Here is a 65487-nt window from a genome sequence, read left to right on the forward strand (position 1 = left end):
CGCACTCTGCCGTCTACGCCGCAGCCACTCCCCTGGCCCACTCTGCTGTGTACGCCGCCCCCGCCCATGCTGCTGGCCATTGGGCTCATGCCTGGTAATGGCGAAAACTGACGAACTCCTAAGATAATGTGTATAATAATACTCAAACGATATTTATAAAATATAATAAAAAAAAAAAAACATATATGACATTGGTTTTATTTTATACAAGCTTATGCCCGCGATTTCGCTTGGATTAAATTTGGGGTGACACGGTTTCTATTTCTTCTCATAAAATTACTTTATTATTCGTTTGTATCATATAACCTGTAGGTAACCTTGATAACATGTAGGTATCCATAATAATAATGTACATTATTTAGCACCATTTAGAAATACATGTAAAAAATATTGTAAGTATTCTAGGTGCTCGGGCAACATTGCTGAAAAAATGAAAATTTCGAAGAGTCCCATATGACATTTCCATTCTTTGAAGGCCATTCTATTCTTTTTTAGTTTCATTTAGTCATTTTAAAAATATTTTATTTAATGTTGATTTTTGTATATAAGTAAGGACCTAAGAAAGAGAAGAATCTATGAGCAAAAGAGGTAAAAGTGGTTGGGGTTTGACAGGTAAGACGTCTACTTTCCGGATTTGATGTTTCTAGTTATCTGTGTTTCTACCTAGATTTATGAATTAAAAAAAAACGCTATTAAAAATCAAACTCCCATTCAAACATTTATTTATTCAATTAGACTTCCTATAAAAGTTTTTGAATGAAATATTACACAGTTTTAACATTTACCACTGGTTCGAAAGGCAGTTTCTACAGAGAAGAGCCGGCAAGAAACTGTAGTTCCTCTTTAAAATCAAAATGGCTTTATTTTCTCTTTAATTACTACCCTTTCTGCCCTTTCCTCCTTCAGTAGAGTAAACGCATTTTTATCACAAATAGTCGGCATACCAATTGTTAGCTTTCTGCCTGTTGCCTATGCTGTTTATGCAATTAGGTATGAAGGCATAAAAAAAGGAGTGGTGGCTCAGTGGTGAGAACCTCGGACTTCAAAATCGATAAGCCTGGGTTCGAGATAAGGCGAGCGTGCAGGAAATAAATTGATTTTTCAATTTATCTGCTCATGTGGATAACATCATGACTGCTTAAAACGGTGACGGAGAACATCGTGAGGAAACCGACATGTCCAAAAATCAAAAGTTCGACGACGTGTGACATCTGGCAACCCGCACTTTGGCAGAATGGTGAATTATGGCCTGAACCGTCATAGGAGGCCTGTAGTGGGAACATATATATGGGCTGATGATGATGAAGACGAGAAGGCACCATGATTACCGCTTATTTAGCAATAAATAAGGTAATGATCCTATTTTATTATAATTTAAGGAACATTTAAGAAGGCGGCCTTATCTTAAGAATAACCTATATAATATTTCTAATACCTACCTAATTATAGAAGGCAGCCTTTTCTCTGTCACTTTTCACAGTCCTTTCATTTGTTCTTCTCGTCAATCCTTTCTTAATCCCTTTCCAATTTGAAGTCGACAATCCATTTGTAGAGGCGTAAGGTTAATTGCAGACTCCAAATGTTGTGGTAGCGCTAACCATCAGGCGACCCACAAGCTCCATTGCCGACGACATAAAAAAAAAAACTAATAAGCATGGTTGCAAGAACAACAGTGGTTACGACTTACAAGCTTTCCGCGTTTTCGTTCGACGCTTTGCTCGCGTGGACTAGGTCTACAGAAATTTGTACTTTGTAAATTTTCAAAGAGGAACTATTAACACAGGACGCGAATATAGCGTCCGCTATTCATTTGAGCTCAAAACGTATTTAGAAATTTCTATTTCATTTTTAAAGAACTATCCAATGATGCCTTATTTACTGTTTGTTGGAGCATGGTTACTAATAATATTTAATAAATATATGATATTCGTATCAATCCGTAGATGGTGAAGGAAAACATCGTGAGGAAACCGGCATGTCCAAGAATTAAAAGTTCGACGACATGTGACATCTGCCAACCCGCACTTGGCCAGCGTGGTGGATTATGGCCTGAACCCTCATAGGAGGCCTGTGTCCCAGCAGTGGGAACATATATGGGCTGATGATGATGATCAATCCGTAGATACATTATATATTAAGGATTACGTAATATGTACATAGTAACGTTGTTATGTTTTGCTAGTATTTTCTCGATTTCATTCTAGAGCTCAAATGCTATTTTCGTGTTATGATAAAATCATAATGTTCGTGAAATTCACCATAAAGAATTTGATGGAATGTAATGTAGGTAGGTATTCAAAACCGAATGATTAAAAAATGATTATTTTTTTTGTTTTTGGACTGTTTATTAATCTATTTATGTAAAGGCCACTTGTACACTTTTTATTTTATAACTTTATGTAATACCTACTGGGCCCCGCGGTTTCACCCGCGTAAGTTCGAATCCCGTAGGAATATTGGGATAAAAAGCTGCCTATATGTTATTCCAGTTGACCAGCTGTCTACGTACCAATTTTATTGCAATCGGTTCAGTAGTTTTTGCGTGAAAGAGCAACAAACACATACACATCCTTACAAACTTTCGCATTTATAATTTTAGTAGGATGGTAGGATAGTAGGATGTGTACTTTATATATTCATATGTTAAGTGTATTTCTATATTCTTACAGTTAGGGTATAAGCCTAATATCTATATTCTTTCACTCTTTATATAAGCCCAATATAAAGAGTGAATGAATTTTTTTACTTACTGTTTATTTTAACTTAACGTAGTTCTAATCAAATAAGACTATCATATTACAGCTTTTATTACTACCTACTACTAAAATGAACGTACATAGTATGCGTACGTTGCACCTCCAACAAGAAATAAAATATTATTTTATTAAAACAAAATATTTATTACTGTCAAAAAGACGGATAATCAGTATAATGTTCATTTTTAATAACGTATTTTACGATCATTTCAATTCATAATATTCAATTACCTATTACATTGCCTATACCTAATGTGCTTTGTTCACATTTTGTAAACGGTTCATTTATTTTATCTGTTTTTTATCATAATATTGGACCGTAAAAAAAAAAACAAATAAAGGCATTTTCAAAAAAAAAAAAAAATTAAAGTGACTTGAAAAAAATGAGGTTCATCGCTTTCTATGCAGAAATGTTCATGTGAAAATAATGTAAATTACCCAGTTATTATAAATTACATAGTTGTGTAAATGTGTAAATGTAAATAATTACTGTTGTATAGTAATTGTGAGCCTTTCTTTTACGTCGCAACTTATCGTTTTTATGATGATAAATTTGAGTGTCTGGAGATAGTTAGAATTCTAAAGAGTGACACAGTCTACTTTTTACAACGGTGAAACACCTAATTTCCGTGAGAAACCACGAGAAGAGACTACTATATAATAAAACCACAGTAATACATGTTTTAATTTTTTATTTTTATTAGATTTTATAAATATCGTTTGAGTATTATTATACACATTATCTTAGGAGTTCGTCAGTTTTCGCTATTACCAGGCATGAGCCCAATGGCCGGCAGCATGGGCGGGGGCGGCGTACACAGCAGAGTGGGCCAGGGGAGCGGCTGCGGCGTAGACGGCAGAGTGCGCCAGGGGAGCGGCTGCGGCGTACACGGCGGAGTGTGCGATGGGGGCGGCGGCGTACACAGCGGGGCTGGTGCGCACGTCAACGCGGGACTGGTGGGAGACGGCGGCGGGAGCGACGGCGACCGGGGCGGCGACGGCGTGGGCGACCACGGGAGCGGCCACGGCGTGGGATACGATGGCGGGGCTGGACACTACGTCCACACGGGACTGGTGGGACACGGCGGCGGGAGCGTGAACGGCGATGGGGGCGCTGTAGGCGATGTGTCCGAGGGAGCGCTTGTGCAGATAGTGTCCGTGACCGGCGAGACCGAGGGCGGAGTGTCCCAAGAGAGGAGCGGCGAGGGCACCGTGAGCGTGAGCTACAAGGGGAGCAGCGTGCACGGAGACGACGGCGGGGCTGGAGCGCACGTCAACACGGGACTGGTGAGAGACGGCAGCGGCAGGAGCCACGTAGGAGTGGGCAACGGGGGCCACGACGGCGTGGGCGACGGGGGCCACGACGGAGTGAGCGACGGGGGCCACGACGGAGTGAGCGACGGGGGCAACAGCGATGGCCGCATGAGGCTCCAGGGCTTTAGCTTGCAGGTGGAGTGCACGAGCGTTGATCACTTCGGCGGTATCCAGAGGCCTTCCATGAGGGTCCAACACCACTGCGGGGTGGTGCGGGGGCTGCGCCAACGGGATGTAGGAGGCACACGCCACTGTGGCAAGAGCGAAGAACACCACCAGCGATTGCATTGCGAACGTGGTCTGTGTTTGTCTGACGAACTAAGTAGATCACTTCAAACCGTGCACGGCCGACTGATACATTGAACTCGCTAACAGTCGTTTTTATACAATCACTACGTAATTAAAAGGTTTTCAGCGAGTAATTGGGCGGTAGTGTTAGAACAATGTCAAATGTGAATAAAATGTATGACCTCGTTACGTATGGCGGCCACAACGAAAGAATTTCGTAGTCGACGTGTGTACTTATATTATTAACAATATTTTTAATATATAGATATGAATATAAAATAAGTAATAAAATTACATACATGCTTGCAAATAGCTACATTTTAACAAAATCGGTTCCGTAATTTTATTTTTATTAGGTAAAATTGTTGACTATTCTTTTTGTGTGAAAAAGCCTTATAATCTGTTTAATACTGGAGGGAATAGCTATCAACTTACCCGAAAGTCCAGACCAGGTAATTAATACCTAAGTATAAAATAGTCATGTGCCAAAAACCGCATATATCATGGCCGTAAATATATTTAATTCTAAAGAATTGGTAAACCAAAACGTATAAAAGAGTGGACATTAAATAGTTTTTAATATAAACTAAAAAACTGACTTACCGACAAATGTTACTTTATTGTAAATGATTTTTTTATGCAATAATGTAAAAAGTTATTTGTGTTTTTTTAATGTTTTTCTATTTAATGTAACCATTCTCATGCCAGCTGTGACTGGTGAATTGTGCAGACCATGTTTGACAAATAACACCATGATATATACTTTTCGTATAATTTTATGCTAATCACTGTCAAAACAATTGGATTGTGAAGTATAAAATAATATTAGGAACTGTGTATATACCATGACTAAGACAAAAAATACTTTATAATGTGTTTATCTAATATATTTTGTGTCATAAAAATTATGTAATCATTTTTTATATCTTGTTTTCATTTGATCGTTTTGTCTGAGATGATGAGATCATATTAAATGAGTTTAGAGATATCACTGAACGTACAATTAGAAAATATTAGAGCATAATCATTTTTATTAAAAAATAAACCGCCTTCAAACGTCAGAATTTGACTAAATTTTAATGTGACCACACGGAAGCTTTCAAATAAAAAAATGTCATCAAAATCGATTCACCCAGTCGCAAGTTCTGAGTTAACTAAGCCAAACCTCCTACTTTTTTTTAAGTTCATTGAAATATATAAAATAAAATCAATGTAAGCAAAATGAAACTAAAAATCTAGCCTTTGTGTATTTTATAATAATAAGCTCAAAAAGTTGAACTCAAACTAAAAAAACTTTAAAGCATCATTAAAGTTAGTGAAAGGACAAAGTCAATTGTCATATGAAAGTAAGCGGCCTTGTTTCTCGTCACTTTTATGCTCTGTTGTAAAATCGTGAACCATATTGAAAAAAAACTCATAAATCTCATAAATTACTTGAAAAAGTATATCATCTACTCGAGATTTTAAACTACGGTGGGACAATATTATTCAGATCAACATTTCATCTTTGGCATTATTCAATATAGATTATATAAAATTTGTTTGTTTCCTTACCATAAGCTGGAAGAATGTATAATTAATAATTTATCTTTTTATTTTATTCGTAGTATATAACTATTTTAATATATTACCAGTATTATGTATTTTTAAGAGCAGAAGAGAAGAACAAATAAATTTAAAATCGAAATGAGAGAAACGTTAAGGTTGTATCGTAGTGAATTAACGGAAGATTTGCTTTGTTTTTCATTTGCTTATTAATTATATTTTTACGTATCTTACGTTAATATAGGTCTATAGATCTTTATTATACGATAAGATATATGTATAAGTAGAGCTATTTTTTTAATACTACAGAGAAAAATTACGTGTATTAAATTAAGAATATGATAATATTATCTTTTATATTCACATTGTTTCTATGTACTAAACCTGAGTCCTTGTCTAAAATTATTACAATACAGATTAATAATTAATTCTTATGATTACTGTTATTCATGCAATGAACAATAAAGAAAAATACAAAATATGCTTTTAAATCTTTATTGGAATCATAAAAAAAATCGGTCGTGTCTACAGTCAAGTCATTAATTACCAAGCGCTGTAAACTGAGGGGTACAATGAGTGGGTGGCGATCACCGGAGTACCCACTTGTTCGGTGAAGACAGCAGGAGATGACTTCACAACCACCTGTTGGGCAACAGGGGTCAGGTAAGCGGCGTGGGCCACACTCGGCACAGACTCTACAACAGCTGGCGCTACTTGTTGGGAAATAACAGCCGGGTAGGATTTTACATCAACGCGTGACTGTTGAGATACAGCGCTTCCACCGACGTAAGTAGACGCTGCTGGAACCACGCTCACTGGTGCGGATACCACAGAAGGGACTGACTTGACTACAGGGGACGTAACGTAAGAGTTCACGACTGCGGGTGACGATTTAACATCTACGCGGGATTGGTGAGACACAGCTGCTGGCACGCTGTATACAGGTGATACAACAGAAACAGCTGGCTGAACTTCGGTGTAAACTAGAGGTGATGACTTAAGAAGGTAACTGTATTGCGGTGCCGCTACGCACGCAGCAAATAAAGCACTTAACACCACCAACGATCTCATTGTGAACGAGGTCTGTGTATAAGTATTGAAACACTGCGAGAACAGTCACTGGACTAATTCCGATTGAGATATCTCCTAATATTTATACTTCCAAAAAATCATGTATTACGACTATTGAGGCACATCGGAAGATAATGCTGACGTCCTTGATGATGTTGTATTTTTAGCATTCTGCAAGCTAAATTAAAAATAATACTTTGGGCTAGATTAAATTTATGCAGCTTCATATTCCATAAAAACAAAGCCACACAATGGTGTGTGTGAAAAAATATACTTGCAAGTTTTGTTGGATAAAATGCTATTTATAAGATTAGTATGTAGAAAATATTATGTGCTTATCAGTAATGTCAAGTAAAGACCAAGTAAATACCGTTTGACTTAATAATAACATTGTACGTAATGTCTAAGAATTTTTTATAATAACCTTACGATTTTAAATTGCAATATGCTTATCAGTTATTAATCTTGCAGTTACTAATAAATGTACGAATTGTTGTGAAACATAAGACAAATATGCAATGTATTTTATGTTCAACAAATTTAATAAAAGTATCGCAAATTATGAAATTTTATGGCAGTTAGTGTTAAAATATATGTACGGGATTATTGCGTAAGCAACAAATTCACACTTGACTATTTTCACGCAGCATGTAATATGAATAAAGACAAAATTATAGCTTGTTGAGTAATTATAAAAACACTTGACATTTATTTATTGCTTAGAATCTAGTTTATAAGGGCAATGGTTCCGAATATCCGCTATAAAATATCCAGTTATTGAGATGAATTATCTGGTGAATTATTTTTATAAACTAAAAGTTGTTATATAGAACAAAGATTAACAGAGGAGTCTACAAAATTCTTTTAATACAGTCTAGTGAGCTTCAACCAAAACTAAATGAAACTCCCCATTGAGGAAGAGTTATCCTTCGAAGCGTAAATTCTTCCTGGTACGAATACCTATTCTATTGACGTATACTTGCCTGTGTATGTATACGTTAAAATGTATAAATGCTCTACTACTATCATCATCATCGTCATGATATCATTCTCATGTAATTCCTTACTTTTATCTTTCACGTAAAGTTTGTCTACAGATTGTATTTTTATTAATGATTTTATTAGCATATTATGAAATCAATGTCATTATAAATTCCCCTGTGTATCTATAAAAATATGTTGTGGGCTAATTATCAAATTTTACCGTACGCGCTTATTTGAGTACAGCGCCCTCTGTTGAACTTTCAACGGACTTCGCGATAACCAAAATCTTAATATTGTTTGTAATGTATAAATTCAGTACGCAAACAGTTTCATTAGATTTACTCTAGATGTCACTATTCTCAACGTTACCATCTAAAATAAACCATAGACCATCCAATGGCCTTTTATTATCATTATTAGTAAATTAATTTCGGATTTATAATTACTAAGACGTTAAACCTATAGGAAAAAGTATAGTATTAAAGAGTCTGTGGCACTTTATTTGCGAATCCCGGTGGTTTTTAATATAAAAAAAACAACATAATATAAAGAACAAATTGAATGTGATTTTCACTTTCTTGCAATTCAGTATATATCTATACAATAACAAATACAATATTTTCATATTATCTTTACATTTTCACTTTATACTCTGAATAGGAACACAACGCTAATAACCATAATATTATAGCTTCAATAAGGTACTCTGCCGTTAAATTTTATCAATGCAAATAGGTACTTCTATTATCTTGACTTAAAACAATATTTTGATTTATCCGTCATTAAAAAAAACGTGCTATTAATTTAAGCTTGCCAAAAAATTTTCTTATCAATAAATTTAATGATAATCTTACTTGATTAATCTTCAGATACTTGAGAAAATAGCAATCCATATACAAAGTTTATTTATTAACTGTTAACCTCAACCATAAACCATTCAGAATTGCAAACACCTACGAAACTTAGACGAAAAACAGCTATAAGGTAACTGGCTATGCTATGTGATATGCTATTACGTATATAGATTACAATAAATGACATAACAAGCCTACAAAGCGAATCATTCGAATATGAAACAATAATGAAATTAGTTATTATTTATTAGTTATATATCATCTTATCTATCTATATCTTTAAACGAAATTATTTATATAATTTTAAACTCAGGCAATGTTAGGACTGTCCACTGGACAGTTACAATAACCTTATTTATCTATACTTCCCATATGCGTGGGTGTCTCTTCCTCAATCGATTTTCTTTCATAAATCAAACATGAATAATAATTTTTATTTTCATTGCATTCCTTCAATAGTCATTGACAGTCATGCTTTAATTAATGCTCTACTGGCTTTGCCCACTGCTTCGCTTGCATTTTTTCGCGACAATAAGTAGCCAGTAACCGATGTTGATTTTCAGTACTACAACTATATTTGTGTTAGAAATATATGACGCTACGCAATAGTTCGAAAGAAATTAGTTTGCTTGTATGAAAACACAACAAAGCGTGTGGTAATAAATAACTTATCCAAATCTATCGAATATTAATAAATAAGTACTAGTAATGTTTGGATTTGGAGAATATGTAGTTTGGATGGTAAAAAAGTTCACAGGTAAAACCTTACCATTTCTAATAGTAGGTCAAGATCCGAAAAAGTCATCCCTATTTTATAAATCTTTACGCCAATAATCAGGCTTTTACAGTAAGGTATTATAATAATTTATGCTCTATGATTAATTGACTACAATTATACATTTTCACAGGCAAAATCATTCATTACTAAATTATGTTCTATAATTGGTACATGCAAAAACATCGTGATTAAATGACCGGTCTGGTTAAACCCGTCGTATTATCCAGGCCGTAACAGAATCCTTGACGGGAACCTTAGGGAAGCCCAGCGTTACGTGCGGCTCGCACAATCGACCAAAAGTAGGACATCGAATTAATCGACACAGAAACGGCCGAGAGTCGCGTTGCTTTCAATTTTTGGTACATCGACTAGTTGTTTTAATTTATTATAAGACTTGGGTCATATCATTAACTTAATATAAATACCTGTGTATATACTAGTGTTGCGCTTAATAAAGTAGTATTTCTTTGACGATGAGATTGATGATAAAGAGAAGTTTAGCAAATGTTTGATGTGTCATAAACAGTACCATTCATTCTTAATTGCAAAATGTTTTTTGATCAAAATAATTGGCTACAAAATATAATTTTTAGGCCTCGTAATTAATAATGACTAAAAGTCTTTTCTTTTCTAAATGAGAATTGATTTATAATTATTAGCAAATATATATACTACTCTATATATTTCCTGTTCCACAAAAAATGCTCGGTTGACCTTCACAGTAACTTGCAATAGGCGCAGTTCGGAAAACCCGCCGCTAAGTGCAATAAGTTTTTTTCTAGTAAATTATTAAATTAACCAATTCATTCATTAGGTAATAGGAAAAATATTTGTATTCCATATGAAATTTTAATAATTCGAAAAAAATCCCATAACTAAGGAGCTACATGATTGTTACATAATACAACTATCCAAACCAACTCAACGGTTTCTTGTTTTTTATTAAGTAACGGTTCACTGAAAAAAAAAGAAAAGTATAGAAGATGTGTTGAACATAGCTTTACAATGAAGCCACAAAAAAACGTAAAGCAACATGACCGCTGTTTGCGGTGGCCGCTTACATAACTTCGGCGTCAACGCTCTCAATTCTCGACGCACCAAAACAAATGAATATATCGCATACTATATTAGCAATCGCCTATTTTAACGTCGTTTATACAGCGAATGTATCAATAAGTAAAAATATTAAATGTGAATTTTATGTTATTATTTGACTCTCACATCTTAAATATACGCTGCTCTATTTTGATAAAAAGGTATTGTTCAATTGTTATTTATCTACAACACATTGTTTGAAACTTTTTTATTGTATACAGAATGTTCGTTATATACACATAATTTGCTTACTGAAATATTATTAACCTTCCATATTATGTACTGTCTCGGGAAGACATACATAATATAGAAGTTTAGGCTTTTGAAATACCTCGGAAGCTATATTACGAGGCGGATATAAAGAAATAATTTACTTTTTCTTGTATTGTCTGTAAGAGCTATATGGCTTTATACGATTACTAGCTGTGGTTGACTGATATTAATAGCCCGTGGTGCGTTGCCTATAGCACTCAGGTAGCACATACTAACCCAACGGTTTGAGAATTTTGAAATCCGTCCAGAGTAGTTCCTCAGATTATCCCCTACAAAATGACGACTTCCGTTTCACAATAAAATACATATTGCACATATGATACGGACAGAAATAACATAATTATTTTCACAAACGTCACAACTATCGACGCATTAACTGAGCAACTGAGCTCATCATTTCGAGCAGAAAGCATGGAATGAAATGATACCTAATAATACATAATTGTGCGTTACGTAATTTCATTTATGGAAGAGTGAATTACGACTGTTTCCTTTATTACTAGTCTATTTATTTTGTCGTAAAGTTAAATGCTGTTTGTTTTATAAAACATACTCAACATTAGAGGGTGTAAGGTAATAATAATAAGATAATGAATTTATTGCAAAGAGGAGTAATAATTTGGGAACTGTTGTTCTTAAATAAATCCATTTTTTATTTACTCGTTTTGTTTTTAATAAGGTACCTTACAGCTAAACATATATAGTTCTGTATGCAAATATGTACGTCAATTACAAGATGCACCATTAACTATCCGATACAGTGTGATACAGTTATGTATGTAGATGTTGATTATTGCAGTTTTTAGATATTATAATCCCGAAGTAAAGAAAATAGTACTGACATATATTTATTAACTGTAACGAAAATAATTAAATAACCAATTTTCTGTTCAAGTAACATTCCTAGGTAATATACTCACTTTGTACAAAAGTAATTTTGACGGCACAAATATAGTTATGCCATTTAAAAATATCAGAATATGTCGTTTTTATTATCCTGTGTGTGAATATCCACATATTTACTGTCCCCAATTTTGCAACGACACCCAAAATTCGCATCACGCGTGACCTTGTAAGTTGTGACGTCACACATTATTCGTGTTTATTATTGAACAAGACCCAACGCCTTATTACCATAAGTATTGAACAAGCCTTTTGTGTTTAAGAGTCATGGAGCGGTTCAGCGAACTCTTGCGCAAGCAGCAGCGTCAGCGTGTATTGCGCCCGCGCAGGTCCGGTTTCTGTTGCACTGGAAAGCCCGTCTTGTGCAAGTCTTCTAGCGTGTAATGCCAAATAAATCCTGGTTATGACCCTATTTTATACAACTTAAGTGGAACGTATGTGACTTAATCTCGTATGCTATTGTGTATAAAAATATGTTAGAATATTTTTATTCGAAGAATTATTTGAGAATCGACGATGAGTACGACACAACAGTTTTGTTGTCTAATTATGGTTTTATTGAATAGCTAGGAAGCACTCGCCTATATTTATATTATAGCAGAGTTGATTCAGTGGCTAGGATCTCGGACTTAAAATCGACAAGTCGGGGTTCGAGATCAGGCGAGCGTGCAGAAAAATTGATTTTTCAATTAATCTGCACATGTGTAACATAACCACTGCTCAAAACGGTGAAGAAAAACATCGTGAGGAAACTAGCATGTACAGGAATCAAAAGTTCGACGACATGTGACATCTGCCAACCCGCACTTAGCCAGCGTGGTGGATTATGGCCTGAACCTTAATAGGATAACTGTGACCCAGCAGTGGGAACATATATGGGCTGATGATAATAATGATGATGATACTCGCCTATATTTGATACATTTTAAGACATTTACAAATTTATTGACTTTTTTCTTTACTTATAACTCTTCAATATAAGCATACAAAAAGGAACCTTATTAAAAAGTACAGTTTGGTTTATTTTAATGAATATTACAGATTAACTTTAGTAAATTATCAGTTATTCTATTATTATACTACATAATGATTACATTATTTGTTTACAAACGTTAACAATGAGTCAATGCGACTTATTTATCATGAATGGGAAACTAGGCGCACGCGTTGATGTCTTTTCTTAGCAAATAAATAGTTATTTAGTCCGTTGCCTCGTTGAGCTTATTTCGATTAAATTAAATATAAAAAGTATTAGATTATCATAGAAATCAATGAAATGGGTAGATTTTAAGTAACAAAATATTATGTATGTCATTAAAAAGAAGGAAGCGTTACGTGTTAAAATTTTATGAACATATAAGCCTAGTTTTCAGATTTATTACATACAAGCCTAGTATTTTGCACGCGATTTCACCCGCGTAGGCAACAAAATACTGTATGGTGGATTTTTGAAGCTGAGGCAGTATTACATTTTCCCAGCTTCGGATGCGTATATCTCGTGCCCGGATCAAGTATCTCCAAAAAAAACCTATTTAGAAAGTACTACTGACACTATTCTATTTATAATGATATAATTTTAAGTGAAGTCCCGTTTCCCCTAATAGGGTATGGGGCAGATGATATACATCTGTTTCACTGATCGATTTTCTTTATAGACAAGTAGGTGATCAGCCTTCTGTGTCCTGCCAGACCAAGACATTTTATTTATTGTCCCCAACGGGAATCGAACCCAGGACCTCTCGGTTCTACGCTCACGCGTTTACCACTGTACCAAGGAGGCGGTCAATGATATAATGATAATGATATAATTTAATTATATGTTTTTTTTAATCCCCTAGTGGTCAAATGTCTATCATATAGATTTCAATATGCATATTTTTTTTAATATTTAGTTCACAGAAACGGTCTGGTTACTGTTTTATTACTTATATATATATATGATGAGATGTCTTTACTTCTTAGATACTGCGGTTTTACTGTTGTTATATACCACTCTTACTACTGAGAACCCATTCATATTAGATAAAGAATTGAGTAATCAATAATGTGTTACGCGTGTTCCAAACAATATGTAAATTCACCTACATATATATTAAATATTCTATCCATAGTATATAAAAGGAATTGTCATATAGAGAGAAAGTAGGCCAAGACAATTATAACCAATTAGGGTGGTTCATAAAGCAAGCCAACTACTCAATGTATTAGATAAGAATATACAAGCATAATAGGTCTATGCTGTTGAATTAATTTTCATCAATGTGCTGTCTATTTTGTACTAAATACTATATTTTGTAGAATTTTGTATATTTCATCATAAAATACATATAACAATTTAAAAATTAACATGGAGAAATAAAAAACATCCAAGCAAAACATCCAGTGAAAACCGTCGAGAGAGCAAACCGAGGCCTAAGATTATATGGGGGCCTATTCATGAGGCCAAAGATGTGTACCACCAACTACTACCAATTGGACATATTGTTTTTGTATGATTTACGTTACATTATTACCATTTAATGTTTAATAACGCAAACATCTTCTAATTTAAAGCTTGTTTTGATATATAAAGATGGCAATGATATATCTTAGCTGGTAACTCTGTGTAGCCAAAGCGAAAGATAGCAAACTGTATATGAAACAGTTATCGCTTGGAAATAAAAGTTCACTTATTATGTAAAATTTCATGACCTATGAAGAACTTCATGTGTAGTTGAACTCAATTTCAATAGACACTTTTATTTTATTGATCTTTTCAAGTATTTTAAGAATGCGCAAAATGTAGAGATTATAAAAGATTCTCATAGAATAGTATTTTATTTTTTATAGTGTTATTGTGTCTACATATATTCGTATGTATCCATATAAAGGCTCGTTGCACCATTGATGCGCTTTTATTAGCGGTAAGATGATTTAAGAACGCATTTTGATGTGGGAAAAGTGTTATTTCAATTTATTACTTACTATCGTTATATACTTATTGTCGTTACTGAATACTATTGAGCCTAAAACATTTCATAATCTTTCAATATTATTTTCCTTATTTCAACTATGTCAAAAATTCTACAATTGCAATGCATAAAAACAATTGTAATAAAAAATATCGCATCGCAATTTAAAGTACCTAAAATGCAAGGCCTTACCTAATTGAATGCAAATTATTTCACTATGAATTCGTATATGTTATTATTGACGTTATGTGATTTCTATTTTCGAAATTCAAAATTATCTTCGAAGAATACCTTTTGTATGTCAACCAAAATATATACAGGAATTCAACTTTAAATCTGCTGACCTGAACTTTGTGGATATCCCTATTGCTTAACATCTAGTCGGAACTCATGAATGAAGCAAAGGGTTGATCAATGACAACTACGTCAAACCCCGTACCACGACGTTCCTATTGGTGTTAACGATACTCGATTGTCGAATTTACAGTCGCTATTTGCTAAGATAAAGTCATATTTGGGCAGAAATTGATGTCTGAGGTACAGGCCTGACTCGATCATCTTACAAAATCGGTGCGCGTGCATCTTTCCGATGGTCGAAGTATAAAGCGTTGTAGTGGTAGATAAAGCAGTCATTCGAACGCAAACTTAGCAACAGTGAAGAAGTGAAGACCAAGTAAAAATTAATTTAAGTGTTATAATAGAAAGTGATATAAAATAATAATATGTAAGTTACAGTGTTTGTGTATAATCAATATTCAAAATAACAATAAAAATATGTGTTCGCTGAATGAATTAATAATAATATTGTTAGTAAATAAAACATAAATATTTTTGTGTAAATAAAAGTAAAAATGGAAATAACAAAACTTTTCAACTTTTTTTTTTTAATTAAGTACAAAGTGCTAAAATTTGTGTAAGGGCATGTGAAACTTTTTTTATTTAAAGCTTTATAAACGTGTGGACAAAACATAAAATTCGGTAGCTAAATTAAAATTAACGGATTTAAATAACACGCTTTCACTTTCTTAGAGACCATAACGTTGTAAGTAACAATAACAGGATGTGTTTGTTCAATGTACTGAGATAGAAAACTTTAGATAAAGTGTGGATCTTTGAAAACGGTTCTCATAATTAACATATACTTCTTACACTATTAACGATTAACGGGTGGTAATGTTTGTTAGTATTAAATAATATTTTAAGCAATATACTGCAAGCGATTACGTAAAGAATACGGAACCGCACTATAAATTACATCACAACGATTACGAGAAATTTTGACGCATTGGCAGAGATTGGGACGTGCTACTTTTACCAATGAGGCGTGTACCGGTTTTCGTTGACATTGACATCATTTAAGCTTTCTTTCATAACACCAACAACTACTAATAAGTAGCTATAGATCTTGTGCAGTTTTAAATAGAATAAAGTCATCAAGAAATATAATATTATAAACATTTAGCTTTTATCTAATAATCGTTGTTCAATAATATGTCAGAAATAAAGCCTATCTAACTTGGTTGTGAGCAATTTGTTTGGAGCACACGAGAGAGTGCTTTCGCAGAGCCACGCTTGTCTATACAATCGTAACGGAGCATTGACGCTATGGAAGCTTATATAATCATTGTCCGCGAAAGTAAAAGTGATTCTCCACCTACCAGTTTCGTCATCGTATTACTTCACATGTATTATATTTCTTAGCAATTTTATTTATCTTAGCTTTACTTTACTTTACTTTTTATTTTCAGACAATGCGGTGGTTTAGTATATGCTGCGTCCTGCTATTTGCTATAGCTAGCACATCAGCTGATTGGTCATGGAATGAAGATAAGTCGGACAAACATACAGAAAATGAGCCTAAATCATCAGATTTATTGGAAGGTGAAGAGATGGCTAACGCAGAAGACAAAAAATCGAATAACGATGGATCTGTTCTTGACGATATTGTGGATGAACTCGTAAACAGTAAACAAGGAAGAAGTTTGGGTGGCTTCGATGACGTCTATAGCGATCCTACTATAAAGGAAGCATTAGATGTAGGAGATGACACCGAAGCAAGAAACTTAATCAAAGGAAGGCTTTGCACTCTAGGACTTATACAAGTACGATAACAATTGTTAAAATTGTATTTATAAAAATCGCCAATAATATTTATATAAAATTCCTAATTCAATGTATTTTGTTTTACAGTGTGAAGATGACGATTCACAGGAAAAGCGTACTTACTTATCTCCAGATCAACTGATTTATGCCCAACCCGTAGATATTAAACCTATTGGAAAACCAGTGGCTTCAATCCCTATCCGTGGACCACCAAGAGCTTACGGACCACCAAAACCAATGCCATACAGACCTCACCCTCAGAAGGTTCCACCTAAGAGACAAGGATACCCAGGAAACCGGCCTGGATTCTCCGAAAAATATGGAACTGCCAGTAATAATTTCCAATTTTCTCAGAACAGTGGCTCATACGGTCAAGATTTTAACTATGTCACTAAACCTCCAAGCTATGGTAATGAAGGGCCCTATTCATTTGAAAATCCTAAGCCAATCTACAATAAAATACCCTCCACACTGCAATCCAATACAAAGACCGAAGCTGTTGTTCAACAACATGTCCATCATCACTACGTTCACGATGACTCGAGTAAGGATCCTAAAGTAATTATTAAGCCAGTAGCTATACCAGTAGGATCAGTTGGTCATCTTGGGTCACAGATCCATAATCAAGAATCTACTGACATAATAACATCTTCAGGAGCTGATTTCAGTGCATTTAATAATGGTGGATTTAAACTAATGACGAGTGGTTTTGTTCAAAGTAAACCAGTATATGAAAGCGATACTGTTTATGGCTCTCAGTTTGGGCATAATAACTTTAATAAAGGAAGCTCAAATATTGTGAGCCAAGGGCTCCCCAACCAGTATGCGAACTCCGCTTTTGATGATCAAAAATATGGCAATTCTTTAGGCTCTTATGCTTCTCAAAACAACGAATTTTATAAGAAAGAACTTCACGTCGGTTCCAGTAATAATGTATTTAACCAAGGTCCAGCAACATTTGGCCAAAATAATCAATATCAAGAAAACTATCATGCCGGTAAAGCTCAAGGCTTTGAATGCGTCTGCGTAAATTATGATCAATGTCCAAGTCAAGAAATTATTGGACGCAGAGATGATTTATACTTACCAATTGATCCTCGTAACAAGGGTAGTGAGATATTAGCTGAAGAATCGGAGAACACTAATTCCACAAGTGGCATAACGACAACAACAACCAGCCAAAATGTTACTGAGGCCAAGAGTGTCAGTAAACGCGAAGCAAAATCTGATAAAAATGAGACACCAGCCAAAGAAATAGAGCCGGTAAGCTTCTTAAAACCATATAATTTATCATTATAAATTATTAATTAATCTTTAAATCCTATAAACATTCTATACCTTTTCCTTTAACCATACTTTACATAAGGTGAAACTGGGGTAACAATCATTTGACTATTATAATTCATTCAACAAAGAAAAAACTAAAATGAACACTGACACATAATAATATTTTCAAAAGAATATTTTTTACTCAAATAATTGTTACTGCAGCGCCTTCTTGGACTCGCTGGCTATGGCGGAAATGGTGGTAATAACAACAAACAAGTGCAGCCCACGTTTGGGGTCTCCTTTGGGTTGCCTCAGCCTTCTCACAGTTATCCTGTCAATCCTTTTAACCCAAATCCTTTACAAAACCCATACGGACCTGCCCTAAATGGAGGTGGCATAAACCTTGGTTTACTCTCCGTTAATCCATTGTTAGCTGTACAAGTGACAAAAAACGATTACGGAGAGAAAATAGTAAAGCCTTTTGTCAACTTGCATGTAACGCCAAATGAACATGTCGTCAATAAACTTGGACATTTGTTCCATGAAAAAAAATTATATCTATTGAACAAACATGAACATTATCACCATTATAATAATCCGCATTATAACCACAATATTCATAGTCCCTATCCTCGACCACAGTATCAGTTCCCGCCTCACTACAACCCACATTATAGTCAGCCTCCTGTATATTCACCTCATTATTCTCATTATCCTAGTCATTTTGGGATAAATTCTCATAATTATCTCAGAACCCCTTCTTCTCATGATGATTATTACGATGATGATAATGTTAATAATTATGACAATGACTACAATGATGGCAATCAATACGGCTATGAACGGTCTGCTAATTTTAGCCAAAACATAGATCAAAATAATTATGCCAATCGTTATGCCTATTCCCGATCCCTTAATATTCCTAATAACTCTCCCGGGGCAAGTCGGGGAGAACAAACAGTCCGGTTTCCTGAAAGTCGGAAAAGAAGAGACGTAAACACGGAAAAAAATAAGCCTGAATTTATACAAGAGGTAAAAGCCTCCATATAAAAATTTGAAGTATTTAAAAGTCCTAATTGCTTAAAGTAGCGATAATATGATACGTTTCGATTATTAATGAAGTATTTTTAAATTTAAATTTATTATACCTACAGCGCCAAGGATACTTCGGCCACAATCAAATTCAACAGTGCGGTCAAAATCAAGTATGCTGCCGCCGGCCTCTTCGTCCTCAAGCTTCAAATCGTGGCCAATGTGGAATTCGTCACTCCCAGGGAATCAATGGCAGAATCAAAACACCCGCATACGTAGACGGCGACAGTGAATTTGGAGAATATCCATGGCAAGCGGCTATTCTCAAAAAAGATCCTAAAGAATCAGTATACGTTTGCGGTGGTACCTTGATTGATGGTCTTCACATTATGACAGCTGCTCATTGCATTAAATCGTAAGTACTTTTTCCTTATAATTATGAAAATGATTAAAAATAATTATAATCGCACATACACTGTTATTAAATGATTCTTTTTCTTTTTATAGATACAAAGGATTCGATCTACGAGTTCGGCTTGGTGAATGGGATGTTAACCACGATGTCGAATTCTACCCTTACATCGAAAGGGATGTGATTTCTGTTCACGTACATCCTCAATATTACGCCGGTACCTTAGATAACGATTTAGCAATCTTAAAATTAGATCATCCAGTGGAATGGACTAAGTTCCCTCATATCAGCCCAGCTTGTCTGCCAGACAAATACACGGACTTCTCAGGACAACGCTGCTGGACCACTGGTTGGGGTAAAGATGCTTTTGGCTCAAATGGAAAGTACCAGAATATTCTTAAAGAGGTCGACGTCCCTGTCCTCCCTCATGGTTTGTGCCAACAACAATTAAGACAAACACGATTAGGATACAATTACGAACTGAATCCTGGATTTATCTGCGCGGGAGGTGAAGAAGGCAAAGACGCGTGCAAAGGTGATGGTGGCGGTCCCCTTGTTTGCGAGCGAGGAGGCACATGGCAATTGGTGGGAGTAGTATCGTGGGGTATTGGTTGTGGTCAACCAGGTGTGCCGGGAGTGTACGTCAAAGTTGCTCACTATTTGGACTGGATCTCACAGGTCACTGGAAAGTTTTCACATTATTAAGTCATAACTGATTTAAGATATTTGACATTTAGCTATACGAATATTTAAAACTTTCTTATTTATTTCAAATGTTAATTTATTATTTTTCTTTGAACGGTAATGTTCAGAGGTTCAAGTAAATGCTTGTGCAATTTATTGTAATAATTAATTAAAAATTTTATGCATAATATATGTATTTTCTTTTATTTTTCCTCAACATTTACTTACTTATATATGTATTGATTATATAATTATCCATGTCTCGATTTGTATTAATCAGCAAAAGAACTACAGTATTATATTAATGTTCCTTCATAGTTAAGATCCTTCCTTCATAGAGAAGATATATAACGCACATTCGGTAACATCAATAAAATAATATACTTATATAGGAGACGGGTTTAAAAATATCTTGCCAAATCTAGTTAAAAAAACGTTAGATTAAACCAATCGCGGAATCCCAAAATCGGTGTTTATAATTTTACGGTTTTTTTAATTTTGAAGCGAGTACATACATCAGTTTTAAATATTACAAAGAGTATGCATATTGCATATTATGACATTAAATTCTTGAAAATTGTCCTGCAGTATCAATGCCGCTTACATGTCATTTCTTACATAATTAAACGACAATTGCGTTGTTATATGGTTATTATATCTATTTTGTTATAACAGGCATACTATCTAATAATATTGTTTGTTATAATGGCTGGCAAAGGAACTGATCGTAAAAAAGCTAAAGATAAAGCCTCAGCTAATGAGAACAGTGATAACTTGGCTGCATTCACACTACCCGATTCGTTACCATGCTCCGAGATTGAATTTGCTGTAATTCTAAAAAGAAACAATAGAGCTAACTGGCAAAAAATTGTGGAAGAAAGAGAAGAAGAACTTAAAGAACTTGAACGATATAAGGAAAGTAAAACAGAACCAACACCAAAGTCACCTTTTCTCAGTTAAGTTTAATTTGTTGGTACGATTAAGTTATTCATAAAAATCGAAGGATTAGCTCACAGAATATGCTGTCACGTTTCTGAACTCTGATTTAGATATGTGCATACAATTATTATATTGTTATAGTACACAGTAGGTAACTAGTGTCGGACCTTAATTGAATGTTCACCTATTAAGAAATCACTGTTTAGACAAATCATAATACAAAATCATATCTCAAAATTTCTCATCATATCTCTCGTTAGAGCGCTAAAAAAGTCTAAAATAATATTTTCAATGTGTAATGTATAGTATCTATAGCATGAAAATGTAAAGCTGAAGAGTTTGTGTGTTTGAACGCGCTAATGTCGGGAACTACTCGACCATTTTCTTATTATGGGCCAAGGGCGAAACACCGGTGGACCGCTTGTCAGCTAATCATTGGAGAACAACAATCAAAGCATCTATCACAGCTATAAATCTTCTAAAACATATCCTTAAATTTTTAGGAACGGAAAGCGACTACATAAAAAATGAAGTATTTGCCTATTTAATTCCTGCATTGGAAGAAACTTTGAACAAGGCAAAAATGTGGGACGCGTTGAGAATTCAGAAGTGCTTTTTCAATGGAATAGACCACATTGTACAAGTATAATAATTTATCTATAGATATCATATCATTCGACCAATGTCAACTTGGTCCAAAACATATCATATCAATTTGTCATATTTAGTGCTTAAGTGCTTGATACCTTTCTTCCCAAGGCTAGTTTTACTTTAATTTATTTCTGGTTGTATCTATTCTATTCTACAATAATGTACTAGAGTTTAACCAGTCATCCCACGTTTTGACAAAAAATAATTTTCTTAATTAAAACATGTCACTATAAAATTATGAACACCGTTAGTTAACATGTTTTTCGCGGGAATCTATATCCTGTGACATTGTAATCTTCTGACAAATTGTGATCGGTAACACACTGCTTCCAATTTAATTCATTATTTTTTGGTAGATTATTGATAATAGGCTGGGTTGTACTTATTTAAAAGCTAGGACTCCATCGACTCGCAACCTACACCTGGCGGACATTTATGAACCGTAAATTCTCGGCATATTATATACTAGACGCTCGTCCCTATGCACCGGATATCAAGATTCCTGTTTAATTCCAAGTCAGCTCACCCCCTGTCAGTACACCAAATTTCATCTAAATCCATTCAGTAGTTTCAGCGTGTTTGACGGACAAACATCCAAACAAACAAACTTTCACATTTATAATATTAGTGTGAAGTGTGATACAGTGTGATAGTGTGATAGTGTGATATAGTTTGATAGTGTGATATAGTTTGATAGTGTGATATAGTGTGTCACTGATATATGATACATAATAATGTAATTGTTTTTACAGTTTTACAGAACTGTTTAAATTACTGAAACAATATATAATTAATCTTTTCCTCAATTCCCTTAATACCCATGCATAAAATATAAACTTTGCTCTTGAGAATTTTTGAAAGAATAGAAAAAATTTGATCACGAGGCAGGATTCGAACCTGCGTATCTTGCCTAACCGTAGCAACGCCTAGCCTCTCGGCCACCCGTGATCCTGCCACAGTAATCGAATTTCTTCTACTCTTTCGGTTTCATGTGCCTAAGGGAATCCTGCCTCGTGATCAAATTTTTTCTATTCTTTCAAAAATTCTCATTTATAAAGCATATCAATGCTATAAAACTAAAAATTAAACTTTGCTCTTACTTTATTATTATAGAATATCCTACATAGATTATATATATAGTTTAAAAGGTACTTATTAATAAACGCATATCCCTTTCCAGTATTTATGGAATAACAATCCGCGCTATCCAAATCGAAAAACAAGAAAACTACATTTATTCAACATGCCATGGATTCGTGAACATCTTCAGAAACAGTACGTAGTACCTTTGTTGAAAATTAAATATTTAAAACAAATCGATAAAATTATCCAAGAAAAAAAAATGCTTTTCCGGTAGGTGTTTATATTTTTGTTTTAAAGAGCCTTTTCAATGCATTATAGAAATAGTATTTATTACTTTTGCCTCAATTTTTTTGTAGTTTCAGACCATTCAATTCAAATTATAAAAATATCATTAGAAATTCTGACTGTTCATTTCAACCTTGGTTTTATATCATGCAGACACTTCTAAAAGCATGTATTTGCTACGTGTAACGTCTTAAATCATTAATAACAATTACACACAAACAGCCTTAAAAATCTCTAAAGCAACAAGCAACTAAACTTTTATAAAGGTATTGATACGAATTCAGTACTTCCATCGTTTTGGAAACGTCGATTAAAAATAGTAAAATATATTGAGATTATTATGTTACAATAAATAATAGTATAACGTCATATTCAGCCCGCGGCCATATTATCCGAAATCGTGGTTGTGGCCTGAAGACTATGCAGCCACACTGATACAAAAGAGTGTCCGTCAGTACTTTGTACAAAGGGAAGAAGAAGTCCAAGAAATGCGAGAATTTTGGAGGGTGAGAAATTTTTCTTAAAGCTCAAACATTTTATATAAAAAACAAAAATTACAACGATAAATAGGATGTTAATATTTTCTATTTTGAAGATATTAATTCCAGAAGCCAATAATGGCTTTTTATTTTATACTAGCTGACAAACGCTGATCTACCTAACTCTTATCATTTAGGGGTATGAAAAATAGATGTCCGATTCTCAGACCTACTACATACACAGGAAATTTCATGAGAATCGGTCCAGTCGTTTTGGAGGAGTTTGGTAACTTTATATATAAAGATAAAACCTTTTTATTTTAATGCAGCCATTGTCCAAACCTTGTTTTTAAGTAACACTATTTTGATATGCTACCTCTGAACACATCTGAGTTAGAAGCTTTCTGTCTTTACATATTAGATTTAGAGGATATTTTGCCTTCGCGCAAGTTTTGTAAGTAATTAACGAAAATAGAATGAATATGTTTTAGTCCTGTGGTTGGGTCTTGGTGTAGCAGTGCATTAAAAAAACAAGCCACTTGCCATACTTTATCTGGCATTGTCATTTGATTTAATGAAAACATATAGTACATAGGTATTTCTAATATATTGTATACAAATAGGTTGAGGGCAAGAAAAATTATTTGAAAATATATAAAATAATCTATTGTGTTTAATTAATATAAACCTATTTTTTTATTTTAGAAATTGGACATGGAACACAATTTACCCGAGATGGATACCAATCCATTCTTAGCCAAGAAATTTGCTTCTTTGCAAACTTTTCACAAGAATTAGTTTAAATATAATAAATTAAATAAAACAGAATGTTCATCATGTTTCTCTTTAATTTAAACAACTATAACCTACTTTACAAAATAATATAACTCCTAGAATGTTTTTGTTATTGTGTGACTCCATTTATTTAAAAACTTTAATAAATGTACATGGGGCAATATGAGGAAATATTTTTGTTTGTCAGCCAGAATATCAAAAGTAAAACAGTTAAAAAGTAGATATGAAGGGCAAAATATTACAAAATATTGCATTATATGTGATAAATTTTCAGTTATTTGAGTGGTTACAAAAATTTTTAAACAAACAAAACCATATAACATTGTTACTTCTCTATATTTCTGCTTTTAACCTCTTTGATCTATTGGTCCAGAGGAACTCCTTCATATAGAGATGGACTAACAGGTGTTCCCAATCCTATAGAGAACTGTTCTGTTGGTTTTTCATCACCTTTAGCTATCCTCTTCACTCTATTAGGACTCAGTTTGTAGCTAAGTGGCATAACAAACTCCTTCAGTGTCTGAAATTTTAAATAATATATTTTTAAACAATTGCAATTTGTAATATGACATCTGCCAATTCACACTTCGCCATGGTGGATTATAGAATGGTGGATTAGGGCATGAACTCTCATAGGAGGTCTATTTCTTCGCAGTGATAAGCTAGTGATGATGTTAATTTTATGATTTAATTTTGGTCATTTAGTGTTATCTGCTCATCATATTGAAACTAAATTAAGAAATGCTGTCTATGTAATTAATAACAACTAGATGCACTATCAGTGACAAAAACATTTTCACAGTGAGATTTACAAAACATAATGCAATTTTAATTGTAATTTTGATGTCCTTTGTGATTCCAATATTAATTTAGTTACAAGTTATCTTAGGCCATTGAAATTGATTATTTTGATTGTTTTAAATCACCTTGAAACAATGCTCATAAGCCTAAATTTGTGTGGTTGATGTGTATTCCTTGAATTTTACAAATATCTATGATAGCAGTATAAACTAGTTTTATATGTAGGACTGTGTATCTAATGGATTTTAGTGATCGACCATGGCTCATAAGAGTTTATGTAACATACTCATTTCATTATTATATAATGACGTAGCACCATGAATTAATAATCTTTTTTCCTCTTACATAAACAAAAGTAGAAGATACAAAAAAACATTAACAAGTTTTTTTTTATGTCACAGTCAGTAATGGAGCTGGTGGGTCTCATAATGGTAAGCGCTACCACCGCCCATGAACATTTGAAGAGGCATAAGGCCAATTGTAGACCTTACGCCTCTACAAATGGCTTGCCCACTTAGGGACACACTTACACTTTAAATTGGGAAGGGAAGGAATAAAGGGATTATCGAGAGGAATAAAGGAAAGGACTTGGGAAGGGTAAGGAATAGGATATGGGCCTTGGCTCCCCCACTCACCATACGAAACACAATAGCAAGCTATTATTTTACAGCAGTTTTCTGTGGGGATGTAGTACTTCCCCGGTGCGAGCTAGCCCATTTTGTGTCGAAACACGCTCAACTACCACATACAAGTGCTAAGAATTAAAGCCCTTCTATCAAATTGCTTAAAAACTGCCACAAAACTAAACAGATACTTCGAAAGTTTTTTTTAGATTATGGTAACATGGCATATTCACTATATTATAACATGGCATATTTACTAGCGAAAACTTGCTTCAGCTCATTACTTCTGTGCTCTATCTATAGAAAAATCTTATAATTCACACAAAGTTTATTAGAAGAAGCATTTTCGACTTTTAAGACTTCATATTTATTATATCTCCCAATCGATTTATTCTTACTTAAGTGAAGTCCCGTGTCCCCTAGTGGGGTATGGGGCAGATGATGTACATCTATTTCACTGATCGATTTTCTTTAGGGACAAGTAGGTGATCAGCCTTCTGTGTCCTGCCAGACCGAGACATTTTTTTTTGTGCGTCCCCACCGGGAATTGAACCCAGGACCCCTCGGTTCTACGCTCACGCGTTAACCACTGTACCAAGGAGGCGGTCTCCGTATTCTTACTTACTTGTGAATAATTACTGATATTCTGTATTTAATGGAACTAAGTAATTTTCTTTTCAGTATTAAACCATTGCTAAGTTACTAGTGAACTGAGTTAAGAAGTTTTATTAAATGTACCATTGTAAATTCAGCAATATATTTAATGAATTATTTGTATACAAGTGCCAATATGGACAACTGTTCACACATTCATCTTCATTTGATTATGTGAGAAACCATGCTTAGCATAAATGAAATCTCTAGACGAATAGAGGGTGCACTGTTTACACATGTGAGTTCATTATTTGCCTTGATAGTGATTGTGTTAATGCACCTAAACCCTAAACTCACAAGAAATTCAATGCAACAAATTCTAAAGTAATAATTGATATCCGTGAATGTTAGCAATAAATAGAGAGTTAAATACCTCTAATCCCTTCTTCTCATGATCTCTGACAATAAATCTTTTCATTAAAGGTGGCATTTCAATACTATTGGGCAGAATAACATCAGGAAAGTTGTGCTCACTACTAGTTAACTCCAAGAATTTGCTCTCATCATCCTTAGTGACAAGTTGATAGTCAGGTTTATATGATGTACGATAGATTTCTGTTATCTGTGGCAACTTCCTACCTCTAAATGTTTTTTCGACCCAAACACGAACTCGACGACGTTCCTGGAACATTCAATTTGTAATTCATAATCTAACCTTAATTTACGTTGAATATATTGTTATTAGAACCACTTACTTCATCAGGACATGTTTCTACTTTAACAATTTTCATAAAAGTCGGCTCAGGATAACGTTGAAACATTTGACGCACTATCAGTCTTCCCACACCAAAATTTTTAAGACTTCCTACTATTTCCCACAATGTCTTGCCTTTAAAATCAGTTGTGCGTCCAACATATTTAATAACCTTCGTCGTCATTGCACTAAAATAATAGATGTTTTCAATACTTGAATTTTTTAATTGAACCTATTATGTTCGTGCTAAGTGAAATTAAGTTTACGAAAAACTTAATAATAACAAATTACAAAATACAAGACCACTTCGATGGTCCTTTCACTATTGGTCGATGACACCGATGGACGATGATTGATGGACGATGACATTTAGAGATCGTGATTCGTGCCACAAAAGAAGTCCGCCGTCCGGCCTGTAGATTAACCACTATGGCGCGTCATATAAAACATGGCTGCGCCTAAAATAATGTTACCAGTATTATGCAAGTATAAGTCCCGCAGCCTCAGCGTGTACAGTAAGAGCTAGCGATAGTTTGTTCGAAATAGTAATATAACTTGGCTTAAAGGTCTCGTAACAAATCCATTAAATCTTTTAAATCAAAAGCATAAATTGCCTCAAACTTTGGTCGGTTCTTATAAAAAAGTAAAATAAGACTTATTCATGTTATTCGATTTAATTTTCACTACACGCTTAAGATTATAATATACTAGCTGCACCCCGCGATTTCACCCGCGTAAATCGGTATCCCGTAGGAATATCGGGATAAAAAGTTGCCTATATGTTATTCCAGTTGTCCAACTGTCTACGTACCAAATATCATTGCAATCGGTTCGACAGTTTTTGCATGAAAGAGCAACAAACGCACACACATCCTTACAAACTTTCGCATTTATAATATTAGTAGGATATATTCCATAAGGTTTCACTAGCTGTGACCCGCGGTTGAAACCGCGTAAGCGTATCCCGTAGGAATATCGGTATAAAAAGTGCCTATGTGTTATTTCAGTTGTCCAGCTATCTACGAAGCAAAATAGTATTATTATTCACCAATAGATGTCAGGAAAAAAAACACGAATAAAACACGAATATGACATTATTTCAGTTGTCCAGCTATCTACGAAGCAAAATAGTATTATTATTCACCAATAGATGTCAGGAAAAAAAAAACACGAATAAAACACGAATATGAAATTTTCTAAAAAAAATTCCTAGCTAGATCGATTTATCGCCCCCGAAACCCTAAATACTAAATTTCATGAAAATCGTTGGAGCCGATTCCGAGATTCCAATTATATATATATATATATATATATATATATATACAAGAATTGCTCGTTTAAAGGTAGATACCCTGCTGTTATCTTGTATCGATGAAAATAACATGTCACGATAGCTTATGTGGCATCATTGCTATACGCCTATGCTAGGCTACAACGAGGAGAGAGTTTATCTGTAACGTTTTTGTTGTTGGCCTCCACGACAAAAACGTTACAGATAAAAAAAAACATGCTATGTTCTGCTCACTCATATATATTGCATTTCGATACACTCGCGTTAAAAAAATAAACATCCTAACGTGTTGCGTTAGAATGTATATTTTTTCACACAATTAAGCAGATTTCTATAACCTTTCTCACTTCTATTTTCCAAAAGTCGGTGGTCATTTAAATACTGACAATATTATATTGACTGATTCTTGACATTTTTTTAGAGTTGTTTCGTAGAGCGAACTCTACCATCAACGTGGACTTCTTCCATGGCGTTTATGTATCAACAGATAACATCACAACTTACAACAATCAATTATCATTATTGTCAATGTCAAGAATGGCGCGAAAAGATGAAAAAATGTAATTCGTTTTTAAATGTACATAGTACGTTTAACTCTATATTCTATAATATAAATACATAAAGACAAACTACGATACGATAAAAGCTTTTGAAAAATTTTCCACGTTTAATTCGTAATTATTATACATTCTGTGTCTTAGTCACTAAATACATTAAGACATCCTATAGGACACGTGTATGATATGACTTTTAAGTTTACAAACCACAAAGATGTGTAATTAAAACAGATACCAATTGTCATTCAATAAATAATTCCAATTCATCTGGATATGTACAATTGTTCATATCAGCCGGTTAGGCTTCTCAGGTAAGATCTATCATTTGCTGTCCTCATACAAAAGAAATTTGATAGTTGATAGTTTAATACTTTGCTTAGCCATGAAGATTTAATATTTTTATTACAACAGCATCAATAATTTTGCAACTAATAAATTCTATTTATAATTTTTTAATAATTTTGACCTTCAATCATCAATAGGTAAAAGTTTCATATTTTTTTTATTTGGCTTAACCTAAAATCCTCCATACAATATCATTTATGCTATAGCCTTAAAGATATTGTATAATAATCCTAATTACCAAGCTTTTTTTGTATTATAGTCAGCAAAAGAGTTTGTGGGTCGGCTGTTAATAAGTGCTATCAATGCCCATGAACATTAGACTTAAGGCTATTGGCAGGCCTTACGCCTCTGCAAGTGGATGGCTGCCATTGTAAGGTACGAAACAAGTATGATCATTGATAATTTTATCATTGATCATGCAAATGCTGTAAAAAATACTATGTATACTATAATCTCCAAACAACATTCAAAGCAGTACTAAAAATACAATTGATTGAAGGTGTATGTATGTAGGTGTATGTTTGAATGTACTAAACTCGCTTGTCTCTATCTCTACTCCTCTTTGAACTTTCTTACACCTTCTATTATAGTAAAAGAATATTTATGGTAAATAATCCCTTGTGAAACATAAATATTCTCTGTCAGTTCTGGATTAGACAAGTGGAGCGGTAGCTCTTGGCGCCAGATTGTTAGGAGTGTCAAAATACAAGATACTTTATGTTCATCTTTATTTTTTTTTAATTAAATCGAACCGTTTTAATTAAATCAAATTCGTTTTTGGGAACCTTACAGAAGAAAGTTGTAGAAACAGGAAAATTATTAATATTAAAAACACAGTAGTTACTTCCATCGTTTAAGGTATCCTGATGAACAAAGAAACGTCATGTATACAAATAGAAAATAGGGAAGTGAAATAAAAAATAATCTGTTTTTTTGTCCGACTGCGACAGGAGGGTTATGTTTTTCGAGTGTATGTATGTATATTTTTTTGTCTTGTTATGTTTTTAACTAAAAAGATTAATTAGCGGGTTTTTTGTGTTCATTATAATAATTCTTGTTGATTGAAATCACTAAATGCTACTACTGATTAATATATATTTGATGAATTGCTGGATCATAGAGATGGGCGCTATTAGAACTTTTTACTCTACTCTTTAAATCAGCTATGGCCAGCTGACTGCATTTCAAATGTACATTAGATGTAAAATATTTTTATATCTATTTACAATATTTTTATAGGTTTGGCTTTGTCCTTGTTTGGCTATTCTAAATTGCTGAAATAAAAAAAAAAAACTGTTTTATTATAGGAAAACTAATTGAAAAGGGAGACAAAAAGACATTATATTTTAAAAATCAACTTTATTTCACTTTCATGTTCTGTTACTTGGAATTTATGCAATAATACAAATTTCACTAGAATAGTTAACAGCAATTAGGTTTTAAATGCAGCTTTATTAGTTACAATATCATGGAAAAATTGAAATTTGTCAACAATCATTGGGTTATTGAAGATTCAATGAGTGTCTAAGATAATATTTCAAGATCTGATTGGATCTCATCCAAATTGTGTAATTTTCTAATTTGGCCCAGGCAAGCTTAGGCATGTTTTAAAAAAGTAATAATCAAAATCACCAAGGCCATGACATTGAATATATCCAATTCTTATTACATTAAAATTAAATCCAAATTACAAAGTAATCCACCATTACATAATTCTATAATTAAATTTATTAATTATTATTGGAAATCATAAAATCATATTACATCCTTCAACATGGTTTTAATGCCGTGATGGCTTTATCAGTATACTATGCAAAACAGGATTATAGTGCAAAATATGCATGAAATGCATGTCAAGACCAGCACTGATGCTCTCAACAATATAATAATTGGAGAGCAGGCAAAACTAGACAAAAGCAGAGACCTGAGTGTTATAATTTCTAATGCTATTCAGTCTCATATCCTTTGCCCAGTTGAATTATTACTAAGAAGCTATCCTTCATTCTTTTGGTCGATTCCTTTTTACAGGTACCGCCAATTACCATCAATAACTTAAAGCTAATCAGAACAGTTGTCGTTGCTAGTATACACAACTATTAATATAGAAATCAACCAATTTCCTACAGTTACTATTTTACTGTACAACAGTCACATTCCGTTGGCAAATAATTAAATAAATAAATAATTATTAATTTAGCTACGAATTGCCTAGTTACCAACTGGAATGGGCTTAGTGAACACGCGGGTGGCGAATAACAAGTCCATTCTTACACGAGGCCTCAATTATGGCCCATACATTATATATTAAATCTAAAAAATTGCGATAATAATTTACGACAAATATTTACAAATCACCACTGATATCATATTTAAATAAGGAACCTAAGATAGATAATTTCGATAAATTTATGATAGTCAGGATTTCTAATAGGAATCAGTCATTCAGCTTCGACACTCAAGGGTGTTTGCAAGTCATCTTCTCTTGTCCTCCTCCTTGTCCAGAAGTTTCCGGCGCGGGCGAATAATCGTACGCTTGTGAACATATGTGGCGCCGCCCGCTGTTGCGGCGCTCGCCTGCCGTGGCCGTTGCATACTTAAAGGATTGCTGCTACTTTCAGGACGCCAATATCGAACTGTTACGAAAGGTTCTCAGGATGATTTCGTGCTCGAAATGAAGGCTGGTTATATCCTAAAAGTGTGCACTCGCCGTGCGGAGAGCGAAAGGGTGCGGGCGCGCGGCCCGGCCCGGGCGCGACTCGAGGCAGCCTACACGCCTCTCTCTTAAGTTGTATCTCGTCCATATGTGCCTATACGCACTTCGTCGATTACACGTGTCCATTCTAAAGCGTAAGATTGTGGGTCTTCCAAATAATAAGTCCGATTTGGCTGTAACAAAAACAAAATAGTTGAATTAAACATGTATTTAATAATTTTTATTCGTTGGTTACAAATTTTACAGTATAAAGCTTACCGTGTGTATTAAAAAGATTCTAAAGTTCTTTGCCTCAACGCGTAACTCCGGAGACCAAGGTATTTCACCTTTCAGAACCATATTGACTGGGTCTACGTAGAAAAGTCGTGGCCCAGTAGTTAATAAAAGCATTCGGCGTCTTGCAAAAAGACCTTTTCTTTTTTCTACTAATCCTTGCTTCAAAATCAACTCCCCGTCCACAAACTGATGCCATTTATTTTCCCGAGCTTGTACTTCAAGACGACGACGTCTTTCTTCAGGGCTTATATTAAGAATACCTGAAAATACATTTAACCTGTTAATAACGAAAAAAAAACGATATCTTATATAAACAGATGGATAAGGCGAGGCATTCATTCATAAATTTGAATCGTATAAGTACAGAGTTCCGATAGCAGACCGGAAAGCTTACGTCATAATGTATGACTGACTTATAGAACGCCCATCTTATTTATAAAAACGGTAGTATGATGTATTAGACACAAATGCCCCATATATACGTACTATTTTTTTATTATTATGAACATTATATAACTCATAAAAATTATATTTACCTCTAGAGGTTGATAGGTCGAATTCCCACAAACGTACTAATTGGTTTTTGCCTAATCCTGGTTCTAAATGATCCGGTACAGTATATTCCTCTTCGAAAGATCCTCCAGGCAAATATGGGCAAATCGTTGGAGGTGTTTGTTCCCAAATATTATCCCAGTCAATACCATCGAAAAACGGATGTTTACGAATGCTTTCGTAGGTGTCTCCTTTATCACTCGCTCCAAGACGTTTAGTATGGTCTAAAACCAAAAGCTTTTCAACTAAATCCTTTGCGTCCGCAGGAAACCCTTCGGGAAATTCATAATCCATTTTTAAAATCTTTTGGAAAGTCAAAAAATCTGTGGAGGCTCGGAATGGAGGCAATCCTGATATCATCTGGTAAATAATACACCCTAACGCCCATAAATCAGAAGCGCGTGTATCTATTCTATTTTGTAGAAGGTCTGGGCTCACATATTGTGCTGTTCCAACAAAACTTATTTTTCTTGAACGTTCATTTGTTTGATCATCAGAATTTTCTGTTGGTTCTTCGACGTTATCTATTGTATTTTGTGACGGATTTCTAATCTTTTCTGGATCGAGAATCTTAACTGTACCAAAGTCGGCTATTTGAAGATGCATATTTTCATCTAGTAATATATTTTCTGGTTTCAAATCACGATGTATAATTCCTTTAGCATGCATTTTTTCCAAGGCTAACAAAAGTTCAGCAGCGTAGTATTTAGCTACGTTTAATTCGAATGATCCTACTTTATTTATGTAATGTAATAGTTCCCCATTTTTAGCATAAGATAAAACGAAATATAATCTTTCATCATCTTGAAACGTGCAATACAGTTTAACAAAACCGTGAGGCACATTGAATAGCATGTTCAAGGCATCTTTTTCGCGTTTTATGTATTGAACTTTTTGATGACGCACTATGTAACTCTTTTCACACACTTTAACTGAAAGAGAAAAAAAAATTAAGTTTATTATTTTATACATTTTTATATTTCAATTATTAGATTTAAATTTTTAAGTACCAATTGTAGGTATAATGTTTCAAATTACTCACTTGCATACTCTTTTCCGGTGTGAATATCTTTTGCTAAGAAAACGGTACCATAGCAACCATCACCGATAAGTTTCCCAAATATGTAATCTTTAGCAGTTCTCTTCGTATGCCTGTGAGACTGGCTGGAGGCATGGGTAGATGGAGGAGTAGGAACAGGCGCGGCGGCAGCCTGGGACGCTTGCATTTTAGCTGGCGAATCGGCAACGAACTCTGTTGTGGCTATAGGTGCCCGCACCTCACTACCGGCTCGGCCGTTAGACTGTAACAAAAAATATACAGTTAAACGAGCTGACCTTGATTACTCTTGAAATAAAATTGAGGCTTCTTTGCAAATTAAAATATGAAACGTTAACGGACTCTCAATCGAGTATGACTACTTGTGAAACAAAATTTTCAAAATAACTCGTCGCTCTCATTATTTAACCATTGTTATTGTGAATCCAATATAAATATTATGAAAAGTTGACGCGTCAATGTTTTTAATTGTCACTCGCACAGTACATATAAATATATGTGACAATTATTATAAACCAGTTTTTTGTATTTTGGATTGATTAAAAACTTTCTTGACACAACAAGCTGTAAACCGTCTACCCGTGAAAAACGTTAAGACGCTGCAACGTGTACGTATAAATTTTTAGAAAACGTGTAATAATTTAATTTCAAATAAGTATTAAGCAACTGCAGTTCGCTAGATACTATTTCGTTTTAAGTGTGTTCATTAAAGAACACTCATTGCATGAGTCATAATATCAAATACGCTTGTTAGTCTAAGTAGAAGGAAGTATGTCCCGCATTCCGCTGTGACGGTGGCAGTGAACACCGCCGCAACGGTACTCTGAACACATTCCCATCGTAACGCATTCCGCCGTCTTTGCGCACCTACACTGTATTTGACCTCAATTCCCATAATTACAATTTTTAAAGATTGTAAGTCTAAAGGTTAACTTATTTTAACCTTTAAGCAAAACTACAGAAAAAACACTTAATTTGATATGTTTACATTATATTGTGAAATCACAATTTGAATAAAATTAATAATTATTTTATATTAATGCTTACGTTGCGACCACGCACGTTATGAATGAATCAATGATAGTGTTTGAAAACAAATTATCTATGTTTATATTTCCAAATCATCTTCGCGCGCATTTTTAAAACAAACTATATTTCTAGCATTGAGGATAATTGTGTCGTTTAAATTCCATATCTTTTAATTGCTCAATCGAAAAGAAAAATAACATATTTAGTAGTTATCTGAGAAATTTATTATTTGAATTGAAGAGAGCAATATCACATATTTATACCTTTTGAAAATAAAATAATTACTAAAAGGTACGATATTTATTGTATTTTAAATAATGAATAACGCTAGTAAACTGATGAATGCGATTCTATATCATCCATAGTTGTAAACAAGGTGGTCACGCCGTCGACGCGTGAACAAACAAGTGCGATGCCATGTCAGTGCCGCGCCCGCCATCACTGTTTGCATCATAACGATCATACGCGACGCGCTCTTCGCACCGAGTACTTGCATTTGGTTGCACGTGAAACGGGCGAAAGTTCTCATAGACACTCGTTGCTCTAGAGCGAAAGTTTTGCTAATTTTGTAATAAATTTCATATTGTCCGTATACCACGTCATTGCTATTATTTTTCAAATCTCAAATTCACTTTATTGTACAATTGTAAATTAAAGTAAATATTTCTGTATCGCTCAAGATTATGAATATAAATAATTAATGATGCTTTTATTATTATGGTCCGTAATTTTATTATAGTGAAAAATTGGCAACTTGTATCCTTTACCAAACAGTACACCAATATTTCCGCCGAAGATGCATGCGTGATCCCGTTAGCTTACCTTTGATTTGGGCGAGGATTGTTTCCCGCGTTTTGTAGAACTGACACCAAGAAGCTTTAGAATTCTGTTTGCTGCTTCCAAAAGAGTAGCACTACCCCTCGATCCCCTTTTTACTCTTATGGTCAATCCGCTCATTTCTACCCGTCGCATACGTTATTGTATCACACCGTTTTATATCAGTTCAAAACACAAACACTGTTCATGAAGAATTTGCTAGGTAATTTAATTATATGATATAATTATTTATTTACTAAATTAATAAGAAACAAAAAACAGGAATGCAACAAGATAGGTACAAATAAATAATAAATTGCTAAATCGAGCTAACTGCACACGAACACGACCGAACGACTCGACGTCGCGTTGCAGACTAAACTAGTTAACAAACACAACGTTTGACGCGAGCGAAGCATTGACTACGTCCTCCGTTCGGTAGACGGAATAACCGTGGTACGTACGGCGCGCCGCCTGTTCGTGTAATGTGGAACCCCGCTCCCCCGCTTTCAAACCGTTCGCGTCATCGCAACTTGGCGCCTTTCAGAACACTGTCCTTATCGCATTGCAAAAAGGGATGCATCGTTAAAATTTTATGTAACTCTTCTTACCTTCTCTTAGATTGTTAACATTTTTAATGGTAAATGAACACGTTTAATCAATTATTAAAATAACATCATTCAATTATAATATCATTCAATTTATTGGTCCATTTGTAAATTTACAGTATTGAATTTACATTCCCGTTATTTATTTAATTTATTGAGTTGTGCGAGTTATTATCTATATATAAAACATCTGTGAAAAGTAAATCATAGCAAATCTCATGATATTTTGAAAGTCTATATCTCAAATATAGTAAAGCACATATTCGTCGAAAGAGGAAATGCAGGAGTATAGACGAACGTCGGCAGGGGGAGGGAGGTCAATATGGATCTCTGGAACGGGAAATAGATCAATAATATCAAGATTGTGAAGCGGCTTTATTGTCACCAACGATTGAACATCTTTTGAATTGTTTTCGCGTTTACAAATTGAAAAGAAGTTGAGAAGAACTCATGCCTATTAAATTTCTTATAGCCAATACAATTTTAATTAAAATTTCTTTGTATAAAATACTGTATTGTGCTTGGCAAATTATGTCATTTAACTTGTGTTCCTTGAAAATGAGCACAAAAAATAGGAATATCATTTTGAAATGCTGCAGCTGTTTTGTGGCACGTGGTAAGCGCCGCCATAGTATTTATAGGAACTGAATTGAATACATTGCACACCTAATATACATAAAAAAATCTCTGTTCTTTTTATTTCAGAATTTTTTTATTAGAAGAATGTATACTTCTGAATGGTTAAATAAAGTATATTTCAATAATTTCAATGAAGTCCCATTTAAAATTAAAACAATCTAAATTAGTATTGTTAATGTAGGTAATACACATTAATAGTAATAATTGTCATCGTAAAAAAAACTTTTCTTCGGCGGAGATGTCGTGGATTAAACGAATCGATTGATTGATTTGATATAGAATGAAAATATTTAAAATATCCAGGAGAACGTATTTACAAAGATGTGATAAACTTTGATCATCTTTACCAAGGTAGTACGATGGGTTCAAGTCTAATACGAGAAAGCTCCTATATACAAAGAAGAAAACTTAAGAAAATATATGAACAAGAATATTAATTTAAGCTTGTTTCTATTATATTAATTTAATAAATAAAAATTGTGTATATTGAAATTTTGTTTTGGAAAGCAAACTTTACTAAATAATACTAATTATTCTTTTTTGGTTTAGTTTGACAAAAATACCAACAAATAGCACTTAATTAGAACTCAGACTCCAAAATTGTATGTACTGTTTTAATAAATAACCTCAACCAATCAAAATACAAAAAAAATCTAAAGTAATGGTGAAAATAAAAATAAATCGACTACTAATATAACATCTGCTTTTGTGCATAGGCCGTCGGTATACACATACAGTACATAAGAAGCCAGGTGTTTCGAAAGTTTTTCATCTTCACAACCCCCGAGACCCATGGCTTCGCTCAAAAACAAAATAATAGCATGGTGCAATGAACTCAGCACCTGGTTTAGTTTCATTTGATAAATAAACACACCTTGCAAGCTGCACCATTTTTTTCTGCCTGCGCCATATCAAGCAGATAAGGATTGAGTGATATCATGAAAATTTAAAATGTTTGTGATTACTAAAGCAGGCGTGGCGTACGTAGGTCAGTTATATATACCTAAACATAATGCAATTCAACAAAATTTTATAGTGCGTATTACCTACCATCGACTTCTTTAAGATATATGATGGATGACTTCAGATAAGGTAAATTCATTTTGACAAAAATATATTTTTTATTATCTAATTGTATTCTCTTAATGTACACTTAGTACGTAGCTTTCCGCTTTCTGTAGTCAAATGAAATTCCCATGAGAATGAGATATTTAATTCTATCCTATTTACAGACACAAATTTTATTATCATAAAATCACTCCAATGCGCTGTGAAAATAACATAAAATAGTAAAACACACTTTCGCGTATGTAACATTAGTAAAGATGTGAACCCGCACATTCTGGGTGTGCGGGTTCACACCTTTTTCTCCAAGGCAACATTTAGTAGCAACATAATGCTCGAAAAACTTATTTGATATTAATATCTTATGGCCATGGATGCAGTTTATTTTTGGCGTCGTTGTAAGGCTTTTTGTATAACAAAACATTGATAACATACAGTGGAACGCAGCGATAACGAACAGCAAACGTTGACAAGTTGACAAACACTTTGGTTAGCGAGTATGATATTTTATGTCGTAACTGACCTGCTTTATAAATGTCTATTGCAATAAAAACAATTATTCATAGATAATTGTGAATAATTAACAAAGTTTTTCTACGTACAATATATGCCTCTGTTGGATGAGATATATATATATGATCATTATAAGTGAAACAAAAAACATTTAAAATAAATTTAAAACCCCCGACCTCTTTTGCGTTGCCGGTCATCTTGAACTTGATATTTGATATAGTGATATAGTGGAGTATTTTACTTGTCAATCCCATTTCATTAATTTTGACACAATGAGGGAGTTGTGAAATAAGAAAATGAGTCAGATCCCCTCATCAACTAGAAGACAGCTGATGATATTCAAGCGGTTGAACACAAAATATTTTTTCATCTAATGCGTCTAAGAAAACTGGCACATAAGTCACCCTTTATACAAAAAAAATGATACAGCTTCATCCGTTCGGGAGCTATGTATGATGCCCTACAAAGACACCGCGGATTAATAAAATGATATTAAATAGGCATATATTATTCAATTTCAAGCGTTGCATCTGGTTTCGTACCTAAGTAATAAATATAAGTGTAGCCGATACCTAGTAACATGTAAATAGCGATAAATAAACATGCACCGTGCAATAAGTGTCAATTTCTTTACAGCTGATAAATCGGAATAAAAATCTTACATTCTTAATCAAGGTACATATGCGGAAAGTGTTAAGACCAAAATATTATGTAATTAAGGCAGCCTTGAAAAATTAAAATTTACAGGAATTTTCCATACATCGTTCAAAAATTATAAAGATTCTTAGAAAATTCGAAATTCAAATTGGAAAATTGGTTTTATGTTCCAAAAGTCTTTCTTTTATAATACTGTATGTTTTATAAAACTTGAGTACCAATGTAAAGTAGATTGCAAATTGTACCAGCCCTAATCGTAACTAATGTCTAAGGAAATTTTATAGCTAACGCAGCTTAGTGACAACAATCATTGCACTTGCAGTAAAATATTACTTTACATACTTACATATCAACAACGTTCATGGTCGTTCATGCAGTTTTAGATTTTAACGACACGTGTAAGTCGTGTTAATAAATAGTTAAACGTGGAAATGTAAACTAGAATTAAGCGGAATGAAACAAATTTATGTTTTGACTTCAAATTCAAATAATATACATTAAGAACTGCAAGTTTTATTTAATGATTATTAAAACTTTACGAACTACAATATTTACTTAATATTAAATTTCATTTTATATCCACTGGAATACTAGATACTCTAAAAATATCAACATGAACGTAATCTATGTCTCAATTAATTATTGTTCAACGGGACATTCAAGCAAGTTCCGAGTCTAGTGCAAATGCAACACGCATTTTTAATACAATACCTCCCTTAGGTAGTAGGTTAACAGTTGAACGCAGATCTAATATACAGCCATCAATGACAATTTATTGCTATTACATTTATGCAATAATGGATCGTTCGTTCAGTGATACGCAATTTATTTAAAGAAGGCTTAAAATTGTGAAATAAAATTATAAACACGAGATACAAATATGTATACAAAAATACTGTTTTGAAAAAAAAAATAAAGTGCAATAAAGGTAAATTGTTTTTAAGTCACATAAACGAAATATGAATAAAAAGAAACATAATTGTTATTAAAAATAAGCAACAACTATTATTTTTGTATCAGAAACATATTGCAAAAATATGATGCCGGATTTTAACTCCAAGGTCGTAAAATAAAAGCACGTGTCAATAATATGGAGTCGCCAAGTAAAGGTTATAGAATATGGTCGCAAATAATATTCATAATGGCCTTGTGAGGGTCATTTAACTCAACGCTAAAGATATTGCTACCCACCTGCTTTAATCTGTCTTCAATCAATAATTTATAGCGGTCATGATAGATTATAAGCCTAAACTTATAAGAATTTTAATAACAAACATCCTAGCTACTTATGAAAGTGATAGGAATCAGATCTTATAAACGCGAAAGTTTTAAATGTAAGGATTTAACTTAACTCTTTTACGCGAATACCTCTCATGGATTTTAATAATACTTGGAAATGATGTAGCTTATGTGCCAGAAAAACACAAACCTAAGGCCGAAGCTGTAGAAATACTCACTTTAGCCCATGTTTTTAAATTTAATTGAACCATATTTATCATTGTTTCATTATGATGAGCCCCATATAAAAATTGTTTCATTAATTATTACAGTTGTAACAAATATGTCATAATAATATGTACATGCGATGTTAAAATATTCTTAATATGCGTAGGTAAACATCACTATATTTATTAATATTATGTATCGTAAACGATGTCTCTGACAGAATTGCGTGTAAAAACTAAATCGAACCAAGACGGTGAATGTACTAGGGTAAGGTGATAAGCACATTTCGAATCGAAACTTAAGCGTCATCACGATTTAACAGATATTAGAGAACTAAACGTACCAAAAAATGGGGTTGGTCTAAATTATATATATTATATAAAATTTTAGATTGTATTTACTTACTATCCACAATTTATCAATTGTGAAGGATTTTTAGGGTAGGCATATCGGATTTCTATTATAATTATAATACGATGTCATCGAAACCGTGCTGCAAGGGCTTCGATAATCCTTCCGGTTCACGCATGTATAGATGTAGCATCGTTTTCGAGGTCCAAATATATACATGTCACCGTGTTGGATAAATTATAATATTTAAAACACTTGAATTAGTATATTAATTTAATTTACTAAACAATAATACTTAGGTTTAGATTTCATAGCGTAGCCGTCTATTATTTTGCTTAAAGAAATGTCAAGATTATATTCAAGTATTACAATTATAGACAAAATTTATAATTATAAAAATTCGGGCCAACAATCTGGTAAAAAATGCATGATAGTCTTAACTTTCTTAGTAACATAGGACTTTTCATGTACGCGCATAAATAAAACTAATTTATTATTATATTATACGTACATCATTAAATAACAGATATATACAACACTAATAAGCCAAGAATAAATCTTTTGTTAAATACACGAACATCGTGGAAAATAAAATATATTTAGATACATTTAAGTGGTTCTATTTAAAGCGTGTCTTTTTAAAATATCTATCTAGAGGTTGTAAACGGCAGTTGATCGTAACTCGTAATAATTGTAGACAGAGGAGATGAAACGCTGCCACAGCCACACGCAAAATTTACCCGGTATTCCGGCAAAAGGAATGCCTTGTACTTACATACATTTATTCACTTCCCGCGCGTCTAGACGTCGAGTTTAGATTTTGCTAAATAAGGTCTTAGTGCCGACTCTTAAGATCCCTATTTCAGCCCAAGAAGCCAAATATTATACTTATATAAAAACGGCCTCGTTGTCCTCGAAAAGTGCATTGATCTCAGGGTGCGTCCTTTTATGGCACAAAAATCGTTGCACGTGATATAGACGTCCCTTTCACATTAGAGAGTGGGATATCAGTGTGAAAGGGATAACATAAACTGAACGTAGTAGGCAGGATGCGCGTACCGTGCTTCGGCCAATACACCCAGGCGGGCGCAATGAACGGCGGCCATTAACGTAGAAGTACCATGCTGCTTTTGGCGCCAATATTATAAACCAAAATTTATTTTCATTTATGTCTATATTTAGGACAATTTCGAAAGTTCAATTTATATCATATACGGAAATTTTGAAATTATCAGTTCTATATTTTTAAACAATATAAGTACAAATTTAATTATTGAATTCAATTGTGTACCTGAATATTATTTTTTTGATGATTAATAAATATTATAATATAAAATCCTTATAGTATGTAGTGGGATAAGAATACGCGCAAAAATCTCAATAAAATGGCGGCAACCACGTGGTTCTTACACATGCCCTACGTAGTGCGCGCAACGTGCTATGAGTTGTAAACGAAAACCGCGCACATTTTATTCATTCTCATATAGTAAAATATTTTAAACCACAGATTATGAATAATTCAATTTTTTTTTAATATTTAACATAAACCTACATTGAGTGGAGATTCATATAGAAATGTATTGACTAGAATTAAGTTTAAAAACTGCTGGTAGTCTTCGAACTAAGGTACCTGGTACATAAACCTTGATGTGTGAGTGCAAATTCCACGAAGGCTAAACCTTTTGCTGATACGTTCAACTCTCTGCGACCGGATTGCCCGTGATGCCAGTGCCCGTGATGCCGTTTCGTTTTAGATTATAATAATCATGAACTATTTTTCTTAAAATATCGGATCTTTAGTGTCGTTACTTCGCTATTTTAAATAGATTTAAAGTTTAAAAATATATTGTTTAAAACATACATGTAAACTCAAAAAAAAATTATTTTCAAGTCATATCTCCAAAAGGCGAGACAAAACATGAAAAAAGCAACAACGTGCCGTGTCTGGCCACTGAACTCTACGTCGGTCAACAAAAAGCATCTGATTGAACTTGTTCGAGAAAGTCCCATGTGAACAAATCATTGTTTTAAATAATTAAAGGCTTTGTGAACAATCAAAAATCGCCTTTGTATAAGTATGGAAACAACATGTTCAGACTTTAAGTCTCCGCCTTTTTACATTATAGAGATAATGAAACAAAGCTGCATTTAGCATACAAATATTCTGACTTCGTATATTAAAGAGGTTTAAAATAAAGGCCCAGTGTAGTGTGTGATTCAAGTGTAGGGAATGCATGTCAGACGGCGCGCGCCGACGCGGTCGTTCGCCATTGCATATATGCCGTTGCATCGTTCGCAAAGCTACATTCCGGACATTCCACTATTTGCCGGTCTGGTTGCCACCTTAAAACTTTGAAAATTTGTATTGTAAACCTAAGCCTGTGTTAAGATGTTAAACAAATACCGCATTTTACCTGCTCATTCAGACTTTAAGATGATTCAGAAAAACAGCATTCATAAATTCGGGTTGTCTGTTAGAGATCGGTTCTTTCATTAAAATGTGATTGTTTTTTGTTGCATTGAAAGCTCTTAATATTCTAACCGTCTTCTTCTTTCCCAATTTAAAATACTTACCTTTCTGCTTAAATACCATGCTATGTCCTCCTTTATATAATTAGTACAGACAAGTTTTTCAACAAAAAAATTTCAAGTAAAAAAAAATAAATAAATAATAAATAATGTTTTTACGCGATTACGCGATGTGTTGTATTGCCCTAAAATACAAATAGAGTAGCAGTCGCACCTTAGTGCGGTTTATAAGTGGGTTTTTTTTCTGTCCTATAAATGGCCGACTTCAAGGACATAGGACCGCGCCCGCGCGGCGCTGTGAGCACTCATGCGCCATTACGCTCAGGTTGAGGACCCAGTCATTCACCTCATCTTGTGCGTTCCCATGTACCTGCGCCGCAAACATTTAATTGATTTCGTTTAATGTTTTTTGCAATATTTTTCCGATCGATTATAACCAGTACCTATAGACGGGTTGTGTATAATTAAGTATAATATCTACACATGCATAACTTTTTAATTATGAAATCATTCACTCGGTGAAATCTTAATCACAGTGACATTGTTACGAGCAAACGCATCATACGCATTTCTCAAGCGCTACACGTGTAAACAGTCAACAAATAACTTATAAATGTATATTTACATTTGTATTAACATTTATATTTAGATTTTAGGTACACTAGTAGTACTACAATACATATGTAATTTTTGACATAATCATACATGCATAAGCTATATTTGTAATCTGTGCATTATACACATTAGGCTGTAATTGTTAGGCTGCAGCTCCTAAGTCACGATGTAGGAAACCATAAAGAGCCTCATGTAATGTGGGTGGTCGGTGACTCATGAGGCCATACTGGCGTGCGCGCCAATCTCAGCGCATTGTCCTCACATGGTCCTCTTCCAAATGAAGACCCAAACAAAATCTTTTGATAAGATAGCATTGATAATTATTTCGATTTATTTACGTGTTTTCTTTTTATGTCATAGTGGGCAACTGAATTGGTGGTTCGCCTGACGGTACGCGATCACCACCGCCCACCATCATTTATAGAAATATGGTCGCTGAAAATGCTTTTTCTTGCTATTAAGAGATATAAGGAAAGGATTGACGATAGGAATAAAAGAAATGGACTAGGAAAGGTGAGGAAAGGGTTAGGAGCCTCTGGCTGTTGCTGTTGGTCATTGTACGTAACATAACAAAAAATTAAATTGAACATTTTAATTTCTATATTGTATCTCTATCAAACGAGATTTTATTTGTAATGACAATATGGCAAATGCGACGTAAAAAATAGCAAGTGAAATTATTTTAAAGGTGACTTTGGGTTTCAACCATAATACAAAGGTGTGTAGTGTGAATAGTCTAATTGTTGTAAATTACGTAAATAATATTTATATTATTATTTGCGTATTAAAACAGAAGATTAATATTAAAATATGATGAAAACTATTATGACCTGATGTTATATGCATTTTTACATCCAACCAAAATATGTCACGTAATTAATGGATACTCACAAATCATCAAAAAATTCCCTAAAAGGTGTGCCACGAAATCTTATTGAAAACCTATAAATTATAACAAACTAAAAACCTATTTATGTCTCTACCATATCTCAGCCAACTTCGTTCAGTAGATTTTTCATGAATGAGCAAAAAAAAACTTCACATTATACAGAAAAAAAGTAAGTCGGTATGAGTGTAGAGTTCATTAAAACAATGAGCATTTTGTCATCTGAAGTCTGAACCTTTTCAGCGAAAACTTCTAATTATTATGTCTAGACAGTGAATACAAGCACCGAGGTTATTGTAACACGATCGCTTAAAAGCTTTTAATCTTGTTTGAGGTTTGTAAATTTGAGAGTTCGCTCGAACTCCAAGGATAATAAACGATAAGATCAAACATGTATTTATTACAATTTTGCTATAAGTTGACACCTGAGGTATTGACTTTTGTGTAAATGTCTTAAAAGATAAAGGTATTAGCTTTAAAAGATGGCTTAAAAACACATAATTCGTAAAAATTTTATAGACCCCATTTACAAAAAATGATTTGCATTATGATATTTGTGTAAAAGTTGTATATAGCAGTCCGAGACCGTTGCCGACACCGCTAAATACATATTTGAATTTGCCCTTGTCTGCGTCGCGTACGCCAGACATAATGCCAGCGGTCGAATCGAGACGGATCACCTGCCGGCAATACACAAACCAAAATATCCACAAGTAGGTATTTTAAACATAAGATATATTTTATTTATATTTTTTTTACATTAATAATCTTGCACGTGAATATAACGTGAATATACATGTTTTCGAAAATCAAGTTGTTGATGAGAGTTGTTGATGAACTTACGTGAATAATCAAAATATTCAACACAATTTGTTGTTTCAAATTTGATTTAACATAGTAATTTAATATCGAATAAAAATATGCTCATGTGTTGTTAAGTTTCTTAAATTATTGTCCGTAATCCATATGGTCAGGATATACTCCTGCTACCTAAGTAAAATATAAATTTGGATTGGTACGCAGTTGGTATAATACAGTTGACTAAAGATAAATTATTTATGATATCTTATGTTTTTATTGATATCGCACAATGATAATCAATTGTTGGAATTTAATCATTTATAGATTGTACTAAATGTGTACCTAGAAGCGTAATAAGCGTAATGACGCCATCACGCCATTCGAGTGTTCACTGTACGACAAATATCAGTCTAATTTGTAGGCAAATTCAATTTCAATCAATTTTTGTATAAATACAAAATAATTGTAATCACAATATCGAACTCTATTTAAATTATCAACGTATATATATAATTGTATGATATGTAATATTCATTTATACTTTAAATTTCATATGTGGGGGATAATATCAATGTTTTTTCCATTTATGAAATTAGAAGTTTATTCAATGAGAAATTATAAAATTTTCGACTAGGATAAATAATCTTATTCGAATAATAAACGAGAGTAAACACGGTCATCCTAACATCCGCACAACAAAAAAAAAATCAACACGAAGTATTCTATTTTTTGCGTTGTATTATACGGTCCAGACTCCAGACAGTATTGAATTTCTACAAAGAGCTTATAAATGTGTGATTTATTTAGAAGAACCAGAAAATCGAGCATACAAGTAGAGGTCGCCGCGTCTTGTCGCCTCGCCGTCTGCTTACCTTGGGTCACTACGCAGAGTACATCCGGCCACGTCTTTAGTAATTTAAATACCTACTATGCATTTGTTTACACATACAACCGGTGAAAAGTGGGAGAACGTAGACGCAGTCATTACTTTCACTCGGCATTTACATCGATATAAGGCCAAACTGGTTCTCAATAGCTCACAGTATGGGAAAATACATTGTTTGTTTCTCTAATCCCCCACCTAAATCGACGACCGCGTGTCTATTTAATTTACTTTAATAACTCAATAACTGCCGCCCTATTTGCCGTCATATACGGGTTTATTGAAATCTTCAAATATTAATTGAGGCCCACATTGTATCCAATTTGACTCCTTTCCAAATCGTTTTGATGTTCGTTTTGTATTGAATAAACGTAAGAGAGTTTTGTAAAGAGTAATCGACAAATTTTATTGAGTGGTTTTTTACGACATAGTTGTACTACAAAATAGTAAACGTGAAACACGTGTAAGGCGATATGAGTAAAAGCGATGCAAGTACTTGTTACCTATGGTAACTAACACGTAAGCTATATATTATAAACGGATTTAAAGGCATGCTTCTGATCTCATACAACCCTACTTTTATGATTTTTTTATGGTTTCAAAATTATCATTATCCTATAATTTGTAACAATGATGCGCTTTGCAAATTGCACTTAAATGAAGACAAAGATAATTGTTTATGCCTCATATAATATATGTAAATTAGGCAATATAAAATTGAATGGTTCAATGAAAAAAAACCTACTCGTATCAGCAGTATATACCTATATAATGACGCAATGAAGTAAGTTATAAAAAGTAGCTCGTGGAGTGCTTGCACGTGGAGTACGATGCACTAGATGTAACATTTATAGTTTCTTATCGTTGACGAGAAACAATATTTGTAAGCACGAAAAACCAATAAAATTTTCCATTGTCGCCGTGAACTCGAATGAAAACAAACACGAGGACGCAGCCATTCAGTTGCACGTGGAAACTCTGCGTTTAATAAATGTTTACAGTAAAATTTACTACCTCAGGAAATTAAATGCCCTAATTTCTTGGCTGCACTATTGATTGTATAACTTTATGCAACCACTAATATTATTATTATTATAAATGACGTTTATTTATATAGCTATAGTTTACGTACTATGTAGGAGACTTAGTACATAGTACAATAACAAAATAATGTAGCTCAATTATTTATACAGTAATATGGTGTGTAGGATGCAATTAGAAGAAAAAAATCATTGTTTATGAGATCTCTAGTTTGTATTTGAACAACTCATACGAACTTGAAATCGATACAAAATATTAAAACACGAGCATAGTAACATGACCTAGTCGTATCACGGAAGGAAGCACAATTAGAAGGTAGGAAAAGGAAGTGACAAGAACGGACGGACTACTAAGAATAGTTTAAAAAATAGAGCGTTATTTATAAAAGTAATTTATTTGTAAATACAGTAGCACAATGTGTGGTTCGAGGAAAGTAAAACAGATCACCAGGACGCGCCGTCTACGAGGTTCAATTGTATTTTCATTCGGTATAATATTTTAAAATTAATTATTCAAAAATACCTATATAATGATGGTTAATCGATGTTCTTAGTAGACTCAGGATTTGATGTATTTTCCATATCTATTTAAATGGAAAAATACTTCCTCAAGTAACCACTACCAATAACTAGGCACAGAGTTGTAAAGAACTGATTAATGAAAATGACAAAATATGATACTTGCCAATTCCGTCATCATTCATGTCTCATCAGATGAGGTAATCGTTGTAGATTGTATATACAATATACATACAAGGTACGAGTACAACGCTCACACATACTAAGCAAATAAACATGGTATATCTACATCTATATTAAGTAACGTTATCGAAAAATATTTACGTGTGATATAAAGGTTTTTCCAATCGGACTTACTCTTTAATAGATATGTGATAACGAGATACAGAATGAAGGATATATCAAAAATTATACATACGTATACATTCTGTATCACATTAGAATGATCATGTGTTACACATTTTAAGTGTTCTTAACAATTCAAAAGTGAATAATTTATTATATATAATTTGTCTAAACCTACACCTACAAATTTAAGTTTTATAGGTTATTAATTGAAATCCCCAATAATAACTCTCAATATACAGAACATAAAATCAATCGAATGTATGAATTGAGCTGATTAATGTACCTTCACACAAGCGAGATCCATTGGAATCGTGCCACGATTATTTGTATTTACAGCGCATTAGATTAACGAAGCGGACATATTGACAAAAGCAATTACAACTTCACACGAATTGAAATCGCGTATCGCGAGACAAATGTCGTCTCAGTCTGATGGTGTGGAATGTAAAACAAGAGTAAAGACATCGTCTAAGTGCCGGCGGGATCTATTGTTGGATGCACTAATGTGTCGGTGCGTCGGCGATGCACGGCCGGATCATGTTGCGGCTAAAAGTGGACACGACGCCGGATCACACGCCCGTGCCTACGTTCACAATACAAACAAACACGAATCTTCATTACTGCCACTGCTCATTGTACCGACTATCAATGTCATCATTGAAGGGCCAACCATTATTTCACAAAACATAACAACGCGAAACCCCACATGCGTGATTAAATCTCAGAGGAAAGTAATTATAAAAAACCGAAAGTACAATTAAAGTTATTTGCCTAAAAGAAGAAAGGAATAACAAGAAACTCTCATTTACAGAAAAAAATGTCTATTGTTTTCAATGGAAACTTTTGAAAATACGGCTATTGTAAAGTTGGCAACGTTTACGACTTTTAAATTTGCGTACATAATAGAAAGAAGGCGTCATTTAAAATGATAAGGACGTCATAATTTTTATTATTCATAACACTGTTTTCTTAGATTATATAAGAATGCTAAAAATGTAATATTCTCATCTCCTAATGAAACTAGAAATATCCGGAATTTTCCCGTTCCCTTATTTCTCAAATGTTCATGGGCAGTGTCGATTGCTTACCGTCAAGCGAACCACCAGATCAGTTGCTCGCTATGTCATAAAAAATTATACAATTCGTATAACACAAATAAAAATTGGGTAAGCTCTAGAGCTTATAATCTTCAAATGCCCAGGTAAATAATTCTAGGCTTTATAATTATGACTAAACTTATAATTTTATTTTGTACAGAAGAACAAAAAAATATACAGCTAGCTATAATAGAAGCGTCTAGACATTGGGAAATAAATTCACACATCATTAATCACTAAAGCGCGGACTTAAATTTCCTGGTGAGGAGGGTTGTTTTGTTTAATGATTGATAACAAAGCTCTTCTGTGATTTAAAAATAACATATTAAAAGTGCATATAGTGCCTATTAAAATAGATGTTTAATTCAAATATGCAGTTGTCGTCGTCGGATTTAGTTTTGAGCAAAGTTTACACGATCTCGTATCTGTGTTGTATTAATTTCAGTTCCAATCCTTATATTTATATTGTGCATACTTATTTACCATCGGATTTCTTAATACATAAGAAGTACGTATTAGAATGGTTGACAATCACTGTATAGCTACTTATTTCTGTGCTTAAAATAATATTTTTTGTTATTAATAGATCGTCTATATAAACAGTGTAGTCTTCGGCTAGGTCGGTTTGCAAGCGAGTAATGAGATGGTGGTAATGTTTACCGTTGCTCGGCCAAACGAATGAATCACGTGCGGCGTGGGCGCAAGAACACCAACGACCAAATCGGTCCTGTCTTACAGTACCTACTAGCACGTTCCCATTTTAACTTGACGAACCTATAAATAATATATCATTGAGAAAGCAGCTGACGTCTCGTAACCTGAAAATCGTCAAAATAACGCTTACCGTCGCGGTTTAATTACTAGTAAGATACGATCTATGTAGGTTGTTTGTTTGGATCATTGTTCATCATGACAGGATTATTTTTTAGCTGGAAAATCTATAATTATCTGTTCGTGTGTGTGTGAGTATTACGTTGCTTTTATTTCAGTTCCAGTAGATTGTAGAATACAAATCTCGATAACAATATCATATTAATAATTGTGTCAAGCCAATCTAAAATTTCATTGAGCATTTTGCTATAAACATAAAATTACATCATTGATACACGGCATTAGCGTCACCTAGTGAGGTAGTTGGCTCTGGTATGTGGCATTATAATGGGCTTGTGTTAAATATAGAATGCATTTTATGTATGTTTATAGCGGGTCTGCCCTCGTGATCGCAGCCGGTCGCCGGCGCCGAGCCAAATCGGAGTGCTGCAGTGCGGTGTCGGCGAGGCCACGTCATACATCCATCACATCTCTCATCATTTGCTATGAATAGAGCACGGGCCTAGTGTTTCATTCCTTGAATTCCACTCGCCGTAAACAATGCCGTCATAAACGGAGCTAAAAATTGAGATGTGCGGAGTAGGTCGCTTGCAGGTTTTTGTACGATTACAACACAGTTGCAATGTAACACCTGATAACCTTTTATCGCAAGGCCGTGTTTATAAACATTAATCCCTGTGATTATATGTAGAGTAAGCGCATATGCGCTTACTCTACGTATATATATGTATATAGATTTTAAGTAAAGGTCATCTATTTTAAACGTAACACGTCTTCGTTGCGTTTTATTGTAATGTTGTTTTCAATTAAGAAATGTTTTTAATTAAGTAATGATAAAAAATATACATTTCATGAACCGCTGAACGGATTATTTAATTTTTAATTTGTGGCATTTGACTTTGCAAAAACTTGCATAATAAAGGTTAGCCGTTCGAAGCCGGTAAGGGAGAAATATTATGTAGTGTAATAATTTGTGAAAATTTCGTCGATAGAGGAGTATTAAATTTGACACACTTGTAGTTTATATACAGGAGTGCAGAATACTAATACTCTTTTAAATAAAGCATAAAAAAATCTATTTAATCAATAAAAAATACTATTATGCGTTTGACACACGCACGCATTTAATATACTTTATGTTAGCTATGGCACAGACTATATTATATTATTATATATACTAGAGTTTTGATCGAAATGCAACTGTGGGCGACCGCTAATCTTTAATAAATATCTCATGTTCCTAAACTAAATTAATCAATAATATAGTGTTCATTTGTTGTTTCAAAGTTGCGCCTATTTTTCAATAAAAATAGATAAGGAATATTATTTAAAAAGACTATCTATAAATAAAAAAAGAATTATTGAAAGGCGCCTTTGCTGGTGTTTTGCAAAGCTGGTGCTGGTCCCATAATTTTATTTCGGCTTTTTGTTAAAAAATTGTTACGAAAAGATAAAGGAGGTCACTTGCAAAACAATATCTACTATCACAGGCGACAACTAGCATTATATGAAAAGGTTATTACTGGTTGTTTAAAAAAAAATCGATGTTAAACATTAAAAACAATACTAACTTTGTTTAGAAGAACTACCTATTACAAAAATGGGGGAGGGCTGCTGACAGAAGTGACAAAAAAAACACATTCTATTTATAATAATTAAAAATACGACGCTTATTCATTTCACTAATATGAATAAGCATCGTATGCAAGAAATTAAACATTAATTCTGTTTACAAAAACCATACGCTGCATGCATATATATGCAATGAGTAGACCGTACCTAGATAAAGTCCTAATAAATAGATAAAGTCAATTTACTTGTAGTCATGACACGACATTATTTATAAAAACATTTGACCGTAAATTGCCCTTGAATAAGATAATTTATCGTATATTTTGTAGTATCCAAAAAAACATGTAAGCGTCATATGCGAGTCACCCGGCGCGGCGCTGCCGGCGCATACAACAGATGAGTGTCGCGTGCTAACTACCTACATATCCGCCCCGCATGATATGTGCTCCACTCTCAACTGTAAACAAGGGGCATCGTTCAGTCACTCCGAGAATATTCCGTTGGACTCTGCCACGGCACGCATCGATCTATCTATGCACCGGAAATACCCCACTGCGTTTGCATGTATCGACCATATGTTTACGGAACTTAAAGCAGACCAGGCGCCAACAGCATGAGTAAATAATTCCCGGACATTCTCGATGAAAACAAATGCTCTTTTGGCTTTTTTAAATACTTTTATAGTGAACGTTACATATTTGTTTATTTTTAATGAAGATTTTTAATTTTTACGTTCCCATTCGATTATGCTATAAACGATACTATTAAATAAAACGTTTTGTATGTTTGCCACGTAAAAACTTAAATTTAGGCAAAAAATAAATAACGTTTTGTAAAAAACATGAGCGTATCAAAAGGTACTATAATTAATCAGGTGTTGGCGGATTTTGTGACCTCAGTATGGTTTGTCTGGTGTCAAAAACCTGCGGCGGTCAGTCACCGACATGGTTACTTTGACCAAGGCTAACACAAATACAATTTGAATCTTAAGACTTATTTAATGTTAGTCATGTGATGTTAGGTCTACAAAGCATTAAAAAAGCAAAGTAAATAGTTTTAACAATATCCTGCATTAAATATGTTTAAAGTTTAAAAAATAGAAAACCAAAAAGTGAAGAAATAGCTCGTTTTTCACTAGACAAGTTGGAACAAACAAAGCCTCTTAGATGTAGGAAGACATTTAAAAAGAATTGCCTGAAATCCTACTAATCCTATCCTACCATACTTCCTATCCTACTAATATTATAAATGCGAAAGTTTGTAAGGATGTGTGTGTTTGTTGATCTTTCACGCAAAAACTACTGAACCGATTGCAATGAAATTTGGAATGTAGCTAGCTAAACAACTGGAATAACATATAGGCAACTAATTATACCGATTTTCCTACGGGAAACGGACTTACGCGGATGAAACCGCGGAGCGCAGCTTGTTGTGTATAATTGATTAATTCACATTGGTCACAAAGAATCCGCGTTTATACATTTCTGGGCAGTCATAATTTGGCAAACAAAAATCATAAAGCAGAACTTATACCTGGCTATTAATGGCACCTGCCGTGCATTTAATGTATCTTACATTAAGTCTGAAAGGAGCTTAGCGTCACTGTTTTTCTCGTACTAAATGAACGTCATAAAGCTTTTACGAAGAAATCGTATAACTGTTTTCGTTTCGCCGTGAAAATGTGATAAAGTTTTCACACAAAGATGTTTCTGTTAAATCACGTGAGAAGGTTAAAGAAAAAGATGACTTTTTGTTTCCAGTGCTTTAACGTAAGATAAAATGAAATTTTATATTTAAAATAAATGAGATACGACATCTCTATTATTATTATATATATTCTTTATTATAATCTAAAAAAATAGATCCATGAAAGATCAATGGAAACTATGAAACAACTAAAACTGTTTACCCAAAGGCCAAATCTAATTATTATAATATAGCAAATAGCCCATGACTGTTTACGATTCTGTGGCATATTATCATTAGACCTTATCACACGAAAACAAATGCCGACGTAGGTAATATAATTCATAAGTAATGTTTTGCGTTCTAAAGAAGTAAACAAAAATATTGTGAAATTGCCGCTCAGTGTACCATAAAAAATAAGTGGCACAAAAGGCCAGGATGTTTTTAAATTGAAGCAATAATAAGGGTTATAAACAAGTTACAATAACAAGAGAATTAACTGCAACAATAATATCTTGTATTGTTATGAAATTAACAGTATGTGGCTGTCACACTGGCATATTTTATTGATGAGCTAAGAGAATTGCTTAAGTCAGTACTGTTTAAAGTAATTCTTAATTATATCTATTTGTTGCTTTTTATCTGTATAATTTTTTTCATTAATGTGATGTGCTGTCCCTGATAAATAAGTGTTTCTTTTTTTCTTTCTTTAAATAGAGAAAAATTTGTAATTTAAAATCTTTTTCCTAAATACATCAAATTCTATTGGGTTTTTTATTTTTTGAAGTATAAATCTAAATATGGAGGGGACTATAAAATTTGTGAAGCTTAATATAAATATTTAGGCTGGAAATTATGCTATTTATAACACAAACGAAAGAAAGTGTTTTATGATACATTGTCCTATTGACGGTATAATTAAAACACGATACATATGTAAATACATTAATACACAACAGTTTATTTCCACGGCGTCAACTGACGGCGCCCGCTCTAAGACGTAAATAGGTTCAATGACCCCGACCTTGGCGGCGCCGACGCAAACCGTATTGTCTTCGTTTGCTTATTATTATTAATTACGTAACAATATATGAAGTTGTTAATTACAAACATTCAATGTAACAGAACACTTGTGACGCTTATCTTATCGTAAAAATATTCATTGGTTAAACAACGACACAAAATAACCACAAACTGTCGGAACTGGGGTTATTCCACAAAAAACAATCTTATATCAGTTGATTAATGTTACATTTACATTTAACAGTTAAATACACTGACACTTTGTCAAAATTTTTCATGGATGCATTACAACGTAAAATTTCTAATGACGTTTATTCACTTCGCTTAAATATATATATTTTTTATTTCAGTCATATTATGACGTACAAATAACAGAATTAAAATATCGATTTCCTATACAATGCGGTTTGAAATTGCCGTAGCTTTGTAGCTCTATTACAATAGTCGTGAGAAAATTTTAACTACACTGACACTCGTTCCCACGAAAGATCAACGTTTTGTAGAAATCTTACGAGAACGGTGACATCATATAACTCATCAAATAATATCCCATAAGAAAACTAGTAAAGGTACATCGTATTGACAAGTTAGTGAGGCATATGAATTTGGAAATGTAGGTGGTCGTGGGGAATTTTTGTATTGTATAAAAAATGGTTACTTTGATAAGAAATGACAAACTTCGTGTTTTGTTTCTGCTTATCAAGTAAACGTAGATTTTAAAAGGAGGTTATCAGAAAATGAGAAAAAGGTAATGTATTTCTAACGGAATATCATGTCTTTATGTAACAACAGTTCCCTATTGATATACTTTACTAACTTACAATATACCTACGTCAGTTTATACAAGTACATCATCAACATAGGTAGATCGAATATCCTTATTTTTGTGACACTTTTGTCAAAAAAATAAGAATATCCTACTACAATATCCTACTAATATAAAATCCTTCCTACTTCCTACTAATATTAGAAATGCGAAATTTTGTAAGGATGTGTATGTGTTTGATGCTCTTTCAAGCAAAAACTACTGAACCGATTGCAATGAAATTTGGTACGTACATAGCTGGACAACTGGAATAACATATAGGTAACTTTTTATCCCGATATTCCTACGGGATACGAACTTACGCGGGTGAAACCGCGGGGTGCAGCTAGTATAAAAATGCAAAAGTTTGTAAGGATGTGTACGTGTTTGTTGCTCTTTCACGCAAAAACTACTGAACCGATTGCAATGAAATTTGGTACGTAGACAGATGGACAACTGGAATAACATATAGGCAACTTTTTATCCCGATATTCCTACGGGATACGGCCTTACACGGGTACGCAGGGGCAGGGCGCAGCTAGTATCATATAACTTTAAAGTGGACTCCATATTTTATCAAATTAGTATCATCATCGACACACATCAATCTATGGACAACAATACTTAAATATACAGCAACCAGTTTATAAATTATATTGTAAGTTAAAAATAACTTTGATACCAAAAAAAGGTCACCGGTAACCTCTTCTTGGAAAATAGCATTTAAATTTTTCAAACAAACATCCGCCATACGAAATCGGCGCAACCGCATCGATTAAAAAAGGAACAGTGTAGACTGCGAATTGGTTTATCCAAGATGAAACAAATGAAAATTATTATGAAACAAATAACTTCTTGGTCTTCTGGTGGTTATTCGCTAGTTTTAAAAATGTAAAGTAACATTAAAAAAATAAAAAAATAAATATGTACCCTATTTAAATATTTTAATCTCATCAGTAGGTCGATCGAAATCCATATTTATTGAGCAATATTATCTTTAATATATAAAATTCTCGTGTCACAGTTTTCGTTGCCAAACTCCTCCGAAACGGCTGGACCGTTTCTTATGAAATTTTGTATGCGTATTGGGTATGTGTGAGAATCGGCCAACATCTATTTTTCATACCCCTAAAGGATAAGAGTAAGGCAGAACAGCGTTTGCCGGGTGCAGCTAGTTATTGATATATATATTTGATACAATATTATTATTGTTGTCATACATCTTTTTCTAAAAATAGGTTTCAATTCCGATGAGTAATAAGTTAGCGCATTAATAGTACCGATGATTATACTGTTGTTCGTTGGGGAATCCCAAGTGACTGTAAATTGTAAACATACTGTGCAATAGTAAAGTATGTCTAACTATATATACTTTCATTGAGTATGTACTAATAATATAGTCAATTATATGTAATAATAATATAGTCTGGGTGCATATTTATATATACCGAAACAAGTACAAGTATTCCTTTTTATTTCTATTTAAAAATAAAAAATATCAAAATTATAAGTTCTTTAAAAATACGATGAACATTATCTGTTTAATGTATCTTTGGAACATAATGTTTCTTGATGGATAGTACAATGAAAAAATAATGCTATGTCACATCCTATGTCTACAAGTTTCATTTTAATTCTACATGCCACACCATTATTTTGTCTACTCAAGTACATATGTACTTGTTGTTCCCTCCCTCAGTTGTTGCTGCTACCATGTTTTCTCATAGTAATTGCAGTGATACTAGTACTTGTTCTAAGTTACAAAACAAACCTTCCCCTGAAGTCGTTTCTTTCAAACTAAATAATTGTAAAGGCTCATCATAAGTAAAGTAATAGATGATGATATCCTATAGTCATTACTTTAATTATTAACTTTAGAGAACCAGTCAGTTGGTGCTTGTGCCTTTTCCTGGAGTTGCTGATAAATTATCGTCAAAATCTTCAAGACTAGTATTTTCAAATTTCCTTTTTTTCGTTGAGCATATCTCCTCAGCCTGCAGCCCGCACATCGTTTGCACAAAAACTTGCACGTATATTCTAGCTTCGATACTTTGAACTCAAATATTTTGTTGATTTTTAACTGTAGATTTGAGTGGGTTCATTAAATGTTTCGTTATTCACCCTCTAGGCTGATACAAATTCAGATTTATGCATGGTATTATAGTAGCTCTTAACGTTATATTATTTTTGTAAAGCAAGCTTTTATATTGTAACGGTAATAATAGAAGCATTGTCTTGTAGTAAATACGTCCTGCGTGAGCAATCTTACTGCTAAAGCGAAGCGACGCGTAACAACATACAGTCGATGCTCAATAACTTTACTTATCACATTACATGGCCAAAATTTGTAACGTGTACATCGTTTACTGGCGTAAATATAAAATAGGTAGGAATCTCACACTTATCGAAATTAATTCATACCGCACAAATGAACTTACTTGTTTTACTGAAGTGGCGGCGGTGACGCTCCCTCATTTGTTCTTTCGCGGGTAAAGACACACACACGTTGTACATAACGTAGACTATAAGTTTTATATTATACGGTCAATCGCGGTTTATTCCTGTTTTTTTTTATTTATATTACAATTTATTTATAAAGCATTCTCGAGCCGCAAGTATTTAGAAACGAATAATATTATCATGCACATACGTTTCAGTATATATAGAAATTCAAAATAAAAGACCCCGGAAAATAAACACGAAGAAGTTCGACAATATTTTGTTAGAACTTTTACGTATAAAAGGACTAGCCGGTGATAAAAGGGTCACGGCCCGTCTAGACTGAACTACAATCTAAAGTCTAGACGTCTGAATTATTTAGGATCCAACAGACGGCGGGATTTTTATGTTAAATTGTATCAAAACGTTAATAAGTTATAATAAAAAACCTTTATCAATCGAAGAAATCCACTTCAAATACGGACTCTAGGAATAGACTACTCTAAATTTGTGACCAATAACCTTCGATCATTAATAAAAACTAGATACACAATAAAAATGTCCTAGATCAAAGTCTGCCCAATCTGGGATTTGGGTAGACTTTTAGTTTTGTTGTGTTCGAACGGACGGAACCTCAACGTGTCACGGTGCTAGGACATTAAAAAAGGATGTAATTTAATATTTTCGGAAGGTACTGAAGTGTGGCAACATATAATTGCTATTACTGTATTAAAAATACTGATATTTCGGCAAAATATAATCGCAAAACTATTATTTTTGAATTGTCTAAATTTTGAACAAAGTACGGAATCCGAATAATTATTTAGAAAAATATTAGTCTTGGTTGTGAATGCACCTTCCATTCCCCGAGTATCGAGCTTGTAATGTTAATAGGAAAATTGAAAACATATATAGCGTTTTTGATTTTTCCTTATTATGCAAGCAAATGCTCAGTGCAAATATTCGTTTAGCAGTGAAATGTGTACAAATGTGATATTTATTTTCTAGAAAATAAAATTTAACTTAAAATTTTCCTTTAACTACACTAATTAACGAGGAAAAGGACACCAACACCAAAACCAATAATAAGTAGTAAATTATGCTTGCTTTCCGCGCGCTTCGCCTACGTGGGTATAATCAAAAACACTCTCCTTATTTATCAATTACCGGAAAACTCAAGAATATTTGCGCAGCAAGCATCGTTTGACTTTCATTATGTATCACAGCCAGCATACTACCATTGCGAGTTGTGACCATCGTCTTACTTTTTGTCATTGCGGAATTAGACCTTTGAAGAACCGTTATACTGGTGCCAATAAAGAAATATTTTGCTTTCCGGTCTGTAAGGAAAGTGTAGTGGTTCCCAAAGTTATCTGAGCCTAGATCGTCAACATTTGAAATGTTATAATTTTTTACAAGTCTCTAGTAGGGATTGTATATTTTAATAAACATTCCTGAATCACAAACATTTACAAACCCAAAATAACTTAATATAAAACAATAGAAAACCAGTAACAAATCGTGTCGCTGACATCCAATGACGCTTTTAGATCCCCTTGTGTTTAGGTCACGCCGAGCGGTACCTCGCCGTTGCTTGTTTGTTTACAAACGAAAAACAGGGCATATCTCTTCTTTCAAAATAGAATGACTAAGAGAGGTTGGCAAAACAACTTGCGTCACTAGCGACGGCCGCGACAGTCCTTGCGCTCTCGACTGTCGACAACTTTATTGGAATTACAATGAATCGTGATATTTCTAAAAATTTTAAACCAATGGTTATTTGTAGTGTGCCATTTTTTAAGATAAGACTGGCTTTCCAATGCGCCTTTTCCCGCAAAGTCAAGGAAGAGATCCAGTGGGATTTTTGGGATAAAAAGTTTTATGTTCTTTCTTGTGTCTCAAAGTAACTCTGTACTAAATTTCGGTTAAGTCATTCCTGAGAATAATGCGTTCAAGCAAGCAAACAAATAAAAAAACAAAATCTTATAATATAACTTATACAACTAACAGAATGGCTAATTTGGATAACTGTAAATATATATGTGTTTATTATACGCATACATGCATTTATAACCAAATTGGAAAGCGACTGAATTACTTGAATAACAACGGCATGCGAGGAAATAGCAAATGGCCAATTCAATTGACATTGCGTCATTATCCTCGACATAACACGCTTAAGCGTCTTTTGTAAAGTAAAAAAGCTCATATTACATTTACTAAAACAGACCAACTGAAAAAAAAGCAAATAATGACTTTTCATAAACATAAAACGTCGATTAACGTGTGTTTATTACTATTTACCTTTTACTATTCTTAGAAATAGCGACAACAACAAAGTCAATATTTTATTCGCGGAATTCGCACATGGTGTAAGCTTTACAAGATCTATAACGAGTACTTAGAATCAAATAAGGATGTCTTAAACCGGCTATAGTGCAATTACAATCTGATTTATTTATAGTCATGATTATCTTAGTCTATATTTAAACTGCAACCTACGATGGTAATAATGAAAGAAATTCTATGAGGAGAGCTCGAGCGCTCGAGATTTTTGGGTATGACTTGAGTGCGTCAGAATGGTTCTATAGGTTATCACCCCCAGAAAGTATAAAATCCAAAATCAGGGGGAGTGCGCCGAGGAGAAGCCGTCAAATGGCATCGTCGGCAATGGAGCTGGTGGACCCACAGAAGATCGGAGCAAACTAGTTGCATGATACTGCGTTTCATTCAGTGAGTGGGGGAGATGCAGGCCCATGTCTTTTTCCTCACCCTTCCCAGTCCATTCATTAATTAGTCGTCAATTATTTCCTAATCCTTTACTCCTTCTAAGCGGACAATACATATGTAGTAGTAGCCCTACTTCTGCAAATGTTCATATCATGTTCGAATGTTGTGTTATCTGACAATTATTTTTTTTTTTTTATATGTGCCGCTTTTGAGTACTTCCATTGCACTGTATTTATCAAAAATTTTGAAAATTGACGCTTCGTGCATCGTTAAAAACATCTATATACAGTACCATCTTTTCTTACAATCGTCTAATCTTGGTAGATTAGATGATATTATTGTGATTATTATGTTAAAGGTTTCCGCGACGCTTGAGCAAATACTTATTTTGTATAATGGCCTTATCGGTCGGTTTTGATTTGGTTATGGTTAGAGCTAGTCATATCGGAGTGGAAGTCGAGCACGCTTCGGCAAGAATTGGGCAAGCTCGTACCGGGGAAGTACCACATCCCCACAGAAAACCGGAGTAAAATAATAGCATGCTATTGTGTTTCGTACGGTGGTGTTTTTTTACCCTTCTCAGTCCTATCCTTTATGGCTTTCGTCAATTCTTTCTTAATCCCTTCCCAAGTTAAAGCCGGTTTGCAATTGACCTTACGCCTCTCCAAATGTTGATGGGCGGTGGTTGCACTTACCATCAGGCGAACCACCAGCTCCATTGCCGACTATGACATAAAAAAGAAAGTGGTACTATATGGGTAGCTCAAACTGCAGTCTAAATCAATAACTGTGTAATTGGCTACTATAATTTCAAGTGAAATTTACAGTAAATTCACATCAAACCTAATAGATGTTATGGAATGTTATATAGGCTATACTTCAAGTTGTGATCGTGTCGTGTTAAAATAATTATATCCCTTAATAATTTGTGTGCCTTTCATTCAATGCTACAAAGGTGTCCAACTCTGAGACATTTGAATAACCTACGTAATCAACACAAAAAATCATTGGAAAACAGATACGTCATACGTTAAATTGAAAAGTGTGAAAAAATTCAAATGACTACATTTACGTAAACGTTAACAAAACACGGACTTACAATGTGATAATATAACAACGCCTAGAATATAATCGCAAGTAATAATTACGCAATGAATAATAAATATGTCAAGTCATTAAAGGTTGAATATTGTCCACAACATATTGACAAACAAGAATGATAATAACCCTCCTTTTCTATCCTGCCACTGCAGTCTGTATTACAAATGTATGTGTACTTATTAAAAAAAAAGTGATAAGATTTTTAACATAATCGTTTGACGTATTATTATCACAAGGGTTATGGTATTTATATAACCTAAATATAAAATAAAGATGTATATTTGTGTGTCTTTAGATTGCGCAATCGAAATAATTAAGAGAGAGCTTATACCCCAGCTGTTAAATTTCATACATTTTATAGGGCTAATATTGTTTATATTTTTTCATATGAAATTGGATTATGTTTCATATTATGGTGAAAATTATGAAACGTGATGAAAAGCACACACCATACTAGAATAGTAACATTATCGTTATGTAATTTTATGACCATAGACATTCATTGATATTGGATTTTATTGCCGCTGATAAAATTATAATAAAACGGTTATAATAGCCAGTAGAGGATAAAAACATGTTTATTAACAACATAAACAAATTATTTAAAGACACATGCATCCCACAAGGAAAATTAACTTCCTCGTTATTGATTTAAATATACCTTAACAATTTCTTGTTTAGTAATACCACACAAATAAATGCTAAAAATATAAAAATATCACAAAAAGTGCGACGATAATTATAACTATGACGATAGTAGGTTGGCTATAAATAATTACAACCATGGCCTCAGAAAACATTATCCTATGGTCAAGTAAACTCATTACGCAATAATCACATGAGAAGTCAGAAGAATCTGAGCGTTGGCGGCGCCACGACAATATTTCATCGTTGCACGTGCCAACGGTGTGCGTCACTCCATTGCTACAATAATGTTCAATTCCAATAGCACAATACATTTACGTTATCGATTATTTCGCTTGCATCGTGTTTTTAAAAACATTATCTGATTCCACTGAAACGATAACGGCGATTGCGGCTATCTAACGCCCATGTGTTTTGTACAATCGGTTTCGATATGAGGATGACATAAATAAGTGGAACTGGCGCCAAAGCTATCGGAGTGATTGGAAAACAATAATAATCTGTCAAAACAATGGCCGTAAGCTCCACGTACTTTGTACGTGCTAGAATAATCGTAACTTCAGCATAACGATAAGCAAACCTACACAAGTATGAGTAAGAACATTGAATAACAGAAGATAGGGTACTGATAGAGCCAAGTTGCGAAAATGTTTTGGTAGGATAAGTGTCTCGAGTGATTGTCTTTAATATCATATCTTAGCGCAAAATCTTCATCTAACGAAAATCTTACAACGTTCTCTTCAAAAAAGTATTGGAAAATAAAAAAATATATTCTGATATAGACCCAAATCTACTGTTAACATCGCTTTAAGGCTTGGTGGTAAATTGAACCTGGAATTTCTTTACAATCTAGGTCATGAGATGCACGTTTAAGATTGTCTAAACATGGGCGTCCTTTATTCATTAAAGCTTAGTTGAAAAGAAGGTCGCTATGATGCATACAGCACGAGATGACTCGAATGATTCATATTGAACAAATAGGCATGATTGAGTAGAGTGCTAATTTCGCCTTACACTTTTCATAACATTCTGTCTTTTTATTGTATCAGCGAAATAATTTGTGAATTTTATAACACGACTATAAAAATAGATTATAGAAAATTCTATTCATTGCCGCACGCCATTTTCGCATATATGTCTATAAAAACGGCGCAATCGTGCTGCAAATTGACCCAGACTGACGACCTTATGCGCAACAACCTTCAGTATTAGCGGAACCCGGCATTTAATTACAGCAATATGCTTATATAACGCAGTGCCCGCCCGCCTACAAGACGCCCCTGTGGCCCCACTACCGCCCACAGTGCAGCTGCACTGCACCACGACCTATGCCCTTTTCGACGCCTCTACGATCCACAAACCCTATAACACTAGTATTTTTAGTATAAGATGCAACTGAATAAAAAGGGCATGCAAATCAAATACCGTCTTACCAACTACATGTTAACTATTACTATACATAAACATTAATCCATTGTCTTTATTTACTGTCTAACATAAACCCAAAAAGAATAGAAAATTGTGTTTGCATTTTGATTATCCCAAACATTTCAGCAAAACAGCTGCATATTTTTTAATATAATAACAACAGAAAAAAACCGGTCGGCTATGGATATGTGAATAATTTTGTTTTTCTTTTCAAGCAGAATATCATATTATATCATATTGTATTTTTTTTTCAGCAAATTACTATACAATAACAGATTTAAAACTAATATCAATACAGTTAATTTGTTCAACAATAAATGTACATTTGTTACTTGCAAAATATTATGCAAAACTGTATTTAGATACTGCGCAATTTTCAATAGAACGTCACGAGGCTGCTTCGTGAACCTTGACCAGTTAGCCGATATAAGGATTCATTTTCTGTTTTTGTGACGCTATTGCTGTACATATATACAACAATTCATAACAATTACACAATAATATTCAAGGAAAAGCGATATTTTTATATTACATAACTAAAGTGTACTATGAGAATTTCATGATCTATATGATAATAAACTATTTCAACGCTTTAATGAAATCGTATCATAAGGCACTTCGTAGATACTTTATATACCGTCAGAACAAACTATTTTACGCACGCTGTTACGTACGTTACGATTTTATTAGTAAATCGCTTTATTGTTAACAACAGCGTTACGTAAGGATATAGAATACTTAGATTTAATAGTACATAGATCAAGCTGTATACGTTGTTCTTGCAAGAAACCACCAACAACCGAAAGTTTAAGGGGATAATGTATTTATTTTATTTGAACGCAAGAAAATCCTCATCGTAGTTTCCTATAGAAAAATGATTTTCAAACAGTAAGGGTAATTTGCATACGCACACGGTTATTTACTGCAGAATGCAAACTAGAGCTGGGTGGGGTGGGGTGAATGCGGCGACAGGGGTGGTTGGGTGTACTATTGACGCGACAACGCTACGTCATTTACGGCGCCACGTGGGCGATCAATAGTGACGTCGCCGAGCCCCGCCAACGCTGCGGGACGGAGGGAGCCGCTGCGCGCGCACTGCCCGCCGACCTAGTTACGATTACGTTTCGACGTTTCACGTAGCTTCTACGTAACACAATCGAAGTGCTACCCAAGAGGTCTAGGGACATTGGAACAGACGCATGCGCTTGACGACTATTTACCAGACGACATTCTGCAACGCGTCCTATATGTAATATCCATTCATTGCACCGCATTGCA

At 33.8% G+C, this 65487-nt stretch overlaps 6 protein-coding genes across 9 annotated transcripts; 2 read left to right on the top strand and 4 right to left on the bottom strand.

Annotated features, from left to right (window-relative positions):
* Positions 1-3464: 3464 nt before the first annotated feature.
* LOC119828292 (larval/pupal cuticle protein H1C-like) lies at positions 3465-4433 on the bottom strand. Its single transcript, XM_038350409.1, has one exon. It carries the CDS (start codon positions 4356-4358, stop codon positions 3525-3527), a length of 834 nt encoding a protein of 277 aa, XP_038206337.1. The 5' UTR covers positions 4359-4433; the 3' UTR covers positions 3465-3524.
* Positions 4434-6392: 1959 nt separating this feature from the next.
* On the bottom strand, positions 6393-7030 carry LOC119840897. Its single transcript, XM_038367671.1, has one exon. The coding sequence runs from the start codon at positions 6972-6974 to the stop codon at positions 6447-6449; it is 528 nt and encodes a 175-aa protein (XP_038223599.1). The 5' UTR covers positions 6975-7030; the 3' UTR covers positions 6393-6446.
* An 8379-nt stretch (positions 7031-15409) lies between these two features.
* On the top strand, positions 15410-20503 carry LOC119840688 (protein dopey homolog PFC0245c). Of its 2 annotated transcripts, XM_038367393.1 has the most exons (5): positions 15410-15536; positions 16561-16914; positions 17003-18178; positions 19339-19631; positions 19724-20503. In XM_038367393.1, the coding sequence occupies exons 2-5, from the start codon at positions 16564-16566 to the stop codon at positions 20331-20333; spliced, it is 2430 nt and encodes an 809-aa protein (XP_038223321.1). In that variant the 5' UTR covers positions 15410-15536; positions 16561-16563; the 3' UTR covers positions 20334-20503. The 2 variants fall into 2 exon arrangements, with proteins under 2 accessions (XP_038223321.1, XP_038223322.1); XM_038367394.1 differs by lacking the exons at positions 19339-19631; positions 19724-20503 and adding an exon at positions 18407-19268.
* Positions 20504-21017: 514 nt separating this feature from the next.
* Positions 21018-24547, top strand: LOC119828220 (IQ domain-containing protein K-like). The gene is made up of 5 exons (XM_038350322.1): positions 21018-21267; positions 21755-21894; positions 23083-23177; positions 23647-23776; positions 24455-24547. Exons 1-5 carry the CDS (start codon positions 21018-21020, stop codon positions 24545-24547), a joined length of 708 nt encoding a protein of 235 aa, XP_038206250.1.
* Positions 24548-24727: 180 nt separating this feature from the next.
* Positions 24728-27677, bottom strand: LOC119828262. 3 transcript variants are annotated; one of them, XM_038350372.1, is made up of 4 exons: positions 27608-27677; positions 27318-27504; positions 26996-27244; positions 24728-25064 (listed from the first exon to the last, which is right to left on the bottom strand). In XM_038350372.1, exons 2-4 carry the CDS (start codon positions 27498-27500, stop codon positions 24906-24908), a joined length of 591 nt encoding a protein of 196 aa, XP_038206300.1. In that variant the 5' UTR covers positions 27501-27504; positions 27608-27677; the 3' UTR covers positions 24728-24905. The 3 variants fall into 3 exon arrangements, with proteins under 3 accessions (XP_038206300.1, XP_038206301.1, XP_038206299.1); XM_038350373.1 differs by having other exon boundaries at positions 27620-27635; XM_038350371.1 differs by having other exon boundaries at positions 27318-27677.
* Positions 27678-30851: 3174 nt separating this feature from the next.
* LOC119840677 (3-phosphoinositide-dependent protein kinase 1-like) lies at positions 30852-36427 on the bottom strand. Its single transcript, XM_038367375.1, has 5 exons — positions 35959-36427; positions 34093-34351; positions 33035-33982; positions 32481-32758; positions 30852-32395 (listed from the first exon to the last, which is right to left on the bottom strand). The coding sequence occupies exons 1-5, from the start codon at positions 36106-36108 to the stop codon at positions 32291-32293; spliced, it is 1740 nt and encodes a 579-aa protein (XP_038223303.1). The 5' UTR covers positions 36109-36427; the 3' UTR covers positions 30852-32290.
* Positions 36428-65487: the final 29060 nt, after the last annotated feature.

The sequence above is a fragment of the Zerene cesonia genome, chromosome 7, assembly GCF_012273895.1.
Source record: "Zerene cesonia ecotype Mississippi chromosome 7, Zerene_cesonia_1.1, whole genome shotgun sequence".
Classification (NCBI taxonomy): domain Eukaryota; kingdom Metazoa; phylum Arthropoda; class Insecta; order Lepidoptera; family Pieridae; genus Zerene; species Zerene cesonia.

Coding starts and splice junctions, on each gene's coding strand:
- LOC119828292 (XM_038350409.1), bottom strand. CDS start 4,358: ATGCAATCGCTGGTGGTGTTCTTCGCTCTTGCCACAGTGGCGTGTGCC.
- LOC119840897 (XM_038367671.1), bottom strand. CDS start 6,974: ATGAGATCGTTGGTGGTGTTAAGTGCTTTATTTGCTGCGTGCGTAGCG.
- LOC119840688 (XM_038367393.1), top strand. CDS start 16,564: ATGCGGTGGTTTAGTATATGCTGCGTCCTGCTATTTGCTATAGCTAGC. Junction 16,915..17,002: donor GCACTCTAGGACTTATACAA/GTACGATAACAA, acceptor TTTGTTTTACAG/TGTGAAGATGACGATTCACA. Junction 18,179..19,338: donor CAGCCAAAGAAATAGAGCCG/GTAAGCTTCTTA, acceptor TTATACCTACAG/CGCCAAGGATACTTCGGCCA.
- LOC119828220 (XM_038350322.1), top strand. CDS start 21,018: ATGGCTGGCAAAGGAACTGATCGTAAAAAAGCTAAAGATAAAGCCTCA. Junction 21,268..21,754: donor ACCAAAGTCACCTTTTCTCA/GTTAAGTTTAAT, acceptor TTAAATTTTTAG/GAACGGAAAGCGACTACATA. Junction 21,895..23,082: donor GAATAGACCACATTGTACAA/GTATAATAATTT, acceptor ATCCCTTTCCAG/TATTTATGGAATAACAATCC.
- LOC119828262 (XM_038350372.1), bottom strand. CDS start 27,500: ATGACGACGAAGGTTATTAAATATGTTGGACGCACAACTGATTTTAAA. Junction 27,245..27,317: donor TAGAAACATGTCCTGATGAA/GTAAGTGGTTCT, acceptor TGAATGTTCCAG/GAACGTCGTCGAGTTCGTGT. Junction 25,065..26,995: donor ATGAGAAGAAGGGATTAGAG/GTATTTAACTCT, acceptor TTAAAATTTCAG/ACACTGAAGGAGTTTGTTAT.
- LOC119840677 (XM_038367375.1), bottom strand. CDS start 36,108: ATGCGACGGGTAGAAATGAGCGGATTGACCATAAGAGTAAAAAGGGGA. Junction 34,352..35,958: donor AATCCTCGCCCAAATCAAAG/GTAAGCTAACGG, acceptor TTTTTGTTACAG/TCTAACGGCCGAGCCGGTAG. Junction 32,396..32,480: donor GAATCTTTTTAATACACACG/GTAAGCTTTATA, acceptor TTTTTGTTACAG/CCAAATCGGACTTATTATTT.